The sequence below is a fragment of the Ruditapes philippinarum genome, unplaced genomic scaffold (genome assembly GCF_026571515.1).
Source record: "Ruditapes philippinarum isolate M1 unplaced genomic scaffold, ASM2657151v2 ctg3901_1_1_1_1, whole genome shotgun sequence".
NCBI lineage: Eukaryota > Metazoa > Mollusca > Bivalvia > Venerida > Veneridae > Ruditapes > Ruditapes philippinarum.
Genome location: NW_026863972.1, coordinates 1,131 through 62,106, shown reverse-complemented (window position 1 = coordinate 62,106; position 60,976 = coordinate 1,131). Strand labels below are relative to the sequence as shown.

Sequence of the window (60,976 nt, the reverse complement as noted above, 5' to 3'; positions counted from 1 at the left end):
AAATATTCACGGACAGATTCTTAATCTTTTATCGCAACATTTGAATACCTTTGTAAACCTTTAGTCTTCGTCAAAGACGACCCTTTACCGACTGCAGCCCTTGGTATTTATTTCCCTGCCAATGCCTTCCCTACAGCATTAATTTAAGAACTCTTGCCAGCACCAACTTGTCCAATCAACAACACATTTTCCACTTTTCTTTTTGTGTTATTACAAAGATTCTTTATTTCAGCAGGTAGATTCTTGTTTTCTTTGTCGACATTGATTTCCCCATCGTTGCCTGCATGTTGTCGATCCTGTACTGATATATTTTTTTAATAAAGGTAACCTTGAATAAATTACAAATGTGAGCATGTTAATGTATGCATATTGTCATAAAACAATCGTTATATGGTATTACTATTAAATTTGTCTGTAGAAGTCGACTAGAGATTGGAGTACTTTTTCCAGTAAAGCATACATTTTACTACATTCATTATTTATGTACGAGTTCAATACATGTGTTTTATGTATTATATCTTGTCATTATGAACTAATGAATGGTGTGATTCAAATGAATAAAGATAACACAAATTGTAACATATATTCATCTCCCTGTCAATAAAGCTATCTAAAGAAAATTACTAAAATTGAAGATCATGATATCAAACAATATGCACTTCTTTATAGTTTTAATGTGTCTATAACAATTAAAACAATTGTTTTAAATTCACTAAAATCTTTAGTATATTATCCCGTTACAATCTACAACAAACTCTCTATATGGAAATCATACAGACATGCAAATGTATGGAAGCTTAAATTTAAAACAGGATATTGGAATATATAATCCACTTGAGACTGTGTCTGATGTTATAAACAGAGAAATACAAACAAGTGGACAATGCATAGGATACCGTACAATATGGCGTAGGTTAATGCTGGATTACAACATATACGTCAAGAGGACGACGTCATGGAAATAATGAGAGCGCTTGATCCAGATGGTATTGAGATGCGGAAAGCTCATCGCTTCTGCCGACGCGTATACTACGCCAAAGGACTAGTTTAATATGACAAATGGACGGTTTAGACAAACTTAAACCAAAAGGATTTTGTATCCATGGTGCTGTAGAAAAGAAATATGGTTAGAGGTTTCGGACTCAAATAACGACCCACACCTTATTGCAAGATACTTTTAGTCACATTTAATGAACATTATTAAGTACCCCCAACTCAATACTATATACTTTGTGATATTGGTACGGAAAACTGCATTGCTTTACTATTGTAGCAATACTTCAGACACGATTCTACATACCCGATTGCTGGTACTCGAAGCGTTGTAGTTGGAAAAAAGCGCATTGAAAAGTGGTGGTGTACATTACGACAAATTGGAATCTATTGGTGGATTATTTTTTTCAAAGACTAACGCGATGCATGTGTATTCAATGATCTGGACCCGATACAATGTGAGAACTTGAAATTTTGGTCCATGGACCTCATACAAACCGAGTTAGACCGGATTGCACATGAAATAAGGCAACAAACCAGTTCTTCTGTTATTTGTGGTAAACCTGAACCAGGTCTGTATGAAACTCACGACTTCGGCAATGCAGTTAACTTGAGAGGCGTATATGTTTGCAAAGAACATGTATTCACGCCCAAAAAGACAATGTGAGGAATTCGTAGAATTAGCACCCCTTCTGAAGCTAGACCTACAGATGCCATGGGACGCTGATTCAGCACTACAACTGTGTACCGAGTTGAACGATTTAATTTTGAGAATAGATTTAATATAAATACGCTTTGAAACGTCTAATACTGATTTTTTCGTGTTATTGATATATACTAGGTTACTATAGGTTAAGTTTCAAAAAATGATGTTTTAAAATCATAAAGACGATAGTCTACGATTTCACTTCATTATATGGTTGTTTTAAGATATTGGTTTGTAAATATTGAGCAAATTACAATATATTTGTAAATTATCATTTAAGTTATAACCACTCTAATTTGCACTGTAAGGGATTGTAAAATTGACAACATTTTGAGTGGTATACCTAAAGGACACCTGTATGCAAAATTTAAGCAAAATTTACCGTGCGGGTTTGGAGTTGTAGGCATTATTATGAGTCAGAACATATACATTAAAAAGGCTTTTTAAAAGAAATACATGTATTGAAAGTCTAAAAAATCCGTGTCATCTCATTTAAACAAGTTGTTTAAACAAGTATTATGGTATTTAAAAGGAATATATAATATATATTTATTAACATGTCAATTGCAAACTGATAATATCGTCAGTGAACAGAACATGGTAAACATCGACAGATATATGCATGCAAGCGTCCGGCAATATACTTGTACATTCAAATATCTCTTTATCTGTATAAAGATATACTACACATCACGGTCAAGTATACTTTGTTCGTTTTTGGCCCATTCGTGTTTGACTGTTCATTCGGTTTAACCCCCGCAGACATGCATTTACACAATTTAAGCATATTTCATGTCTGAAGTACACATATTTTTAGGGTTTTTTTTATTGTTCTACCATACATTTGGCTATACAGAGAATAATAAACAATTGCAATGGATGATTTGATCAGTTAAGGTTTTGTGTTCGGCTTTTATGGCGAAAACAGATAATTTTAATTTAACATTGTTGTTTTCTTTATCGTATTGATGTTTTTAAATGAAGTGAACAAAAGAAGCAGTTTACATATTGCAAACGTCACTAACAATCTACGTAAAAAGCCCCTACAGTATTATATTGTTGATTGCTTTATTTTTCTTGTTGTTCTTTTTTTCAATATGGTATACGTGTACATTTATATTATCACACAACGACGTGACAATCCATCAACATGTCCGTACGCACTCGTGAAAAATAATTCTCTTACTTCTTTGTGTGATATAACATAGCATTTTTACAGAACAACTAAATATCCTTTATTTACATGTACGCACATTTTTGAGTAAAACGTTTATGACTATTTACGTTAATAACGCCGTTCTTGAACCTAGCAGATGACCTTGTATCGACCATTATTCCAGAACAATGTCTCGTAAAGAAGACGAATATACCGAAGCTTGACTGAGCATTCAGATTTTTTTCACCATATATCTACTGCGTTACTAATACAGCAAGGGCTTTTTTTATATATCTAAAATGTTCATGAAAATTAGAGCAACAATCTTGAGCGTGCTGCTTTGAGGACATGATGTCACAGTTAGCAGTATTTAAATGTATGTTTATATCATGTTTTAGAAATAAGATGATTTTTGAATGTATTCAGAAAGTGATATCTCATTTCTTATTTATTCCTGCAATTTTTTGAAACATAAATGTTGGTATTTCTGTGCACATTCATTACCTGGGTATTTTGACCTTATATAAGGATGGTTCAACATACTATATTCAAAAATGCACATTGATATTTTGGCATCATATAAAGACACATTGACATCAAATATTGTTAAGTTGACTACATATAAAGATGGATCCACATAATATATTAATGAGTGCACATTGTATACGGAAAGGTTGACTCAATATATTGCTAGTTGGACAAAACAACGTTCAGGTTTATAATAATAAGACAGTCAAGGCTTTCCATATTCTTGTATATGTCTATTCGTGCAACAAGTCGTTACATGTACTTAAGGGGACAGGGGGCCTAAAAGTGAAAAAAAATGTATTTCAGTGTGACCAGAATCACAATTCCAAATATTTCAAAATCTGTTTCACAGGCAGGTAACCAGTTGCACAGCATTATTCAATGATATATGACATACATTGAAGAAAATAATAGTTTGCATGCATTGCTCCTTCAAAAAATGACTGACAGCAATTTATATTTACCCCCACCCAGCCAAAAACACACCTAAAATATACCTATATGGGCAATCTTCATGAAGGTGCAGCATATTCCAGAATCCGCCCGATTCCTTGAAAAATATCAGTAACACGCAGTGCAAGCTATGGCATTTTCAGAACTGACCAATAAAGTGTCTGTCATACGTTTAGATTTTTCACAAAATTTATCTGAAATTTCTTACTTGTTTGGCGCCAACTGTCAAAGCTTGATTTTTAACTTTTTCACCTCCATTCGGAGAGTCAGAAATACATACAAAGCTACCAAAATGCTTAGTTTCGGGTAAAAACCCAAAAATACTTCTCATTTCCTACACACAAACAAGAAAGAATTACAATGACAGAGAAATATCAGAAGACATCAGTACCTTCAAAACACCATGTCTGAGTTGTTACAAAATTTGACCGGGGCCATCATTCGAATATGTCCCCTGCCCCCTTAAGATTTTTTATGTGATCCGCATCAAAGCGTTTCTTTTTAATTTCTTAAAGTATGGAGTATTTCACATTAAACGTTAACTTCGAAAAGAAAATACTGTGGTTACTTTGTATTTAATCAAAGATTTTAAAAAGATCCTATTTCAGAGGAAGTAACTAGTAGAATGATTATGCCTGTTGTATGATTTACTTAATATCAAGTGCCAGGAACCTGTGAGATGGTCATTTTTCTGTATTCCACCTTCATTTAAATACCATCAAGTATTTTCAGAGTATTTAAAGTCTTTTGGAAGGTGAATATAGCAAGAAAAACAATATTTCAGCCACATTTAATGTCCCAAAATGAATTTTACAGCAAACCAGACCCTATTTATTCTGGCATACAATTAAAGTGCAGTAAAGATACCACTGTGGTCTTATATGACATTATATACATTTGTAACAATTGAAAGTGCTCAATTATGTATTATTATGTCAATTTGCACAATATAAAACTGTTTAATCTGGATAAAAGTGCATATTCTGTGAAGTACAGTGTTTGCCAAAATTCCAAATTTTTATTACCTCCCTTGACTTGACAGTCTACTTACTCTACATAACTTGATAAATCCTACCAGTCACTTCAAATTTTGACTAACAAATGTAAAAGGAATTTTTACGGTAGACACAGCTAAGATCGGAAACAACGTCAAAAAATAATCCGGCATTTCCATATATGGGCCTGTATTTGTCACTAACATTTACGGAATTTTCTATCCGTTGGGAGAAAATTTATAGGTATAAAATAAAATTTAGAAAACGGTTTTGACACAAATATGACTTAAAAAACTCTTCATGATTTCTACTTCAAACTTGTACTTATTTACATTATCATATTAAATCTGGTCCTGAATGATAAAAATACATTGTCCTCATTTTTTGACAATTTATTATTGTGTTATTGTAACTTTGTTACAACCAAAATAAACTTGCAATTTACTACCGGAATAAACAGTATTTAAATGTTACAGAGAATTTATTTATCTATGTAGAGATAGTGTTCCATTAAATTATAAGTAAAAGGTTGAAATGAGCAAAGTAAAAATAGAATAGCAATCACTATAGAAGTAAACTGTGTGGAACCAGCCAACTCCCTTAACAGACTACCTTAATATACCGGGATACCACACTACCAAAGGTTTTAACCTCTAGACCGTGACATGTCAATATTTTTTGGAATAAATGTGTTAAAATAGATAACAACAATTTTTTTTAATTCTACAAAGGTGCTATATTTTGTTTAACAAAATTGTTGTCTTATAAGAAAACAAATGTATTAGATATGCAAAACAAACTGCATTTGAGCTTCATTATATTTAATTTAAAAAAAGAGATAAGAAATACAGAGGTAAGCATTTTTTTTTTAAAATAGCACATATGCCTCACTTAAAAGCTTACACTAAGGAGCAGCTAAAATAAACACTGCCATCAAGAAAAACTTCAAGTACTTACGTCACAGAAGACATATATACATGCAATATTTCTACAAAACAACACATTGTTGATACGTTACTGATGAAAAACTAAGAAAATCACGAGTGTTCCATCGAAGCTTTTGAAAACATAAGATAAATTAGGTAAACTAGCAACGCTAGAGTGTCTAAATTATTATTGAAGTCATGATTTTTTAAAATCATTGTCGGAGCTTATTTCTTCATTTCTAAATGTTCAAAAGAAAGAAAAAACAAACACAGTGTCTAGCCAAAGATTTCCTAGTTAACTTTAAGTTAGTGTATACATTGTATAATGTATATATTAAATAACGTCCACAAGTTGTTTTTTTTTCGAAGAATGACCGATTTTATATGTAATGGAAATCTCATAGTCTTTCGTAATGAGCATACCCCCAACCCACAGCATGTCGAAAAAGGGAATGTTTAACTTAGGAGAACGATTAAATGTTATAATCAAAAGTTTTGTTAACAACACAATGCACTCTGTCTCGCCGAGATATATCTGCCAGTAAATTCAAGTTGATGCCTTCAACAGTTTTTGAGATAATTATGAGCTTAACAAAATCTAAGTATGAAAAAAAAAACAAGAACAAACGGGACTTTCTAAAATTTATGATAGCTATGATAGCAAGAAGTACGAGTATGTTTCTTTCTGCCTCGCCAAGCTATATGAACATGCAAAGTTTGATTTCGATACCTTTCATATAAGTATTGAAATTTACAATGGGCAAATACTGAAAAGCCAAAAGACAATAACGAAGAAAACCAAATCAACAGTGTTTGGACATTTTGCATATGCTAAACTGTACTACTTTCCACTCGTTACGAACGCTGTTGTGCAATGAAACCTCTTAGACTTCTAAACTGGCTCTGAAAACGTGACTTGACAAATATGTATTGCCGATGCTCTCGCAACTGCTTTGTAGTTGAAACCATTCGACAGTCCTTTATTCCTACAGGTAGCTTTACTAGAATTTGAATTGAAACATTAAAAGTAGGAGTTATCTCAATTGAAATGAAATACATATATATACAAAATGAGCTACAAAAAAAACCCTTCATACATAACTGTGTATATATACAAATAACATGTACTTTGTACTTGGTATGTGTAAGTTATTGATGAAAAAGTGAATAAAGTTTCAATATTATATCATAACTGGTTAATGGGACCATATTTCATAAACCTTCTGTCAAAACATTTTAGCTTTAAAAATGAGTTGTAGGTCAAATTGTGAGCCACTCATACGAAACTTGGTCATGTGTTTTAAGTTTCAAAGGAATCGCTAAAATAGTTTTTGAGAAACAATTTTTCATGAAAATTCTAAACCACAAATTCAAAGTCGAAAAAGAGGCATAATTTGATAACAATGCAATTCAGAGATTTCTAACCTAGAGCGTGTTCTAAACAAGTGTGTGCAGTTTCAAAGCTGTATGATTTATTGTTTTTGAAATACCATGTTTCATGAAACTTCTTCACTACAAATTTCTTTGTCAAAGTAAGGCCTATAATTTGGTCTATATTCAATATAAGATGGACGAAGAATGAACTACGGGTAAAAACCGATTGAAACTGCAGCAAACAACAATGCGAGACTGATTTGGATTTAAAACTGGAACCCATATAAAAAATAAAGCGTTTGATTCATACGCTGTATGTCAATTTGAGATTATATATCCCTGTTCCGGAAATCAAAATGAAAAATGGATACCCAGTGCAATGCAATGCAAGCAAAGTATTTTCTTTTCTTAATCAATTAAAAAGGCTTATATAAGAATAACATTCTGTTCTTGCATATGAGCCCACATATATTGTTTTTTTTAAATAAGTCTCCAAATGAGCTTACCTCGTCTGAATCGTTGTCATATTCTGCCACATTTTCCTTGGAAATTATGAGGCAAGCATGTGGGACAATAACAAAATCCATAATTCAAAAATCAGAAGTCATAAATCAAAAGTCATAAGAAAAGAGTAAAATAAATCTATAAGTCGAAACTCAAAAGTGACACTCCAAGCAAGGCTTCCATAGACAAACGATCCGATCACAAGATATTTGGCTACTTGTTTACACATCAATTAACAATATCATCTCGGCAAACGGTTTTAAGATTAAGACGACGATGTTTCGAATATGTCGTAGTAAACAACATGATGTACGTGAATGTGCAAAGCGTCGTAAGTAATTTAACGAATATAAATTAATCATTTAGTTTATTTTTATAATGATAACTTTCTCTTTCCCCATTAAGGAATAAGCATAATAGTTTAATTATCTTGGAAAAGAATCATTTCTTCAAACCATGTGGTAAAAATTCAAATTGAAGAGAATGATAAGCAGTCTGTACAGTTGAATGTACTATGGAAATGCATGTTTGGCACTCATGATTTAAATACAAAATCAAATTCATTTTGCTATTTAGTTTCAGCTATATGTGAGTGTAAAGGATTAAAATGTGATGAGATCCATTTTGATAAAAATGTACATGTTCTCATCTTTCCTATTTTAGTGTTTTTAAATCGTCTTGAAGATGTTTTATACATGAACATACGTGTCTACATATCTTTTAATCTTAGATGTGAATAATTTAGAATTATTCATTATATGCACTGTTATTGTTATAACAGCAAATTTAGCTAATTAATTAGATATCAAATATTTACTTACATATAGGATATTTGTTTGTTTGTGTGTAATATGAAATTTTATTTCATCGAGTTAGCTTTGAAAAACAGTATTGAGTAAGAATATTGTTTTAAAAGTTCACGAGATGAAAAACAAATACATCTTACACAACAAGCAAACAAATTTTATTTTTATTGTATACTTAAAAACAAGTTAAAACGAAATTTCCTTGATATTAACTTTATATTAAAATCTGTTTTCCCCACAGGTAGCCTCTATTATGTACATAATTACTCGAATTTCTCACAAAATACAAGAAGTCTTGGGTTGGAATATAACTTCGATAATCAACGCTATATGTCGTAATATTATTCATTTTATTAAAAAAGTTTGAATGATCGCTTGTTTTTAATAATGAAAACAAACATTTCTAGTAGCAAAAAAAGTCAAATCATCAATCCATATTTCTGTTACTTCCTGTGAATTTATATTAGACATGGCTCTGTTAAATGTAAACGACCGCTATTTTTGAAAAGATGTGTATTTCACGGGAGGAAAATAATTGTGTTTAATTCAGAGGGATATCATTATGATTTGTTAGTCATGCACCTTTTTAAAAGAACGAAAACTTATTTGAGGATTGTAACAAACAATATATAAGTGTTGACAGATGTGTAAACATTCAAAAAACGGCTAGGAATTTGGAAAATTTGATTTGTTGAAAGGCTGCTTTACGAACGCTGGGTTGTTAACGTATTCTTCGGGCTGATAGCTGTCATTGCTTTTCAAGTTTTCATAAAGAATACGGCAGTTCTTGCCCGCAGGATACTTAAATATGCCCAAATGTCATCAAGAACAGTTTTGCATGTGAAAGGAATGTATTTTTTCAGACTGTAAAAATGAAACAAAACAAAATAAGACACGATATTTGGTGATTGGTAATTTGGATGAATAGAAGTAAGTTTTCTTCTTTTTATTACTTTTGACATTTAAGTTATTTATCAATTTCAGTTTTGCTTTACTCTTACAACCTGACATTGTCAAAATTGTCAGCAAAAATAAAATTGAGGTACCACATGGGGGGAATCATAAAAAGTAGTTTCGTCATTGAAAAGTGTGAAATTATATTTTGATGATTTTCACTGTGAAATTATCAAATATATATTTTCACGGATAAATCAGTAATCTACTGAAAAGCATAAAATAGAATTGATTATTATACATTTACATGTATTTGTTAAAACAAAAGTTGCACCTCTTAGAAAAAGGTGGAACCTTTTTAAAAAATATAAAATTCTTATAAGACAAACAACCTTTTCCAGACGATCATTTTTTTATAATTACGATTTTGTATTTACAGGAGTTGTTCACTTATCGCAATTGCAAAGCGCAATAAATATGTTTATAGATTTACCTATGTATTACAAAGAATAGAAGAGGAATTATTCGATCTTCAGATGAATCTCCAGCCATAAGTTAGCTATCAAATATTTTTTGTCCCTTTTTCAAGAAATATTTAGGTCCAGAACTGTATTTTGAAATAGTTTCCATGTCAATAAAATTTGTTCAGTCTCGAACACGTTTGGGTGTTCTCTCCATAGTTAAAATAGGAAACTGGTGAATGGTTAAAGCCTTTTAAAATACCTTTAAAAAAGTAAGATCGAGTATGTTAAGTTGTCTTGAAAATAAAAAAAAAATCATCTTGCATTGATTAGGTACATGAAACTTAAATTCACGCGATCTTAAAATTAAAGGAAACATAAAAACTAATGGTTGAAATTAAAAAAAAAAGAAAAATAAAACAGCCAAAAAAAAACACAACATTTATGTTCTTTTTTGTATGTGTGGATATATTCAGTCTATACGAAACAGTTACATTTAGACCCGAAAAATTTTTTATTTACGAACAAAAATTTGTTCATTTCAGATAAAGCAAAAAAAAAAGTAATACATAAATTTATAAAAGTCGTACGATTCAAATTGAAAAACAAAAATTGGTTAAACAAAAAAAAAATATATTACAAAAAATTTTTTAAAATCCCCTAATTAAAAAATATAAAATTTTCCCTTTTCTCTAAATTTAATACCCTTTTTAAAAAAAGACCCCTTTCCCATATTTTTAAAAGTAGTGAAAACAACGAACTGGTTTTAAATTGGTTTTTTAAATTAATAAGGGGAATAACGACGCATAGTTCAAAGATGATGTTTTTTAGAAGTGCCAATTAACTCGGATTTTTTTTTGACTTTAAAAGGGGCAAAATTTAACCCAAAAAGCCCTTTTTAAAAATTTTGGTTAATGAATCCCTACGTAAAGCAAAAACCAATTTCAAAAGATAAAAAATTTAAATTCATCCTAAATTTTTTTGAAGATTACATATTTTACTTTCTTTGGGAAGTGGGTGTCTATTAGGGCCATAAACCTTTTCTTTCCTACATTTTAAATTGATAAGGAAAAATAAACCCAATAAAGAGAAATTTTTTTCTGGGAGGATTTTAGAAAAAATTCAAGAGAAAAAGCGGGGTTTAAATTTGTCCAATTTAAATGTAATTTAAAATTAGGGCAAAGTGGGAAAAGGGGCGACTGAATGTCTGCTTTACTTTTGTATAAAACAATCAACTAATCTACGTTTGAATATTTCAACAAACTCTTTTGGGACTGTATTGCAATAGGTTGAGCCATACATCTGTGAATCCATATTCATTTAAAATAGAATGAACCTTAGCTCCAGGAGTTAGAACCATTTTTCATGAAGACTTATTGATGAATAAAAAGCAGACTTTAAGATATTATTATTTGAATGAAGAATATGTAACCAGAATCTTATTATTTGAGCATATCTTTGAAAATAAAGAGGATATCGACCTTACTCCGAATAAACTGCTGCAGTACATGTACTGTGTTTTACACCTAACGATGACTTGCAGAATTGCAAGTGAATCCTTTCAGCTATATCCTTAGATTTTTTGTAAAAACCCCATATTACACAAGAATAATTTAATGTTGAGGCAACAAATGCATCAAAGGGTTGGAGTGAAACAGAAGGGATCACATCATATCTGTTATTAACAAGAAGTAAACATTATGGGCTTTCATAGAGCTCTTTTCCCTATAGCATACTGATTATGAAGTTAAAAAGATCCCGTATAATTAAAGATTACACCCAAATAGTTGAAATTATCAAAAAGTCTCTAATAAAGTATTATCGTATGACATTTTTCATTTTCTCTGATGCATCCCTCTCTTCCAAAAAAAACATTGTTTTAATTTTATCTATGTTGACCTTTAGCCCCATTTATCACAATAAAGCTTTAATTATTTAGATTCGTTTGCAATTCTTCAATTGACTTTAAAAATATTACCATATCGTCGGCAAACAGTAAAATAATCATACATATATCATAAAAAGTGAAACCCTTATCGTTATTATTATCATCGTTCCTTAAGTATTGTTTTAGATCTTCCAGAAATAAAGCAAACAAAATTGGTGAATTATTTTGGCCCTGCCTTAGACCAATCGATCAATCGGAACACCTCGGGCGACTTCAAGAATTCGCCTCGGATATAATACGGGATGCGCCATATTGACGGACTATATTCAAATGGTTGATGCACGATTCCGAACCGAGACGTATTTAACGTTCTCGGCAGAAAGCATAATACTCTTTTGATGAAATTTTGACAGAGCAGTTTCCAGTCTATAAGCAGAGGATTAAATTGGTTTGCCGCAAGTATTGGCATAAGCTGGATTCTTTTCACAACTTTAAAAGGTATAATTTCTGGAGGTTATGCCCGAATGTATTGACACTTATATCTGAGGCTCGACAAGGATGGTATTAAAATTACCTAAATTGTCTACACTACAGTACCATGAGTCCTGACAGATATGTACATAACATGATTTAATTCAGATAAAACCAGGTACGTATATATACGTACCTGATAAAACTAAAAGCTTGGTGTTTTCATTTTTTATTTTTAACATGATGATGATACACAATATGTCAGCAACAAATGCTGAAGTTTGGATATTCTATTGTTTACTCTGCAAATGATTATAGCTGGTATATGAGGTCAGGCATTGCTTTATTGACCCTCAAATTTTTTTAAAATCAACATTCTGTAAATAGACATTAAATTTTTTACCATTTATGGAGGTTGAAATAAATTTTATTTTACATTATTTTAGAAGAAACATGCATTTATTGTTGATTAAAAAGTGACTGACAACCACTGAACAAAGAAAATTCTAAATTAAGCATTTTCTGGGCCGTCCGGGTTTGATGGTTGTCCGGTATTGGTGGTCCCCGACCAGTACTGGTTAAGGAGATAACCCCGACACACATAGATAAACCCGACACTTAGATAATTTAGTTGTTTTTAGTCCCCTACCGGTTTACCGGAAGGGACTTTAGGTTTACCCTCCGTCCGTCTGTCCGTCCGTCCACAAAACTGGATCCGGCGATAACGCAAAAAGTACTGAAAATATTTTAATGAAACTTGATATATGGATAGATGGCAGTATGGAGATTATGCACGTCTTTTTCTTTTCTTCCTATGTTGAAAATTCTGGTTGCTATGGCAACAAATAGACTGAAAATATGGCAAATTTTACACATAACCTGGATCCCGCGATAACGCACAAAGTACTGAAAATATTTTTATGAAATTTGATATATGGATAGATGGCAGTATGGAGGTTATGCACGTCTTTTTTTTTTCTTCCTATGTTGAAAATTCTGGTTGCTATGGCAACAAATAGACTGAAAATATGGCCAATTTTACACATAATCTGGATCCAGTGATAACACAAAAAGTACTGAAAATATGTTTATGAAACTTGACATATGGGTAGATGGCAGTATGGAAATTATGCACATCCTTTTCTTATCTTCCTGTGTTGAAAATTCTGGTTGCTATGGCAACAAATGAATGAATTTCAAGATTTCTGATTCTAGTTTTTAAGTTTTTTCACTATAAGTTCTTTATTTCTTAAGGTATTTTCTTCAAACTTTAAATATAAGTTGCTTATCATCAACCACATTATATGTGACAAGGTTTACAACTCTAGCACAAAATTTATCAGAATTACCTCCCTTGAACTTAAAAATTTTCATGAAAAAACATTGTTTTTTTTTATAATAATTTCTTTTTCTGAATGTATCTACTTCAAACTTCATATAAATGTTTCTTATTATCACTCAACATTAAATTTTGTGAGTGTTCAATACTCTAGCAAGACTATTTCCAGAATTATGCCCCTTTTGAACTTAGACTTTTTTTTGAGAAATTGGTAATTTTTACTCCAACTTCTTCAATCATGATAGGATTTTAAAAATGTTATATTTTGATAACAGGGATGTTTAAAAAATAACTTTAGAGTGTCTTTCAGTCCGTCTGTCTGTACATAAAAACTGTTTCCTATGATCACTTTTAAAGAACTTTTTCAACAAATTTACTTAAAATAGGAACCTACTTAAAATAGGAACCTAAGTGAATGGCCAATGGCCCTTCAGAATGTTGCTTGGGCTCTTACCGGTAGGGAACTTATGGATTGCTTGCAATACTATGATAATTGCTTGTTAAATTTTATTTCCCAAAATCATGCACACTGGCACCTTTTTTATCACAGACAGTGTCTGTTGATCTTATCAAATTTTATAAACTAATGATGTGGTTATAAAACACGATTAACAAGATCAACGAGGAAAGGCGGTTGATATTAGAATTTAGTTTACACATACTGCTTAAAAACTTCTTTTTACTTAACTATTTTATAGGTAGTTAGTATTATCACCTTTTTTTCACAAATTGAACAGGCCAGGGACCTAGTATAATATATCAGACGTTACAGGCTTGTTTTAGTTTATGTCAGTCAATTCTTATGTCTAATAGTTATTGCTCATATCCGATATAAAATTCGAGGTAAACATACGGCTATTATAAGTGTAACGGATGAAAAATTCCCTCAAAGAGTCGTAAATTCCTTATGAAATATCTGAAAAAGGCTCATTTGGGTATATCAAAATTTTCATTTTTAGAAAAAAATTCACAATTTGGATATCTTTTTCACAAGTTCACTGTATTCATCATGTTAGGATAATGAAAAGCAACAAAAAATGGTCATATTGACTGTTCACATAATTCTTCCCTTTTTTCTCACAGTTAAGTACTCATTTAATGATTATGAATCATCTCAATGTCAATCTGTTGATATCACATCAGAGGTTTTTTGTTTTCGTTTTATTTTCAAAACAACCTGCAGCTTTCTGAAGAGAAAAATAGATATGTTGCAAGATAAATCAGAAAAAGGGAAAATCTGAAATCAAATTCCAACAACTATGAATGGAATTTACCTACACATTTAATTGAATTTTTTATTCTTAACATAAATGGTACATAGCATAAGTTATCTGCTGTTAAGCCATTGTTCTGGTGAAGAATGTGCACAGGGCATTTCAGTTGAAAAATATCATTTTGAGGGGGAACTGTCTGTTTTTTTGGCTGTAAAATATAGGAAAATAATCACTGCACATAAGTAAGGTAGTAAACAAATACCAGCCAAAAATACTTTAATTATATCTATTTTATTATTCTAATAATTAAATTATTTTGTGTGTAAATTTGTAGAAACATTATTAGTTTTCTATAAAGATTGTGGCTGATACTATGTCTCCTATAGTTTAATTGGTAAAACACCTCTGGTTTATTGATAAATCCTGCAAAACTAAGAGGAGTTCTGAGTTCAAATCTCAGTAGGAGCAAGGATATTGGCTATAAAATCAAATCTGTTAAAGGATAAACATAGATAAATGTTAAATTTTCAGATTACCTTTAGACCAATGTTTTAATAAACATCAGAAATAATTGCTAGTAAAATTTTGCTATGTGAACTACCATATTTGGAATATTTATTGATTAATTAATTTATTTATTTTAAGAGATATATATATTGTTTTAGTACATGTTCATAGTGTTAAAGATCTTAAAAAATATATTAAGAAATGTGGAGTGAGTAATAGGGAAAATTGATGATCACAGAATTTTATTTTATATGGGGAAGTCAAGGGCCTTTGGGCTTTGGCTTGTCCATCTATAGACTCAACATTTATATTTAAAAGGAAATCAAATAAAAAACAATTAAAAATATATAAAAATGTCTATCAATGAAATTTGTAGTGTCAGTTATAATAGGGTGCCACAACATTTACTGTAACTCAATGATAATAAGCTGGGTATTCCGATAATGGAACAATTGCATCTTATTTTTATCTATTAAGACCTTTTCAACCCTTAAATAAAGAAATAATTATTTTGGAAACTCATCACTTACTGCTGTAAAAAAATGAATTTTATTTTTTGTGAAGTACATAAATTTATTAAACATTCTGAAATATTTAGATATAGATAATACTTATTATATGAAAATAGCCTGAATTAGTATTTTATACAAGTAACAAACCAGATCAGGACTTGAACCTGAGGCCTTCCTATAACCCTGTCTATACAAAGTCTAGGATGCTCTACCAGCTGAGCTATCTGGTTAACTTGTAATTGTAATTTTTATATGATATATATATTTTTTTACATGAATATATTACTTTTTCCTTTCATTTTCCTTTTCTGTACATTACAGGTTACATGTACTAACTTAAACCCATTTTTAAATTTCATATCTTAAAGTGGAACTGATAATTACTGTATACATGTAGATACTTTAGTTACAATGAAAGATTATTGAACTAAATTACACAGTTGATATTAAGCATTTTTTATAGTATCATTAAGGTGAAACAAGTTACATTATAAAATGCACCACTTAGCATGAAAGTTCCTCTCATGAAATCCTCTCAATCTTTATGAAAATTCTGTTAATTTACACTTTATAGACAATTTATGAATATACAACTTTCCTGGACCTGTACAAGTACATATTTCATATAATGATCACTTGCAAAACAATGTTGAATAAGGTAAAAAAAGGTCTGTGGTTCAGGGTCACAGGGTTTCCATGGAATCCTTAGGGTAATTTTGACCAGTATCAACAATTTTTTGCAAATTTTAAGGCCAGGTCCCAATGATTTTAACAAATTTGACCTTTCAATAAAAAAAAAATCACTTCTTTTAGAAATATGAATGGTCAATCAGACGATTTCAGGACTTTACATCTCCTGGACGTTTCGGCTCTGGACGTTTCAGCCTCAAAACCCTGGTCTTTTCGGCACCCTTTTTAAATTTGATAAATATATAAAATAAATACCATTATGAGTTATAATATCATATGTAACGTAACGCATACTTACACACAATTACATTTATGATATAAAGAAGATATTTTTTTGTCATAAAAATAGTGAATTTTCCCTTAAAAAATAATTATTAAAATAATAATTTATAAGAGTTCTGAGAAAATTATCAGCTATAAGTCTATATTTATTCATTTTTTTGTTGTCAAAAAATTAAATACCATAAAAAGACATTGATTAATTAAAATATGTTTTTATATTTATAATTAAGAACAATTAGAAGTGTGAAAGAATTTGTTAAACACTGGTTAATTAATCAGTAAATAAGCACCTTTATAAGTGTGTTACTTATACTTCACTGTTTGTGCGATCATTTTCTTATAGTTTGATGTTGTTTTTTCTTATATGGATATGGATAAATAAATTGTGCCTAGTGCCTGTGAACTAGTGATGTTGCATGTTTATATTTTTTTTCTGGTGCACAGAGGGGGCTATATCCTGGATTAGACCCCGGGCCGTATAACAATTTGGTGTATTCCTACACTTACATACGAGGTCAATCTCCGAACTTGACGGAGATTGCCGAGTTGTTACGATTGCCAATCGATATATCAAAAAGTCTGACAAAGTATTACAGTGCTTGACACAGGAAGACTCCGAAGAGTACATATCTCTAAAAATCCTGATCGATTTACCATCTAGTCCAAGATTAAAAGTTTATACCAAAGAGCATTACGATATATTGAATCGAAAGCTTTTTTATGTCTATTAAACAACAATAAAGCGTGACTTATGGGATAGTATTCGTTCCACTAAAGAGTGCAAGACAAAAATTGCATCAACGGTGCTTACACCTGAACGAAAACCGAATTGTGCGTCAGACTCTATATTGTTATTACGCCCCCAATTTTCAACCCGCTTTTTAATACCTTTGTAAATAATTTACCAAAATTGCTAATTTATGTTTTACATCTATAACTATTCGGTACCCTCTTATTTCCCGTTTTGTATAATGGTACGATATAACCATAAGACCATACTTTTGGGAAATAATCGGAATCAAAAATAGTGTTAAAACAGTCCGTGTTATGACCGATTTGTATGTCGGACGTCTCATTTAATAAATTATCGGCATGACATGGTTCCTTATTTCGCTTAAGATCTTTAATTGCCATCAGTATTTCATTAGACGTACTAGGCGTATTCAGGCATTCAAAAGATGGGTTAATTATATTAAAGTCTGTTTCAGAGATAAAATAAACTAGCAAAGTACTCACGAAATTTTTAAGGTTTTACATCGTTTAAACACTTATCAAGTTTTGACTTAAAATGATTCCAAATTGCTTTGGTTTAGATTTACGAAGTTCGAAAAATTAATGCGACTTTTTAGTCTTGACCACTTTTTTCTTGCGCATTCAAAGTTTATAAGAACATTTACGCTAAAAAGTAATTGTCTGTTATCTATTGATTTGTTTCCATTAAATGAATCAAGCGCTAAAATATACAGTTTCTTTGATTCTACACACTCGCGATCAAACCACTCTTTTTTACATGATGTAGATTGCATATTGCATCACATCCGCGAATGTTAAAATACGGTTCGGCCACTTCTTCAATCAACGAGGTAAAATTCTCAACTAAATTATCAATAGAAAGCCTCTCCGATATACTGTTACTAAGTAAAAGTGCATTAAACTCTGGAAGTTTTGAAATGATATCACGTCTAAAGTTTATCTTGTGATCATCTGACCATTTATAAAATGTATACTCCGAGGTTTTTTCATAATCATTTATATTTTGATTACTTATCAGAGAATTAATATTAATTTCAAAGAAGAGTGGTGCATGGTCACTGTATTCGTTAAACGGTAACAGATGAAATGTAATAATCTGCTTAAAATCTTTATCATTCAAAACCAAATAGTTAATTGTACTACCTGATCGTTGGTTAAAAAATGTGAACGAACTGGTATCACCAATTCTACAGTTAGCTATTCGCAATGATGTAGACTTACAAAAATCAAGCTTACGAAACCCCTGAGCATTGCATACATTATCTTCTGAGGCCCGCCCTTGAGGAATATCAGGGGTATAACAATCAAAATCTAGCTGATCATTACAAACATCAAAGGAAATTAAATCATTATGGCTACCAACTCGTGAGTTCAAATCCCCAGCAATCATAACTGTTCCTAGTGTTTCAAAATATGATACATGAATTATACCAGCAATAGGGGACTCGTCTGACCAAAGGTAAACTCCACACAAATAAATATCAGTATCAAGTGAAAAATACGAGTGATCAATTTTTAGCCAAACAATTGTGTCACGAGTATTTTTGACAACAGATATACCATTAGTGTAGTTTTCCTTTATATTATTAGTTATAAAGAACGTTAACAGGTTATATGGCCCTATATAAACGGCTATTTGTAAATATAATATATAATATTGCAAATAGCCGTTTATATACGGCCACATAACCTATCAACAATCTTTATAACGAATTCATAATACAGCAAGAATAATTTTTAAAGAAAAAGTAAGATTTCTTCATGAATCGACAACAGCCGTGTATGTAAAACTATATATACGTCACGATTATCCAATGAAAAATGACGTTACAAACGTGCAGTATTATAAAAATAACTATATCACCACTATTTCTTCTAGTTCTTTTATGCTTGAACTTTCTATAATAATCATAGCAATAGTAACCATCAATATCTAAAACAGAGTCTTTAGCAGTTCATGATTCAGAAAAAATAATTATGTCATAACTTTTGATTATTTTAACAAAATTTTGATCAGTTAATTTATCATTCAATAGCCCATTACAATTCCACACAATAATTTTCAGTTCATTCTCTGAAACACGTTATCTCTGTTGGGGCTTCCAGTCAATATATAAGGTGTCGTATGTGAGCCAAACCCGCTTACTCTCGTCACGTGCAGCTTTGGGGGTCAACTTTCACCTTTTTTTCAGCTATTTCAGGAGTGAACTGCTCTTTAATGAAAAAGTTTGTATTTTTTCAAGCAGAACCCTTGCTTTCGTACTTGTTTCATATCCTTGAAATTAGCAAATTTACAAACGATAATGCCATTACGGCGTTTGTTTGGATCCGATTCTTGATATCCGGTTCTATGAGCACGCTCAATAACTATGTTATCGACCATTTGTTGAACAATTTTCAGCTGTTCTACCATAAAGTTGCGCACTTTCGGTTCGATATCCTGCTGTCGTTCGTTAGTTGGCTCCTCAATCCCACAAAATATAAGGTTATTACGCATGCTCTGCGATTTTAAGTAGATAAGCTCGTCCTGTATGCCACTAGCTTGTCTTGTTAAATACTTAATTTCAGACCTTTTAGATAGGTCATTGAACTCAATAATATCGATTCTACTTTCACATGTATTGACACGATCTGCAAATTGCTTGCTAAAGTCATCAAGCTTACACCATAGTTTGTTAACTTCATGTTCAAAATTGTCAACCTTTTTTTCTAGTACACTCAGCGTGTCAAGTTTATTATCCATATAAGTCAACCTATCAGAGATAGAATATATGTAAAACGCTTTAATTTCAGAAGAATAGGTATATGTTAATATTTTGATAAATGAGCCGCGCTATGACAAAACCAACATAATGCGGTTGCCACCAGCATGGATCCAGACCAGCCTGCGCATCCGGGCAGTCTTATCAGGATCCATGCTGTTCACTATCAGTTTCTCTACATTTAATAGGGTTTGTAAACGAACAGCATGGATCCTGATCAGACTGCGCGGATGCGTAGGCTGGTCTGGATCCATGCTGGTCGCACACGCATAATGTTGGTTTTGTCATGGCGCGGTTCAAATAATATCTGAGCTTTACCTTTATTGCCATTTTCTTGGTTAAAATAAAAAAAAACTTATTACAAAATACAATGTGTGTTATGTTGTATTTGGCTGTTAGTGTTGAACATGAAATCATGAGTTTAGTTCAATTGAAAAAAAAATACGTTCATCAAAACTAATTAATTTGTTTAAAGAGCTTATAGTATAAACACCCATTAAACATTCTGTATAGAAGGAAGGCCTCAAGTGCTCTCCGTAAAACATATGACAATGATAGAACATATTAAAAATGTGTTATTTACTGTACACACAGGATACAATTGTTGGTGGACACATATCATCTCTCGGGAAAATGCAAAACACTGACGGATCCATTGAACGAACAGTAAACTTTGGAAACTGGATACGTGTCGACGTAGCCAAGTCGGCAGTTATTTGTATTACAGGTGGGGTAATAGACAGACACAACAAATGCAAATCTGAAATATCCAAGATATTTATTAAACAATATATAAACACAATATAAATATATTACACAAATTTGACATGTAATGGTCAGATATGAAGTGCAATGGAGCATCACAAAACATACCCGAACATAACATATCAAGTTTACGGGTGACAGGTTAGTAACAATGACAGAGAAGAATAATAGAAATATAGAGAGAGATATAACGGTATAGGATCAGGGGTCAAATAATATATAACACATTAAGATACAGTTAATATACTTTATTTGAAATGTATAACAAAACATAAGACAATGTACATTTTATATAATTTCTATCCTGCGACATACTCCTCCAGATTCGTTTAAAAGGCTCCTGACTTTTCTGTACGTCTCCCTTCAATTAAAAAAACAACGTATATACATATTATATACAACGTTATATAACACATTTGCTAAATATAAGTAATTGATAGCAAAACATAAGTTGCACACGCTGGCTGGGCTACAACTCAAAATTACTGTGTACAATACCTGAGGTAATTATATTTGAGCAAGAAATAATGAATTCAACATCAAACTCGAAGCTTGGTGATACAATGGATAATTATCCGTTAGCTCCTATAGACACGAGACGTGGAACCATAGACAGAGCTACATACAATTGTAACATGACAAGAAGGTATGCCAGGTAAGTATGTTGCATATTGAGTATATCGAGGTAAGTAAATTGAGCTAAAGATTAGCATATTATACAGGTAAGTAAATACGGTAAGTATGAGGTAATATATACAGTTTACAATATTTGTAAGACCAAATTACTGTATAACCATAAGTCTAAACAGTTCAATGACACATATCGTACTTATGTACTTTAAGCAAACATACACTTAAGTAAACAACTATCAAACACACGTTGATTATAGTTTTATTTACATGAACACAGTCAATATATAACATCACATATTCCACTCTCCTGATGTCATCCATTTTGGTTGGTGTCTCTCTCTTCGTGGTCTTGTAGGTTTTGTGGTTCTTGTTTGTTCAGGACCTCGTCTTATCGGAATAACGTATGGATCTGTGGAAGCCTCTTCTTCATGATCTGATTAAACGTCACTCTCATCACTGTTTGCTTCAAGATCTGGAGAAGGTTCGTTTGTAGCAACCACTGTTTCATCATACTTTACTTTATCCTGATTCGAGTCGTTTTCATTCAGTACATCTGTTGTTGACATAAACGGGAGAAGAAGATTCCGATGTAGAGTCCTAGACTTTTTAAACTTCGGACCTTCCCGTTTTACTTCATACAGAGGTATATCTTCAACAGGTTGTCGGATGATGATGTAAGGATGATGTTCCCATTTGTCCGCAAGCTTTTGTTTACCCCTTAAAGAAACGTTACGTACGAGGACACGGTCTCCTGGATAAAGTTGGGCACTTCGTGCCTTTTTATCATAGTGTACCTTGTTCGCCTGGGCTGTCTTAAATAAAGATGTTGTCCAATCACGGCCCTGATGACCGAGATCGTCATGTAAAGCTTCAAACAAATCAGTTCGCAAAGCTTCCGGAAGGACAAGTTGAAGATGGTAATCGCCAGATACAGATGTCTTTCTGTAAAGTACGCCCTGAAGTAGAGCCAAACGGGACCATTCACGCAGGTAAGTAGATAAATTGCGGTCAAATTGCTTAGCCGGTTTTGTACCACGATTCAAATTATCCACAACAACTGATATGATTGGATCCTTGGCTTGTGTTTTACACCAGTCTTTAGAGGATAGACTGTAAGACTGTACAATATCATCTGGTATATTACCAATGTCATCTGTGTGAATTGGGTTTGGTCGGGATCTTGTATGGTATCTACAAGTGGCTTGGAATCCACTGTTGCAGCGCGTTGGTGACTGCCTCTACAATATCACGGGGTATAATTCGACTGAGTCCATCTGCGTCAGAATGGTTAGAACCTTTCCTGTAAGTGGCAGTGTAATTAATGTTTGCAAGTGCAGCAAGCCATCTGTGGCCCGTGGCATCTAACTTTGCTGTTGTAGTTACGTACGTAAGAGGGTTAGTATCAGTCACAACCTCGAATTTTGCGCCATACAAGTAATCATGGAACTTTTCAGTGACAGCCCACTTGAGGGCGAGAAACTCGAGTTTGTGAGCTGGATAATTCCTTTCACTCTGTTTCAGGCTCCTGCTTGCGTATGCAATTACTCGGGTCTTATCTTCTTGCTTCTGATATAATACGGCTTCGAGCCCCAGTGACGAAGCGTCTACGTGAACAATAAATGGCTTGGTGTAGTTAGCATATCCGAGAACTGGTGGATTTGTTAACTGATTCTTGATGTCATCGAATGCCTTTTGTTGTGGTTCATCCCAACGAAAACCGGATCGCTTTACATTCCTTTTAACATCTCTGGACTTTTTCTTGGTCGGGTGGCCTATCAGGAGATCACTTAGAGGTCTGGCTAAAGCTGCAAATCCGCGAATGAATCGTCTGTTATAGCCAGCAAATCCAAGAAACTGGCGGACTTGTTTGACAGATTTAGGTATGGGCCAATTCTTCACGGCTTCTGTCTTTGAGGGATCTGCTTTAATACCATCTTGGGATACCACATGGCCGGGTAAGTTGTTTCTTTTTGAAAGAATTCGCATTTTGATGGCTTTATCTTGAGATTAAATTCAGCTAGTCGTTTAAATACTGATTCAAGACGATCAAGATGGGAATCGATATCGGTACTGAATATAGGTAGATAAGGCAGTCACGTAGATTGAGGTCCCCCATACAGCGTTCCATAAGACGTTGGAATGTAGCAGGAGCATTACAAAGGCCGAAGGGCATCCTGTTACATTCATAAAATTCGAGGCCATCAACTTGAAATGCTGTTTTCTCCTTATCTTCCTCTTCAAGCTCAACCTGCCAGTACCCAGATTTAAGGTCCAGTTTGGAAAAATATTTTGCTCCAGCAAGCATATGAAGTGTATCTTCTATTCGTGGTATTCCATATGCATCCTTCTTGGTTCTTGAATTCAGTGTGCGAAAATCGATGCAAAAACGTATGGTACCATCCTTTTTTCGAACAATTACGACATTAGATGACCAAGGACTTTTGGAAGGACGGATGGCTCCGATATCCAACATTTCTTTGAGATGTTGCTTAACCTCATTTAGCAGTGCTGGTGGAACTCTTCTGTACGGTTCTTTAAAAGGTTGCGAATTGGTGAGTTCTATTTTATGTTTCACGTCTGTAGTATGACCAAGATCTAACGAATCCTTTGGGAAAATCGATTGCCATTTATCAAACAAATTCAGAACTTTTCCCTTCTGGTCTTCATTTAACTCCGCTTGTTCAATATCAATACCATATTAAAGATAATGTATGTACGTATTGTTTTACTTGTAGCACAACGACGGAAACAACCCGTATAAAGTTTAATATTAGTTTCTAATTATTCAAGAAACAATTAAACTTTACCAAATATAACAAATTAATGTTTTGTAAACATTAACTTATTGTGTTCAAACGAACAAAAAATACGCGATACTTTCCGAACCTTGCAAGGATTTATATTGTCTAAGACACAACCTTACTTACAAAATTTGCAAATAAGGTATGTAAATATATAATCAGGTCGACTTTCTTTTTTTTTTCTAATTCTATTCTCTTTTCTAAAGAGAAAAAAGAATTAAAAGCGAGGGACACACAAAAAAACCAACTTAAACACAATTGCAGAAAAAAAACTGTACAAAAAAAATACGACGTCAGATGGATTCGATCTCTGTATGTTTGGGATGACAAGCAAACGCGCTAACCACTGCGCTGTCGGGGAAATGGTATGAGAAGATAGTAAATAGCAGTACAGTATATTAACACCTTTTGCAACGGGTTGAAGAAATAAGTTTTATACAATGTTATTTTTCATTCATGTATCGTAAGTTACAAAGTATTTTGTATGTATAAAAGTTTTGAAAAGTCTATTTATCAAAAATTCTTGAACAAAAATTTACTTAAGAAAAGGTCTACTCAAAAATCTATAGAAATGCTAATTACAGAAATGACTAAGTTTTCTTCAAAAATTTATATGCAAAAATAAATCAAAAGTTGTTACCTTTTATTAAAATATCCTATATAAAAATAATCCAAGTCAAGAACACAATATCACATAATTATTACATCCACTTTCACACTAACTTATATAAACAAACACTAAATAAGAAACACTTCCACTTGAAGAGAAAGTTTTAAATGTCCGTGGCACAAATCCTTTGACGATGAGAAGTTATCCTGCGTTGAGGCTAGCCTTCCCGGTACGTAATTATGGTACTCGACGTCTCGAGTTAGATTCCATGGAATAATTAAGTAAGGGCCCTATCAATAACGAAGGAGTTTGCACGCACGTGACAATGTATACAATATACACAATTATGGACAGGATATCCAAAAATCTGGTGACGTCAATAATCATATGGTTTTAAAAACCAATAGAATGACTAGAATCTCGGCGGGAAGAAGGTAACTAGGTCATATGTAAATGCCGCACGAGTAAAATCCAATCAAAATCCTTCTTTGCACAAATGAATTTATCTTACACTAGATAATCCAGTACACAAAATACTATTCACGTATGTAAGATCAAATGCATCAAATATTTGGAAAACAATAATAAATCATATGTTGGTCCAGTCTTATCAACTGATCTCTTGTAGATGTTACAGTTGAATCACGTTGGGCGCCATTGTCGACGTAGCCAAGTCGGCAGTTATTTGTATTACAGGTGGGGTAATAGACAGACACAACAAATGCAAATCTGAAATATCCAAGATATTTATTAAACAATATATAAACACAATATAAATATATAACACAAATTTAACATGTAATGGTCAGTTATGAAGTGCCATTAACAATTATAAGATAAGGTTGAATGAGTGATACAGGTATGTAATAACTACATGTACAATTTCAGGTAAGTATTGTAAATATTCCAGGTAAGTATTGTGAATAATCTCTCTGTTATCTATCAAAAACCTCTATATATTAACCAATAATGACATTCTGTAATAATCTAATAATTCAAATAATAAGTCAGAGATTATTAACCTGAAATATCCAAGATATTTATTAAACAATATATAAACACAATATAAATATATTACACAAATTTAACATGTAATGGTCAGATATGAAGTGCAATGGAGCATCACAAAACATACCCGAACATAACATATCAAGTTTACGGGTGACAGGTTAGTAACAATGACAGAGAAGAATAATAGAAATATAGAGAGAGATATAACGGTATAGGATCAGGGGTCAAATAATATATAACACATTAAGATACAGTTGATATACTTTATTTGAAATGTATAACAAAACATATGACAATGTACATTTTATATAATTTCTATCCTGCGACATACGGATATCTAGAAAAAATGAACTTCAAACAAGTATTTCAACCACCGGTATGATGAATTCATGTTTTAATCCAAAGCTGAGATAAATATATCTAAGAAATAACTTTCATGTCTCATTTAGACTTAGACAAACACAAACAATAATATGTTTTGATATTATTTAAGATGTACCATGCTCACATTTCATATCTAAAATACTGTTAATTGCTGCACAGTGACCCATAACTGTGAATTCAGCTTCCCATACATAATTTACGTATTCTTTTATTCAGTTTAGACGTATTCAGTAAGAATTCCGTTCATTTTTAAAAATGAATTTGTGAAAAAAAATATTTAACTCAAAGCTGGGCACTGTATATCTTGAAATAATTTACAGTTATTTAGCCTAGATTATACGGCTTAATCAAGTACGTAATGGTTTTGTTCTGCAGACCATTTTAGAAAGTAAGATATACCATACATGCGCATTCTGCTTAGGGCAAAGGATAAAACGAACTATATTGAACATACTTTTATTTAAGAACGTAATCTTATATTTTTGATTGTAGCAATTATCTTTTTGCCCTGACGGTTTGCGCATGCATCTTAATTCTGCATACTTACGGAGCACGTTGTAAGAAGTATATTCTATTTGATAACAAAATAATTTATTTGAGTATTTATGATGTTGAAATATCGAATTAAAACGGGTGACGCAAATCGAAAAATAAAATAAATAATGTATTTTACAAAAAATACAATTAAAAAACAATGAAAGAGATTTGTGTAAACTGTTTCTATTTTAATGAGCAAAAATATGCAAAGTGTCTGAAAATCATCACATCTTTTTCTCTTTTATATATCTCTAATGTATATACATGCACAAAATGTTCAACAATTTTAATCATACCAAAGTTTAGATTTGTATTTATTCTTTTTTAAGTTTGTTAATTAAGGTTTCATCTCCCGATGGACTGCAAATAAACTTCCCTAGACCTCCAATAATGGGGTCTAGGGTGGACTTCAATTTCGTTCGAACGCCACCTGCATCTTAGTAAGACATTTCATTGATTGCAATATAATAGTATATTAATAACGCATACGCGGTCTGCGTAGGGCAAAATGAGCATCGTCCTACATAGGAATATAGTACAAATTGGTAGACAATTCCTAGTTAGTTTATGGTAAAAGGTAGAAAAATTATATAAAATAGCTTTTAACAAAAAAAGAAAAGATGCCTTTGTAGCTTTGTGGCGAAGAATGCCAACAATGGCATGGACATTTTTTTAAAGACGATGTGAAAATATAACTATTAGCAAATTAAAAGTCAGCTTAATTGTTGTTGAAACAGTTTGTATAAAAACTAAAGAAATTTTATAACATGAAATAGAGGTTAATTATCATTCTGTAAAAAAAGGTCAGAACAGGTGATAATGCATTTTTAGTGTTCAGTTTACCTGATTTTATCCTTTAACCGATTTGAATGTGATGCAAAAAGAAAATGTTAAAGTCATAGATATATTTTGAATAAATAAGAAGCTGTTCGGAATTACATTAAGTGACATTTCACACATTTTCAATAACGATTTTAATAATTGTACGTTACTAACCTTACGAGTATACGCCGGACTGTATCTGTACTATATTGGAAGAAGAAAAAGAATCAAAAACTTTAAATAGTCATCGTTATTGCGTTTTTGCACTACGCAGGATGCGCATGCGCGAAATGCAACATTCGTTACTAAAATCGTATTGAAAATCGTATTGTGAAAAAGGTCTATGTGCTGAAGAATGTTAAAATTCCGTACTGTGTCCAAGCTGGTTACTTTTGCTCTTTCTGTTGTTCAGTAATTTGAATGTACCAATTTATCCTAATATGTTCTTTAATTGTTGTTCTAAAAGAAAATAAAATATTAAACATCCTCATTCGTTATAAATCGAAATCGAAAAAATGAAAATTAAAGACAGTGACCAATAAATTAAAAAATATCAATTTGCCTAGTTGTTGTCAAAATTTTAATTAGAGAACTGTTAAGTATGTCATTGATGTTTTATTACTCATGACTTTCATACAAACAATATCTTAAAATAGCAATTTATAATTCCTAAAATCTATTCCTGGAAACATACAAATTCTATAAATTTGACTTAATATGATAGCTACATTTGATAACATACTTACCTTGTTTGTTTTGTTTGTAAGTATATTATTTACCTTTATATAATTGTAAGAATATTTGTTTAAATTTTAAAGTCGAAGTTGTATTCTAATAGCCTACTAGAAGCAGCATTATTTCCTGTCTTTAATTCATTATGTAAATATATTTTCATAACAATACAAAAAATTGCAGTATCCATGCTGGAGTCTTATTGTTGCTCAGCATGTTCATCATAAGTGCATTGAATAAAGTTATTGATTGGATATTAAAGCAGATTTGAAATAATGATTTTTTCTTTTTCTTGTTTGCTTGAGTTCCTTGATTTTCTTTTTTTATATAGTTTTTAGATTTTGCAACTATGATGTTTTTGTTTTTTTAGCACTATGCAGTTACGTGGGAACGGTATCCATAGCTACAGGATGTTCAGTCCGAGGTATTATTTTGAATATCATTTAATTTAGGAACGCCCCGTACCAAAAGGAAAGGTTTGCCGTAAACTCGCCGCAACTTTGCCGCAAATTCGCTGCAAACCTTTTAGTTCGCCGAAACACTGTGTCAAGAGTTTGCCAGATATCGCCACTAGTGGCAACTCTGTAGCAAACATTTGGCGACTTTGCGGCAAATTCACCAGAAAATTAAGTAGTTTGCCAAAAGTTTGCCAGAAACTTTCAGTGGAAAACTAATTTGCCAGAGATTGCCAGAATCTTTCTATGAAAAAAAATATTCACTGAAAGTTCACCAGAAACTTTTCTATAAAAACAAGTTTGCCAGATAATCGCCACAAACACATCAGTTCTGAAAGTTAATCAACTTTGTTCAGTAAATAACTATTTTGCCAAGGAATTATATTATTATGCACATATAAAAAAGTCCTTCATGTACCTACCTATATATAACCTACCTACCTACCTACCTACCCAACCCTATTTTAATGGGTCGGGAAGTGGAAACAAACATATTTTTATTTTTTGCCTAAGAGTTATCAAATTGAAACATCATATGTATCATGGAGGGTATTGTAGTTCACAATAACAGTTAAAAAATTATACGGTAGAAGACCCATAATGAAATCGGCAATCTTCGACAATTACCGCCATATCTCGCGATTTATCGTAACGAACTTCGTTTGTTTACGTATAAAGTCGGAATTCTAATAATAGCGGATATCCCCGGTCACGTGGTAGTATTCCCCAAGAAAATGACGTTATTTCCGTAGATATCTAACATGGCGTCTTACAGGCGTGATACGCTCGGTCGATTCAAGTTTGTTTCAAAAAGTGAAAAAAAAAAGTGTAAAAAGATGCAGAAAACCCAAGTATTGCGACTTAATTATAGAACAATAACTATAGTGCAGGTAACCAGTATTACGGGTCAACCAAACCAGCTCTACAAAACATCAACTCTTCCTAAATCGGTTGATAATGAGGGTTTGGAAAAAGGGAAGAAGAATCGTTGAGACTTGAGTTTTGGCGTGTTACGGTCAACCCTAAGATTTTGTAAAAAATGTAGACTTGGACCAGTAGGCTACCATTAACTTTTGACAACATGTTAGGTGAATTTAAACAGGGTGTGTCTGGATATTTGTATGTGAAATGTCGAAACACAGAAATTATGCGGTCATGTGAATTGTGTTCCCTATGGAAAAACACAGACTCTAGTAGTAGTAGATTGAAGACCTGGGAAAGTTGGAATGCCATGTTTCGTTGTCAACACAAAATTAGGACCAGGTAAGCGATTAATGTATTGCATCATACTTTAGATTAACAACAGATTATCAACATATTATATATAGTTTTATCAAGGTATGCTTCACTTTACTTCATGGCATGTTCGATGAATAAATACGAGAGTGTCAGATTCCTGGCACGATTATTGGTGGACTTTCCCTACGGTGTTATCTTCAGCGTTCATGTCATGTCATAGTATATAAACGGGTACGCTGAAGACCTTAAGCTAACAGAATACATGTATCTTGTTTGTGTTGAGCTGTAAAACACTACTCCTTATTGTGAAGGAAGTGGCTAACCATACGGGCCCGTACGGCTAGCCAAAAGTTCTAGCCGTACGTGACTCACGTACTCCATTTAATTTTGAAAAGTGCCGTACGGCTAGCCAATACAGTGTGTCCTGGCTAGTCGTACATGACTCACGTACGGCTAGAACTTTTGGCTAGCCGTACGGGCCTGTACAGCTAGCCACTTCCTATTGTGAAATTTTTTATAAACTTCCCTCTGAACTGTTTTAATTTCCCCAAAGTCACTGAGAAATTTGAAAAACAAATGATAAAACGTTGCTAAATTAAATCTTGCAACAATGCAATTTTTATTAAGACATTACAGAATCCTACATGTACATTATATAAAAGACACAGTTTACACTAGGCTGCCAATACCCACAGTCACAGTAATATTCAACATACAATGTACATGAGGCAGCTAAAAATAGCTCTATATAAATTTATGCAATGTGTTATTATCACGGTTATGTAAATTACAATCCATGTGAAGTTTTTTTTGACAAAATATTTGTATACTTAAATGAAATAATTTGTTTCTTTTCATTTTCTTACAGCAATGATTGATAGTGTAGGTGGGCCGGTGAGGGGAGGGTCAACAATTTGTTGTCAACACTCAATATACCAACAATTGGAAATAAAAACATGAAAAGAAATGGAGAGACTTGTTGGAAATATCATTGAGACAGTGGCTTCTATCTGTCTATGTCGACAGAATCTGCTGCGAAAGATCAAGGAAATGGAGTAAGACACATTTACAATGATATTTTCGAAATAACATGTAATTGAATTGGAAGAATTTGAAAAATTATTTTGTAATTATTATGTCTATGCAGCTTATCATGGTATAATCCTATATTGCTGGTATACTCGTGGTTTAGGGAACCAAAGAATCTTATACAATCCATATATATATGAGAAAAGAATTTTTAAACAAATTGCTTTGTTGTTTTTGCATGTTACTCTATATTCATGTACATATTTCTTTTTTCAAAATAACATGAATGTGTAATTGTTTTTTTTAAAAAGTATTTATTTCTACATGACAAACTGGGTCTGCCTGGGCTCCTTGCCATTGGTACTTGTTGCTGGGTCATATGGGGGTTGCGTTCATTGAACGTCGCCTTTCCTTGTTGATCTTGTTTATCATATTTTACCTTCATTGGTTTAAGACTAAAATTCTTATTAAATACATGCATTCTTTTTAAGGGATGTGCATCATGAAGAATCAATGGTATCAGAACACAACATCATGGAAGATCTTATTGACAAGATCTTGGAGGATGTCCTTTGCCAGATGCCTCGCCAGCACTAAAGTGAGTACTGGTAGTTTGTTTTCTGTATTTTGTTTATTTACGAAAGTAAAGGACTATGCAAAACTGACTGGTGTTGTTGAACTGTTTGTGTTATGTCAGTTGCTTCAATATATGAATATCTCTCCATATACTGTTTGTACATATGTATTTTTTTTATTCAAGGTCTATTCTTCAGTCAGATGCTACAGTTACAAATGACAGTGAATGGTCAGATTTATACAATTGTGATGAACAATCCTCAACAATACATCAAACAAAAATTGCTATTAAACTGTAAGTTGAAATCTATGAGGTTTTTTTATATATATTTATAATCATGGTGTAGCAATTAAATGATAATACTGTGATAATTTTGTAATGCTATTTGGGGTCGTCTTCAATAGAAACAATTTGATGTGTCTTCATGTGATGAATAATCGATATGCAGTCCGAATTATTTCATAAAAGTGATTGCTAAAATTGGTCAGGAAAAAGTTGTGCAATCAGCATTAATAACAGTGTTTCTGCCAGCTCTGATTTTCTGAGGGTCTTTTATGACCCCCTGTATGATATTTTAGGGGTCATTTCAAATTCATATGGGTCATGCCAATAAATTTAACAAAAATGTAAAAAAAAACAACAGGTAACACTTTATAAGTTTTATTTACAATATTTTGTATATTTTTCGTGAAGAAATTGGTCAATCTCTGCTATTTTGGATTATTTGTCATCCAATAATAACGCTGTATTTCTTAAAAATTATGTGTGTTAATTTTCATAGAAGAAAGAAAGTCGATACTATATTGAAATTCGTTCATAGTCGCCTTCTATTTTTCATAGTGCTTCATAGTACCGCCTAGTGACGTAATCAAGGGCCAAATAAAGCTTGACACTAAATATGTTAGTGTTCATCCTTAGCTGTTTTACAGAAATTAGAAACATTCTCCTGTCGCTATCGCTCCCTTCGAAGTTTCTAATTTCTGTAGAACAGCACAGATGAACACTAACATATACGCAGACTGCATTTTCCAGCAGACAGTTATTCGTTCGCAGAATATGACGACAACAAAATAAATAATTTTGTCTGGGCGCTTTCAATATATGCAGTAACGTATAAATGCAAGCGTTTATTAACTAGTTGAAATTGTCTAAATGCCGGACCACGGACCCGGTAAATTTTATTTCTCATTAAAATTATAGTGGAGCCCACGGTAAACATTCCGTACATTTTTATACTGAATTGACGGTTTATAGTCTGCATATCTGACTTGTGTTGAAATCAGCGACGGTGAAATTCTTGCGTCACAAAATACGCACTAACTAAATTTCATTGCATCATGGCTGAAAATAGTGCGCCAAAAACGAGCTCTGGCAGAAACACTGTTAATAATTAACAAAACTAATTCTAGTATGAACATTGTGTTACATTAATTATAAATAAGTTATTGTCAATTCATTGGTGTAGTTTCTCAATATTTGTCAATATTACGTTTAAAGATGAATTTTAAATTACAGAAAATATTTTTGAAATATTTTTACAATAACAGTTCTCACAGACAGTCAAAGGTTGAAAACAAATCAGAAGTGGTCCACATCTTGAAAAACCTCACAGCAGATTAAGACTTTCCCCGAAATTTCCCTGTAAAACCAGCAGTGGTATGTCCAATTCAGTAGATACTGCCTGGCACAAAAGAGGATTTGACAGTTTAACATGTAAGTAAAATAAGATTATTTTTATGCCCCCACAATGTGGGAGCATATAACGTTGCACTTGTCAGTTCGTCCCAAAATCTTGTGAACGCAACTCCTCTTAAACCGGATGGCAGACTTTGCTTAAACTTACAGGGATGAACAACCTTAATGTGTAGATGGTAGTTAAGGAAGGAATTTTCGCTGCGACCAAATTTAACAGAATTATGGCCCTTTGTTGATTTTTTCACTATATACTATGTAGAAATTTTGTGAAAGCAACTCCTCTTAAACCGGATGGCAGATTTTGCTTAAACTTTCAGAGATGAACAACCTTAATGTGCAGATGGTAGTAAAGGAAGGAATATTTGCTGCAACCAAATTTAACAGAATTATGGCCCTTTGTTGATTTTTTCACTATATACTATGTAGAAATTTTGTGAACGCAACTCCTCTTTAACCGGATGGCAGATTTTGCTTAAACTTCCAGGGATTAACAAACTTAATGTGTAGATGTTAATAAAGGAATTTTTGCTGCAACCAAATTTAACAGAATTATGGCCCTTTGTTGATTTTTAGTTTTCAACTTGTGGCACATGTAGTACAAAAACTATTTGACCTAGAGTCATAAGATTGACAGAACAGTGGCGTGTGGGGGCATCCGTGTCCTATTGACACATTTCTAGTTTTTCTCAGTTATCATGTCAGTAATGATTTAGAATTTGTCAGAAAAGTATCTGTGTATATTTTAACCACTGTTATTGATGTATAATTGAAAAAGTGAGTTTTGCATACAAGTAAGACTGGTAAGTCAGCATTGTTCTTTCAAACAGTGGCATTTAGAAGAAGAATCCTAATGGTTATTTGAATGACCCTGGTTTTAACTTTGAGCTCTGACCTGGCTGTCATGTTCACAGCATGCATCATTTTTGTGTCGCCTCTACGGAGTAGTGGCCACATATAGGGATCATTTCTCCGTCGTCTGTCTGTCTGTCCGTCCGTCACAAAACTTGTCCGGACTACTCCTCAAAAACTACTGGTGCAATTTCATCCAAACTTTAAAGGAATGATCAGTACCAAGTCTAGTTGTGCACTGTCTGTCTGTCTGTCCTACTGTCACAAAACTTGTCCCAACATGAAATTGGCCATCATGAGGCGACACATGTGATCACTGATCGCTCTTGTTTGTTATTTTGGTGTGTTTTTAACATAATACCTTGATTTCTTAACTAAGTTAGATAAACTTATAATATATGAGCCACTTGTCATTTGTAAATAAATCTAGGTTTTGCAATGCAAATACATGTTCATCCCAACAGATCAAAATTAAGCCAGCACCAGTGTATTGACCAATAAATAATAAATGCCTTTGGTGTTTATTTTCTTCATTTGTAGGTGGGCTTTACTAATAGATTACTGCCACTTTATTTCAAGGTGGGGTTTTGGGGTATCATTCACCTTCAGTGATAGTTCTAGTTTTATTCAGTATAAACATGGTAAAATCAGGCTGTCAACCAATTCCTATATTCCTATAAAACTCCTATACTTTGGGTCGGAATCCTATATTTTAAAAAACCTCCTATTTTTCCTATATTCTCCTATATTTTTAAATATTTTTCCTATATTTTTTTGAAAAAATATTGTCGAGGAATTCAAAGAGATTTAAATTTGTACTGCTTTTGGCCTTTTGTATTTTACAGGTAAGAGGTAGTGTATGCCTGCATCACATTACTATGCTCAAGGCTGCTGTGCTCCACATAGCAATCTGCATGGTCACCAAATGAAAAGCAGTGCATCAGTATGTCAACTTTATTTCAAGGTGACCATTCAGATGATGGTCATGCCATTGCTGTAACTTTCTGCCGGGATGCTGATTGCTGTGGTTCAAAAGCTATTGCAGGCTGTCCAGGGTCCCTGAAATTCCTAAAAAATCCTATTTTTTTCAGTTTGGCTAACATTCCTACAAAAGTGAAAAATTCAAAGGGAATTCCTAAAAATGCCCTATTTTTTTCACTGAAATTCCTAATTTTTTATCTTTTGTTATAAACATACTTATAACTTGTAACCCTGTCAAAATAATCACGGACATAACTAAGTCGACCATGTTTTGAACATGTTTTTGGGCATGATTTGCCAACTTAAAATTGATGACATTGAAATGGTTTCGTTTTAATTAAGTCACTTTGACTATGTCAGTAACATTGCTATTTCATAATCAAAGCAGTTGTTGATAATCATGTTGACAGTTAACAGCAAAAATACTACCATATCATGGTCCTGAAACTCAGATCATAACCATAAGAGTCCACTTATTCTGGAATATTTTGACACTGTTTTGCCAACTCCAGATATCTTGAATTTTATGTTTGTTCATTTTATCCAAATTTCTGAGGTGGTCCATTTATATCATATCATAATTGAAAATGATCATTATGAAGCTGTTGTAACACAATCTTAATTAAAAACATGTATAAATAGTTGTCAAAAATTAATGTACAATTTGTTTACTCACAACTCTTTTATTTGAATCTGCAAAATATCAAAACAACATTGTAAAGTACATATGGTGCAATTTAGGAAAAGGCAGACTCATATAGTTAATCACACTCAATAATAATTTGGCAGTAATATAAGGCTCATTTCCAATTACAATGTACACACATTTTGCAATTATGCGATCTAGATAAACTGCAATTGAATGGTCTGTGTGATGAACTTTTTAGCTCACCTGTCACAAAGTGACAGGGTGAGCTTTTGTGATCGCTTTTCGTCCGGCGTCCGTCCGTCCGGCGTCCGTCGTCCGTCCGTCGTCCGTCCGTCGTCCGTCCGTAAACTTTTGCTTTAAATGACATCTCCTCATAAACCACTGAGCCAATTTCATCCAAACTTCACAGGAATGTTCCATTGGTGGTCACCTTTGAAAATTGTTCAAAGAATTTAATTCCATGCAGAACTCTGGTTGCCATGGCAACCGAAAGAAAAATCTTTAAATATCTTCTTTTAAACAACCATAAGAGCTAGAGCTTAGATATTTGGCATGAAACATCTTCTAGTGAGTGTCTACCAAGTTTGTTCAGATAAAAGCCCTGGGGTCAAAATTGGCCCCGCCCCAGGGGGTCATTGATTTTCCCTATATGCATATAGTAAAAACTTAAAAAATCTTCTTTTAAAGAACCCAAAGAGTTAGAGCTAAGATATTTGGCATGAAACATCTTCTAGTGAGTGTCTACCAAGTTTGTTCAAATAAAAGCCCTGGGGTCAAAATTGGCCCCGCCCCGGGGGTATTTGATTTTCCCTATATGCATATAGTAAAAACTTAAAAAATCTTCTTTTAAAGAACCGTAAGAGCTAGAGCTTAGATATTTGGCATGAAACATCTTCTAGTGAATGTCTACCAAGTTTGTTCAAATAAAAGCCCTGGGGTCAAAATTGGCTCCGCCCCAGGGGGTCATTAATTTTCCCTATATGCATATGAGTAAAAACTTAAAAAATCTTCTTTTAAAGAACCCAAAGAGCTAGAGCTAAGAAATTAAGCATGAAACATCTTCTAGTGAGTGTCTACCAAGTTTGTTCCAATTAAAGCCCTGGGGTCAAAATTGGCCCCGCCCCGGGGGTCATTGATTTTCCCTATATGCATATAGTAAAAACTTAAAAAATCTTCTTTTAAAGAACCATAAGAGCTAGAGCTTAGATATTTGGCATGAAATGTCTTGTAGTGAATGTCTACCAAGTTTGTTCAAATAAAAGCTCTGGGGTCAAAATTGACCCCGCCCCAGGGGGTCATAGATTTTTCCTATATGCATATAGTAAAAACTTAAAAAATCTTCTTTTAAAGAACCCAAAGAGCTAGAGCTAAGATATTTAGCATGGAACATCTTCTAATGAGTGTCTACCAAGTTTGTTCAAATAAAAGCCCTGGGGTCAAAATTGGCCCCGCCCCGGGGGTCATTGATTTTTGCCTTTATGCATATAGTAAAAACTTTAAAAATTTTCTTTTAAAGAACTCAAAGAGCTAGAGCTAAGATATTTAGCATGAAACATGTTCTAATGGGTGTCTACTAAGTATGTTCAAATAAAAGCCCTGGGGTCAAAACTGGCCCCGCCCGGGGGGGGGGGGTCATTGATTTTCCTTATATGTGTATAGCAAAAACTTAAAAATCTTTTTTGAAAAAACCCAAATAGCTAGAGTTTAGATATTAAGCATGAAACATCTTTAAGTAAATATCTACAAAGTTTGTTCAAATAAAAGCCCGGGGGTCAAAACTGGCCCTGCCCCAGGGGTGTCATTGTTTTTAACTATATGTGTATAGTAAAAACTTTAAAAAATCTTCTTTTAAAAACCCAATGAGCTAGAACTTAGATGTTTAGCATGAAACATCTTCTTATGGGTGTCTACCAAGCCTGTTCAAATAAACAAATAAAAGCCCTTGGGTAAAAATTGGCCCGGGGGGGGGGGGGGGGGCCTATATACAGGTGAGCGACCTCAGGGCCATCATGGCCCTCTTGTTTGATATGCAATTCTTTGTGTTGATTATAGATGCTTCCCATTTATTCAAATGACTGTACTAAGGCAAATGCCTTTTTACTTCCTACTTGTACAAAAAATTTCATTTGTCCATATTCAAAAGCTGCATTGTGCAAGAATTTCACTGTATAAGAATTCCTTTCAGACACTTGTGGTTATAACATTCCCAAAAGATAGGTAGAACATGTTCTTTTTTACATGTTCAGCCATTTAAAATAATATGGTTTGAACATGATTTGACTATGACCATTTCCGCAGGGGAGGCAGTTGACCTGAGTGAGTCCACACTGTTAGCAATTTGCTCTAACTAATTTAGAGCATTATTTGTGAGTTACTTTTGTGTCAAATTTGCAAAGGTTAGCCCACATCATGGTCCTTTGGGACCTTAGTTTATTTAGTTATAAAATTGCAAATTTTAGCTCTTAAATTTCTATTATGTACCCTAAAATTCCTAATTTTAGCCTTAAACTTTCTGAAATATTACCCTAAAATTCGCCCTAATTTTATGTCGAAAGGTGCTGGACAGTCTGCTAATGGTGTCCATCACTTATACGAGTTATTGTAGAAACAGCATGTGTAAAAGTAAGAATACTATACAATTATATAAGCATTGGTAAGTTAAACAATTTAAGTTGAAAACTCCTATTTTTTGCCTCAAAATGGTCCAAAAACTCCTATATTTCCTGCTTAAATATTCCTTTATTCCTCCTTTATTTTGGATAAGACCTGGCTGACAGCCTGTAACATGTAAATGAAAAATAAACCTTCTTTTTTTCAGTGTACTGCATCAATAAACTAAATATGGAGAGTAGCTTAGTCACCAAAGCAGTCAACACCAAAATACACACAATGGCCAGGGCACTGAAACTTGGAAGAGTGAAAGAGTAAAGTTGTGCGTTTTTAGCTTACAAAGTGACATTGCGAGCTTTTGTCTATCATTCCTCCGTAAACTTGATCTTTAAACAACATCTCATAAATTGCCAAGCCAATTTCATGCAAACTTACAATATTGTCTAGTCAGTTTTTGTTTTGCTTGCAATTGTTATATGACATGACTAAAGACATTTAGTTTTATTCTTCAGTTATTATGTTTATGTTTGTATAAGACCCAAATATATTGTTAAGATTCATTTTTACACATTTGAAAGCCATTATTGTTCTAGTCAGTTTTTGTTTTGCTTGCAATCGTTATATGACATGACTAAAGACATTTAGTTTTAATCTTTAATAATTATGTCTATATTTGTATAAGACCCAAAAATATTGTTAAGATTCATTTTTACAATTTTGAAAGCCATTATTGCTCTAGTCTGTTTTTGTTTTGCTTGCAATCGTTATATGACATGACTAAAAACATTTAGTTTAAATCTTTAGTTATTATGTCTATGAGGGGCGTCCGTGGCCGAGTGATTAAGGTCATTGACTTCAAACCACTTGCCCCTCACCACTGTGGGTTGGAATCCCGACAGGGACTTTGGATTTTTTCATGTGAGGAAGCTATCCAGCTAGCTTAACTGAACGTCGGTAGTTCTACTCAGATACCCGTTCGTGCCTGAAATAATGCAAGGAAGGGCACCTGAACGTCACGATATGACCTATACTGTGTCGATGTGACGTAAAAACCCAAAACAAACAAACAAAAAAAAAATATGTCTATGAAATTAGTTGTTTGTATAAGACCCAAATATATTGTTGTGATTAATTTTAACAATTTTGAAAGCCATAATTGTTCGTGTCAGATATTGTTTTGCTCACAATCATAATGTTATATGGCATGAGTTTAAATCTGAAGGTATTATGTCCATGAAATATGTTGTTTGTATAAGACCAAAATATATTTTTGAGATTCATTTTTACAATTTTGAAAGCCATTATTGGTCTAGTTTGTTTTTGCATAACACATAACGCTATTGTTAGTATTTATTGTTATAAATAGTGATTTGTCTAAGTGGATGTCGAAGTATGTATGTTATTCCATGCCAGTTCATGTTTGAATGAAACTTTTTGTCCAGATAGAAGATTTCAAACTGTAACTTTTCTGATTTTTAGCTTTTACAACAATATTATATTTCCCATTTTTGGTGCTAAGAAATACTGCAACATGTGCTGAATAATAGCTATTGTCAAACATTGTTTTTATGCTCCCCGATAAATTTCGGGGGAGCATATAGTCATCGGGTTGTCTGTCCGTCTGTCTGTACGTACATACGAACCCGAATTCGTGTCCAGCCCATAACTTTGTTATTTCAAGTTGGATTTTAAAACTATTTCACAGAAATGATCACCATATTGAGACGACGTGTCGCCCGCAACATTTAGGTCGCTACCTTGAAGTTCAAGGTCACACCGTGACCTTGAACAAAAATTGTGTCCGGCCAATATCTTGGTTATTTGATGTCGGATTTTACAACTATTTCACAGAAATGATCACCATATTGAGACGATGTGTTGCACACACCATTTTGGTCAATACCTTGAAGGTCAAGGTCGCAACATGACATTGAAGCAAAATCGTGTCCGGCCCATAAATTCGTTATTTGAAGTCGGATTTTACAACTATTTCACCGAAATGATCACCATATTGAGATGATATGTCACACACAACATTTGGGTCATTACCTTGAAGGTCAAGGTCACAGCATGATCTTGAAACAAAAATGTGTCTGGCCCATAGCGTCGTTATTTGAAGTGTGATTTTACAACTATTTTGGAATTATCAGACTTTGAACTTTGTCTGGGACATAACCCTGAAACTTCAAAAGATATACTTTTCTGTGTCCAAATCCTAGTCGGGGGAGGATCACCCTGGTTCAATAGGCTCTTGTTTTAATTGATTATTAAGTAATATGAACAATTCATGATAGCATCATAACTAAAGAGTGGAAATTTATGAAAGTCAAATATGTATAGAATCAGTTGCTAATAAAATGTGTGTAAAATTTATCTCTTTTTTTAACTGGGGAATTAATTTCTTTATTTTACAAATTTATCAAATTTCATTTTATTCTACTGATATGTTTGTAATATTTCTTTTATTTTCTATTGAAAAAATGTGTTAAACCAATATGTATTTGTTTTCTTATAATTCAGCTAGTTTTAATTATTCCAATGTTTGAAAAAAATTGTTCGCCAGAACTTTACCAAAATGTTCGCCAAAATATCGCCAGAACATATTTGCTGAAACTTGCAAATATGCAAATGAAGTTTGCCGCAGTGTTACCAAAAGCTTCTGGCGAACCTCCGCAAACTTACTATGCAAATGAAGTTTGCTGCAAATTTGCCGCAAACTTTTGGCGAACATCTGCAAACTTTTACCATGCAAATGAGGTTTGCAGGAAATTTGCCGCAAACAGAAGCTACCGCCCCCTATAACTTGCGGCAAATTTGCCGCTAACCTCATTAGTTGCGGCAAATTTGCCGCAAACCTCATTTGCATGGTAAATAATTGCTGAAAGCAGTTTACCGCAAACTCACCGCAATGTTTGCGGCAAACTTGCCGCAATGTTCACCAGAGAGCCTTTTTTTTTGGTAAGGGGCATGTTATATTCTTGAGTGTTTCTGTAAAATGAAATCTTGATCTCCAATAACCCTATACCGCATTTTGTGAAAAATGGCTATTTTCATTGAAAAGCCTGCTGTAACAAATTCAAATTGCTATGAAACTATCAATAAATGATTCAATACTGATCAAACTAAGCAGAAATGTTGATTTGACCATAGCCTTTGTAATGGCATGCTCATAATACATTGGCAACTAGGGGACATCTCAAAATTGCAATAGAATGGTATTTTGCGTTGATTTTTTCCATCAAAACCGATTGAAAAAGCTGCAACTTCTCAATGGATTGTGAGTCACAATTCTTTTAAACGTTTGTTTCATATAACCTTAAGATCGACCTGAGGCCATTTCTAGCCTCTTACAAGTCCAATGTTTTCTTTGCGACGAGGGGGTTACAAAATCCACATTCTGGTACCCCCTCATGTACATTTTTAATAGGGGCTGCCACGAAAAAGTCATCAATTCTTCAACAACACTTCTGAAACGAAAATAAGTGCGTGGGGTCTATATAAGACATTTGTTCACTATTTCAGACCTCAATGATGTGTGTGTGTGTGGGGGGGGGGTTCAATTCTTTAAAAATGTCAATAATATTCTTAATCATGTTTAAATAATGTATAAATAGCATGATAGATGTTTTACAACTGACAAAAGTAGCATTGCACATGCATGTATACATCATAAATTTAGCAATTTGTAAACAAAGTACATGAAGTGTTTTGACCTCCATAAAAATGCCAAATCATTATTATAATTGTACCAGTTGACACAAAGATCTAAATAAAGAAAGCTCATGTATAACTGCATAAACGAATATGTTTTTTGGAAACTATAACACAGATACTATAAATTTTAGGAAAAAATATTTACAATTTAGCATCATTTGAGTCGCGTCACGACAACACCAACATAGTGGGTTTGCGACCAGCATGGATCCAGACCAGCCTGCGCCTCCGCGCAGTCTGATCATGCTCCATGTTGTTCGCCTACCAACTCTATTACAAGTAGAGAAACTGGAAGCGAACAGCATGGATCCTGATCAGACTGCTCGGATGCAAACGCATTATTTTGGTTTTGTCACGACGCAGCTCATTTCTTATTTGATTCTTCGGGGTTGATGAAAACGTGCCGTCTTTCAATTTAAGAGCTTCTAGTTTGACTGCTGGACAACACGATATAAATAAGCAATTTCCTTTTGAGTGGCAAACCTTGTGTCCATTGGATGAATGCCGAATTTCATTCATTGTCCAAGACAAACAGATACAGGTAAACTAGCGCAAAGACAATGCTCGTCTTAGGCCCGATAAATATTTAATATATTATACCATTATGAAAAATCGATCGGTCTTGCAGTCGAAGTATTGAGACTACTCGTAAACTGTACAATAATTAAGCATTTTTTGGTTAGTTTTTTTTTTATCTTATACCAACTCAATAGACGTCATATGGAAACTTTCTAACTAAACTAGTGGAGGAAAACCTAAGGTGCCCCTCCTTGCATTATTTCAGGCACAAGCGGGCAATTGAGTAGAACAACCGACGTTTCGTACACTAGCTATATAGCTTCCTCACATGAAAGAATCAAAAGTTCTTGGAGGAATTCGAACAAAGGATGAGCGCCAAAAGGCTTGAGTTTATAATTAAATAAAAAATCCCAAAGTTGTGTTAACATGTTTTCTGTTAACAATATAATACATGTGTTAGTTCGGAAAAAAGAAATTATACTATTCTATAACTGTATGCTCCAGGTGTAGGCTGCAATAAATGTGCTCTGTGAACTTTTAATTATTTCAACAAGAAATACTAAATGATTCCCCTATATTTGTAATGTGTGTTTATATATGTGTAATGATTGAATATATATACTTTTTGTAAGGAATAAATTTGCAGTTTTTGTGAAAATTTGGAATTTATGACCATAACTGTTATTTCAATTGAAATTTCAGATATGTGTATCATGCCTAAGGCGGATAAAGCTGATCAGTGTTTACCAGGGATTATCCAATATAATAGATGTAGCCTACATAATATAAGGCAATTATCACCAGTCAAATTTGATCCTTGTGTACTAGAAACATTAAAACTTCTAGACATACTAAAGCAATAAAGGGGTACTAGAGGGGGTCGTGTCATTGAAAAAATAAATATGGGACACAAATGATTGAGTTCACCTTCATAACATTAGAATTTTACCTCAGAATGTATTAACAAGAATAAAAAATTTTGAACATAGACTAAATCCCAATATAAACAGTGTTAATCTTGACAATTTGAGAAAGATCACATTTGAACCACTGTTTGTAAAGGGCAAACTAAGATTAAAATATGCTGTTACAATTCAAGATCAGTGAAAAATAAGTGTTTGGCCTTTTCTAAATACATCATATCCAATGATTTTGACATCATCGCTGTGACAGAAATGTGGCTCCTGGTGACACAGCGTGTATTGCCGAATTAGTACCTAGTGGATACAAAATTGCCCATGTTCCTCGCCAAGGTCGTGGTGGTGGAGTAGCGGTTATTTACATGGCACCCCAAAAACTATCTATGCTTGCATCCAGTCGCAATACTAATATTACCTCGTTTGAATATATAGACTGCAATATCACTGTAAAAAACTTTTCTCTACGATTAGCTGTGTTTAATAGGCCGCCCTCAAACAAATAGAATATCTTTAAGACTAGTACATTTCTTGATGATAAAAGGCCGACATTTCTTGCAATATTTACAACTGCTGAGAACAATATTATTGTGGTGGGCCATGTTAATTTTCACCTGGACAATCTTTCATACCCTAACACTGCAAAATTCAAAAGTGTCTTGGAAGCGTGTGGCATGCGACAACACGTCACTAACCCAACTCATGTAGCAGGCCACATACTAGATGTGCTCATTGCCAGAGAAACAGATTCAACAGTATCAAATGTAGAAATGTCTGATTCTGGACTCCCAGTCAATAATGGGAACACGTCTCGTGATCACTTCGCTGTTGTATTTAATGCTAGTATGTCAAAACCACCACCAGTACGAAAAACTGTGACTTTTAAAGTCGAAGTTGTATTCTAATAGCCTACTAGAAGCAGCATTATTTCCTGTCTTTAATTCATTATGTAAATATATTTTCATAACAATACAAAAAATTGCAGTATCCATGCTGGAGTCTTATTGTTGCTCAGCATAAATATTGTTCATCATAAGTGCATTGAATAAAGTTATTGATTGGATATTAAATCAGATTTTAAATAATGATTTTTTCTTTTTCTTGTTTGCTTGGGTTCCTTGATTTTCTTTTTTATATAGTTTTTAGATTTTGCAACTATGATGTTTTTGTTTTTTTAGCACTATGCAGTTACGTGGGAACGGTATCCATAGCTACAGGATGTTCAGTCCTAGGTATTATTTTGAATATCATTTAATTTAGGAACGCATGTTATATTCTTGAGTGTTTCTGTAAAATGAAATCTTGATCTCCAATAACCCTATACCGCATTTTTTGAAAAGCATTGAAAAGCTGCAACTTCTCAATGGATTGTGAGTCACAATTCTTTTAAACGTTTGTTTCACATTACCTTAAGATCGACCTGAGGCCATTTCTAGCCTCTCACAAGTCCAATGTTTTCTTTGCGACGAGGGGGTTACCACATCCACATTCTGGTACCCCGTCATGTACATTTTTAATAGGGGCTGCCACAAAAAAGTCATCAATTCTTCAACAACACTTCTGAAACGAAAATAAGTGCGTGGGGTCTATATAAGACATTTGTTCACTATTTCAGACCTCAATGATGTGTGTGTGTGTGTGGGGGGGGGGGTTCAATTCTTTAAAAATGTCAATAATATTCTTAATAATGTTTAAATAATGTATAAATAGCATGATAGATGTTTTACAACTGACAAAAGTAGCATTGCACATGCATGTATACATCATAAATTTAGCAATTTGTAAACAAAGTACATGAAGTGTTTTGACCTCCATAAAAATGCCAAATCATTATTATAATTGTACCAGTTGACACAAAGATCTAAATAAAGAAAGCTCATGTATAACTGCATAAACGAATATGTTTTTTGGAAACTGTAACACAGATACTATAAATTAAAAAAAATTTAGGAAAAAATATTTACAATTTAGCATCATTTGAGTCGCGTCACGACAACACCAACATAGTGGGTTTGCGACCAGCATGGATCCAGACCAGCCTGCGCCTCCGCGCAGTCTGATCATGCTCCATGTTGTTCGCTTACCAACTCTATTACAAGTAGAGAAACTTGTAGCGAACAGCATGGATCCTGATCAGACTGCGCGGATGCGCAGTCTGGTCTGGATCCATGCTGGTCGCAAACGCATTATTTTGGTTTTGTCACGACGCAGCTCATTTCTTATTTGATTCTTCGGGGTTGATGAAAACGTGCCGTCTTTCAATTTAAGAGCTTCTAGTTTGACTGCTGGACAACACGATATAAATAAGCAATTTCCTTTTGAGTGGCAAACCTTGTGTCCATTGGATGAATGCCGAATTTCATTCATTGTCCAAGACAAACAGATACAGGTAAACTAGCGCAAAGACAATGCTCGTCTTAGGCCCGATAAATATTTAATATATTATACCATTATGAAAAATCGATCGGTCTTGCAGTCGAAGTATTGAGACTACTCGTAAACTGTACAATAATTAAGCATTTTTTGGTTAGTTTTTTTTTTATCTTATACCAACTCAATAGACGTCATATGGAAACTTTCTAACTAAACTAGTGGAGGAAAACCTAAGGTGCCCCTCCTTGCATTATTTCAGGCACAAGCGGGCAATTGAGTAGAACAACCGACGTTTCGTACACTAGCTATATAGCTTCCTCACATGAAAGAATCAAAAGTTCTTGGAGGAATTCGAACAAAGGATGAGCGCCAAAAGGCTTGAGTTTATAATTAAATAAAAAATCCCAAAGTTGTGTTAACATGTTTTCTGTTAACAATATAATACATGTGTTAGTTCGGAAAAAAGAAATTATACTATTCTATAACTGTATGCTCCAGGTGTAGGTTGCAATAAATGTGCTCTGTGAACTTTTAATTATTTCAACAAGAAATACTAAATGATTCCCCTATATTTGTAATGTGTGTTTATATATGTGTAATGATTGAATATATATACTTTTTGTAAGGAATAAATTTGCAGTTTTTGTGAAAATTTGGAATTTATGACCATAACTGTTATTTCAATTGAAATTTCAGATATGTGTATCATGCCTAAGGCGGATAAAGCTGATCAGTGTTTACCAGGGATTATCCAATATAATAGATGTAGCCTACATAATATAAGGCAATTATCACCAGTCAAATTTGATCCTTGTGTACTAGAAACATTAAAACTTCTAGACATACTAAAGCAATAAAGGGGTACTAGAGGGGGTCGTGTCATTGAAAAAATAAATATGGGACACAAATGATTGAGTTCACCTTCATAACATTAGAATTTTACCTCAGAATGTATTAACAAGAATAAAAAATTTTGAACATAGACTAAATCCCAATATAAACAGTGTTAATCTTGACAATTTGAGAAAGATCACATTTGAACCACTGTTTGTAAAGGGCAAACTAAGATTAAAATATGCTGTTACAATTCAAGATCAGTGAAAAATAAGTGTTTGGCCTTTTCTAAATACATCATATCCAATGATTTTGACATCATCGCTGTGACAGAAATGTGGCTCCTGGTGACACAGCGTGTATTGCCGAATTAGTACCTAGTGGATACAAAATTGCCCATGTTCCTCGCCAAGGTCGTGGTGGTGGAGTAGCGGTTATTTACATGGCACCCCAAAAACTATCTATGCTTGCATCCAGTCGCAATACTAATATTACCTCGTTTGAATATATAGACTGCAATATCACTGTAAAAAACTTTTCTCTACGATTAGCTGTGTTTTAATAGGCCGCCCTCAAACAAATAGAATATCTTTAAGACTAGTACATTTCTTGATGATAAAAGGCCGACATTTCTTGCAATATTTACAACTGCTGAGAACAATATTATTGTGGTGGGCCATGTTAATTTTCACCTGGACAATCTTTCATACCCTAACACTGCAAAATTCAAAAGTGTCTTGGAAGCGTGTGGCATGCGACAACACGTCACTAACCCAACTCATGTAGCAGGCCACATACTAGATGTGCTCATTGCCAGAGAAACAGATTCAACAGTATCAAATGTAGAAATGTCTGATTCTGGACTCCCAGTCAATAATGGGAACACGTCTCGTGATCACTTCGCTGTTGTATTTAATGCTAGTATGTCAAAACCACCACCAGTACTAAAAACTGTGACTTACAGAAAATTAAAATCAAAAGATATTAATGAGTTTAAAACAGATATTTTGACATCAGATATTTTAAATAGTGTAGTGCCTACAACAATGGCCTTTCTCTCCTCCTTGACAAACACGCACCCTTTAAGTCCAAGAGCATTGTACTAAGACCAATGAAGCTATGGTATTCCCAAGAACTTCATGATGATTAACATTTAAGACGTCAATTAGAGTGTAAGTGGCGCTTGACTGGATTGAAAATTGATCACTTAATTTGTTGAAACCGATGCGCTGTTACGAATAAGCTTCTAAATAGGTGCATAGTCAAATACTACACTGAGAAAGTAGAGTCATTGGTCGTGATATGAAAAACCTTGTCAAAATGACCCGGCATTTGATGGATGAAAACACAGATGTTGTGCTGCCATCTGGTAAACCTGCAAACGTTCTAGCACAAGACTTTAGTGACTTCTTTGTGGATAAGGTTTAAGGCATACGTAATCGTATAGCCAGGACCAAATCTAACCAACAAGCAGACAATGTTATCCCTACAGCGCCTTTCAATGGAGAGCAATTTTCAAACTTTTTAGTAGTCACTGATATTGAAATTTCTAAAATTATTCACAATTCTACAAACAAATCCTGTGAATTTGACCCCCATTCCAACATGGCTGATGAAAGATTGTTTAACCCATTACTTCATAAGCATTTCGGGAAAAATGGCTATTTTCATTAAAAAGTCTCCCATTACGAGTTCAAATTGTTATAAAACTACAAAAACTGCTTCAATACTAATCAAACTTGGCACAAGTGTTAACTGGACCATTGTCTTTGCAACATGATCAGGCTTAAATTTCCTGTTACCATGGCAAAGATGGACATCTCAAAATTGCCAAAAATCACTATTTTGCGTTGATTTTTTCCATCAAAATTGATTTCAAAGTGCTGCAACTTCTCAATGGATTGAGATAGAGTCAACTGCTTTTCAGTGTTGGTTGCACGTTACCTTATGATCGATCTTGGGTCATTTTTAGCCTCTCACAAGTCCAAAAACTTCTTGGCGATGGAGGGGGACATGGCATTTAAACCAAAGGAAGCCATTTAACGCAATGAGACCATGCGACGGATTGAAGCATGCCTGAATGACATAATGACATCATACTATGGATGAATAATGATTTTCTGAAACTGAATGCGGAGAAAACAGAGGTGATTTTCTTTGTATCAAACGAAGTGATTTTGAAGATCTTACTGTACGAGTCGGTGATTCTGTAAAAAAAACATTTAGAAACCTTGGTGCCGTACTGGACTCTCATTTAGACATGGAACAACATGTGAACTCAGTTTCTCGTTCATGCTTCTGGAAAATACGACAAATATGTCAATTTCGGAAATACTTGAATGTTGATTCAACCAGAACCTTGATAAACTCGTTAGTGACATCAAAATTAGATTACTGTAAGTCGTTGCTATACGGATCTCCAAAGTACGTTCTCAACAAGCTCCAAAATGTTCAAAATACGGCTGCTCGTGTTATTACCAGGACACCGCGAAACTGCCATATAACCCCAGTTTTATAGGAACTACATTGACTTCTTGTGCACATCAGAGTCGAATATAAAACTCCTTACATATGTGTTTAAGGCGCTTCATGGACAGGCACCTACGTACATACGAAATATTCTAGACATTTATATCCTTTCCAGACAACTTAGGTCCCAGAATGATTGCTTAGCATTTGTTGTACCGCGTAGTAGGACTGTGAGTTATGGTGATCGTGGTTTTATGACGGCAGACCCTAAACTCTGGAATGCCCTACTCAAAACACTTTTAAGCTGTGAAATTTTAAAAGTGTTTAAGAGAGCACTCAAAACTCACTTATTAAAGAGGTTTTATTTAAACTGATTATTTTTTAGGTTCGCTTTTTATTTTTAACAATTCTTAAGTCTTACCTGTATTTTATTATTTGTGTGAATCTTTTTAATTTTTAAACTACATTTGATTTAAATTTGTGACTTGAGCAATATTGATGTTTTAATTTTTTTAATGTATCATTTATTTGGTTATATTGTTACAGTACTTTTGAACGAGTCAATGTGCATGAAAAAGTGCTAAAGAAGGTTGGCATATAATAATTATAATAGTGTGTTTACAATATAATAAAAGTAAGTACTTGTGTTTTGGTTAAAACGCCGGTTTGAAACATTGTCAGGAAAAACTAATTAAATCAGAATCAAAGACGAAAATTGAATGTTAAAATTAACTTTTTCGTCAAAAGCAATATACAAGTGTAATGTACCTTTGTTATCAATATGACATCAAGTGAATCATCAAAGAATGCGCTTAAGGCTGTTAAAGTCTATTCAAGATTTTAAGTGACGCTTTAAGGTAAATATATTCAATTAGCGCCATTAAAATATTTAGTTCCAATAATAAAAAAAATGCATTTTATTTTTTAGGAAAAGCCACCGTCACGATTAACAGATGATGTCTACATACTGTTGACGATACAAACTTTAATTTATCAATTTCAAATGGACTTTATTGCTTGTATTTTCATCTTCAAAGATCCATATACTGTAGTAATATCTAATTGCTTATCTATAGATATCATCGCACTTTGGTCTTTAAAGTGCATTTGTATGACAAAAAATATAGTTATAAAACAGAAGAAGAAAAATGCTAGATAACGCCCAAAACGACTAAAATGAAACTGTTACAGAACAGAACAGAACTTTTATTTCTTTGATTTATACATAGTACATCATCATACACATCATATAATTTCAGAGTAATAAATACATTTCAGTGCGAGCAATCAATGCAATAATATAAAAGACAAAAATCATGCTAATATTCAAACATAATTAAGCCTCAGTTAAACGAGGATGAACATATCAACAAATATTTTTCTTACAGGCTCGGTTTGAGTTAGTCGATCTGTCCATATACGGTATGCAAGCTACCGTCCTAGCCCAACGTTAAACCGGCGTCTTCTGAATTTAGATATTAAGAAAATGGCGAGATTTTGAATTAAGAAATATCTGCAGATGTGTTTTCATGGCGGTTATCATGGAATTTCAAAGTATTAAAATGTATTTAGCTTCTATAAGAACTGTTAAGATCATATTTTCTTAAGTAATCTAATTTGTTTATGTAATTCTTTTGTAAAAGTAAAACTAAACAGTCAGCCATGACTGTGTTCAATTTTATTATTTGAGCCGCGGCACGACAAAACCAACACTATGCGTTTGCGACCAGCATGGATCCAAACCAGCATGCGCATCCGCGCAGTCTGATCAGGATCCATGCTGTTCGCTTACAAACCATATACCAAGTAGAGAAACTGATAGCGAGCAGCATGGATGCTGATCAGACTGCGCGGATGCGCGGGCTGGTCTGGATCCATGATGGGCGCAAACATATAATTTTGGTTTTGTCGTGACGCGGCTCATTTAATATGAACAACTTATCAATAAGTTCAAAATAAAATCGTTCAGAATATATCGGTATTATTCATTTCTTAACAGAGCGGGGTAATTATTTTCTAATTTATGTACATATGTAGTTTTGTAGTTTTATATTTTCATTATCAATTATTTGTTTATCGCTATTATAAAAGCCAATCTATGAATATATTACTAATACAAGACAACTTTACAGTGAAAAATGAAGCATAAGATCACTTTAAGAAATAACACTTTAAGTAATAACAAAAAATTACAGTAACATTGAAAATTTAAAACATGTTTTTTTTATAAAAATTCGTCATATAACAAGCAAGGAAAAATAATTTGATCTGAGAAATACGTGTGGTTTAATGTCCGGGTTTAGAATGCAAATAACTTATGGCTGCTAGTATGTTTTATTTAGAAGAGTAATTAGATGTGTGTGATATATTTAGCTCCGATTGTTGAAAAAAGGAAGTACGTCATGGCTTTCTTGTAGACGACTCTTACTTTTACCATCAGCTTGATAAGAACTAAGGCATGGTTTATGTTTATTGGTTAGATTATTGTTCATTGCTAGCAGATGAAACTTTTGATTTAGAGGTAATAAGGTCAAAAGCCATAATGTCAGTGACATGTTGTGTAATGTTTGTTTGTTTCGTTTAACCCTTTTTCCCAAGTTGTGTAAAAAATGTATGGTTAATATCTTGACAAGGATAAAGATAAATTTGTGCAACTTGGTAAAGACACAACCTTTGCCAGTTCATGATGCACATTAATTCTCTGCTCAAGGTCACAGTGGCAATTTATGTAAATTCCTTGTCCAAACAATCAATTACTTGAGAAGGAAAAAGTCTAACTTTGTTTTAATTTGAATAGACAGTCCAGACCTAAAATGATACTGCAAACAATTAATTGCAGAAATTAAAATTAAAACAAAGTTGTGCACATAGCTTGAAGGAGTTTCGATGTTTAATACTGACACAATTATTCAGGGGTGCGTTTAATATAGAAACTTTGTACTTATTCGTATTGGATTTTGTTCGAAACATAACTTCATTATCATTTAAAATTTTAATAAATGACCCGCATTATTGAAAAAGGCAGTACATTTTGAAGTAAGTGCTAGTACTTTTTTCAAACGTATTTCTTATTTAAAGCATAACTCAAAAGCTATGAGACATATCAACATTGGAGTTCCTGATTGGATAAATCTTTATAAGGAAAAGTGAAGAAACTTGACTCTTTTTTTCACAACTTTGGGTTATTTGGTTTTCTGTATTACTCATACTTATTATCCTAAGCATAAGGAAAAACTACAGGAGGTGTCAGATTAATCACCATTGACGAAGAGACAAAAAATATCTGCATATGTCCAGATCAATTAAATTAACATGATGAACCAGGACAATGACAGGGTCGTCACATGCCTCATTATTTTTATACTTTTTTTACACTTTATAAGTAAATTAATGTTCTGATTGACTTGCTTTCTCTTTTTCGTAGAAGGTGTTCCTCATGCTCAACGTGAGCTGGTCCATTTATACAATGTACCCAGTAGCATGATGTTGTTTATATGTATATGTATGTCTCCTGTTTATAATTCTGTGACAATATTGTATTTTTATCGAACCATTTCAACTGAGGCAACTTTCAGTTAATCATACAGAATCTTAATGAACGCCGAAAACAACAGAATTATTAAAATGTTGTAGGCACTGATTGATTGATATGTGGAAAAAAGATCAATAAGAAAGGGCGTCATTCCTGTTTGTATAGTGGTATATAGGGGTAGTGGTATATCTAAGATACATGCCCCATAGTACATGCTTCAGCAGTATTTAAATATTCAATAAGCTGAATGGAATTGATGGGAATCTTTATGTTACATTAATTGCAAAAGTGGTATCGTAGATTACAATATTTAAGTATAAACACTTTATAAAGATAATTGATAATTGTAACACATCGTTTATACGATTTTTATACTCACGGGGGGGGAATCACGTGACTTTGTGTAGTAATACCCACGAGAAAATGGCGACTGCTGAGACCCGGTAAGTACCTTATTATGTTAAATTAAGGTGACAAACGTTTCTTAAGTCAAAACAAAACCTAGCATTTCATATGCGCGCTAATTTTCTTCAAATAATAATACAAAGTGCATTATCCTACGTTTTGTGGTTTTTGAGAACATTGATTGAATTGTGTGAAAATTGCACATTCAGCGATAGTAATTCGCACGAAGCGATATAACTTGGTACCAAAATAAAGGAAAATAAACCTTCTTTTTGCACTTAAGACACCAAATCAATCATTTTATTGACATCTGTTATCGTAGAATTTCATATAAAATTTTGTTCGAAGGTCTGCAGCCTACAAATGTTCTTTGCAAGTGTTTAGTAAGTAAAACGAACAATTTCTTGATAGTAAGTTACACGAAAACAAAATAGTAAGTCACACGCACAGTTTCCAATAGCTTACTTAAATGTGACGAAACTATTTTATAATTATTTGGTTTCAAATTTGCAAGTGTGTTCCGTCTACGGTGACAGAGAAACAAATATCGAGAGAGTATTTTAATAATAATTCATATTATTTCATAATACATGTATTCATATTCATATAATTTCATTAAAGATTACTTAACTTAAAAAAAAACTAAATGAGACATTGACATTGATACTCAACAATGTACGTTACACTTGGCCCCTTTTCACGTTAGACTGGACCCACATCCGTTATCCTTAGAACTAGCTATATAAAGAAATAACTGTACAGAAGGAAATATTACAACACCATCATTTACTTTTCAGTATCTGCAATTTGGACCAAAAACGCAAAGGAGAAGACATTCGCCATTTCACATTGATATTTAATGCCATCATAGAACTGGTATACCAAGTTTTTATTAAATTTATTCTTTTATACAATGGCAGATTTTATAAATAAACCCAAGAAGTTTTGTTAAAACGTTATGTTTTACTATACGCTTACTTTCTTACCATGTGCAAATGTGTTGCGTCGTAAACTCTTACTTTTTGTTCGTGATAGAGTAAGTAAATAAGATATTCAGGGCGTCCATGGCCGAGAGTTTAATGTCCCTGAATTTTATACACATACTTCTCACCGCTATGGATTCTAGTCCGACCAGAGTCCTTGAATTCTTTCATCAAATTAGCTAACAAAACGTCGATGCTTTAACTCAGGTGTCCCGACATTGACGGTGTGATTTGAAACCCAGCATCTAAGATTGTTTTATGTAAATATTTTTTACTCCACTTGCCTATAAGTCACTTTAAAAAGTGTAAATATCTTTGACTGTTTGATTTCAAATACAGTAAACTCCGCTTATAACGAACTCATCGGGACATTCAAAATATGTTCCTTATATCCGGAGTTCCTTGTAAGCATATAGCGAATTAGTTCCTTTTATCAGGAGTTTTTATAGCGAACAGATTTACATATAACGAACTGATTGTTTACTATCTTCCGTCATTTTGAAGAGCATTTGATTAAGAAAAATTAGTCATTTATTTCTATTTATGACACAATACCCGAGATTGAACTTTTTTTGAATTTGAAAATCCTTTGCTATTTCAGTTTTAGTTTTACTCCCTTTCTCAATTTCTCATAAAATATCATATTTTCTTTCTAAACTCAGTGCTTTTTGTTTTCTTTCCATGATGAAGAATAAACAAGTTCTTCGATTGTCCTTTCCTTTTATATTGAAGATCTTATATTATATTTTAATGAAAATATAGATTTATTTTCAATTCAATCAAGCAAACTTTGTACTTTTCAATGGATTATGCCTACAAGCATGCGTGATTCTGTATGAAACCGATTATAAATGATCATAATTTATTTACTCGAGCAAAATTATGAAAGAAAAAAAATATTACAATAAAAGGAATAACTGTTTTATCTTGGTGACAAGAACTCATGCTAAAAGTATCCCAAATAGAAAACTATTACGTACTGATGCGGAATCTATTTACGGACAGCCGGTATTTTAGTGTTCGTTATAAAAGTGTAATTTTCTGTTCTTTTAACTAAATTGGTACTTACAAATGAGTTCCTTATAAGCGATAATTCGTTATAACCGTGTTCGCTGTAACCGTATATTTTTGTATTAAATAAAGAAGGGCAAAATTCGGGCCAAAATAAATTGTTCCTTATAACCGGAAGTTCGCTATAACCGTGTTCGCTATAAGTGAAGTTTACTGTATTCGTTTTTCTTTAAAGGTCAATTATGCCTCTAAAATGCTATTATTTTTATTTAAAAAAAAGATCTGTTTATTTTTGGTATCTTGTTACAGTTTCCGAAAACGTACTCATTTGCTAGATACTCAAACTACCTTTTGCATCTTTGGTTCTGTTGGAAAATGGTATACCTTTAGTGAATAAGTATTTCGTATGGAAGTCAAAATACTACTTTGTTTACATTTTGCTACCTTAACGACACATCACTTAATGTTCAGCGCTACCTTTTTCAGTTGTAATAAAATTCTATCATGCGTTTGATGCATTATTTAAACATTATGAAACACATGTTTGACATTTCTAAAGAATTAAAACAATATGGATTTCTGAGGCACAGTGTGCCTTAATCATATCTTGTATCACTGTATTATTGTTGTTTTTTGTGTGTTTTTTTTTTGTTGTTGTTGTTGTTTTTTGTAAGAAGTTTTTTTGTTCTTGCGATTTCCTCTATATATTTTCATAAATTAAGTAGCACAGTGACTAAATGTAACAAATACCGCCATATAAAAACATCAGCATTCAGTAAATAAACATCACCATACCAATTAACAAACAATTATATTTGTTCATCTTCTTTCTAATTACAGTAAAATGAGGGCCAAGACACACCTGAAACTGCAGAGGTCAAAGAACTACTATCGCAACAGAATAGGAATGAGCCATGTAATATCAAATCCCATCAAAAGTTCATTTGATATATTATGATTACAACCAATTAAGCATTCGTTCTATAGACAAAAAGTGAAATATTTGATCTTGAATAATTGAAATAAGTATTTTCTATCTCTTTACATATGAACTTTAACTTTCTTTTTATGTATATGTATGCCAATGGAAACTTACTGTGAAACTTACTATTTTGTTTTCGTGCGACTTACTATCCAGAAATTGTTCGTTTTACTTACTATACACTTGCAAAGAACATTTGTGACCCATTCTCATATAGAATTGCCAATATGTGTCGCCAGCCTTTAAAGGTCCATAACACACGTTGAAATAAGTTTGTCTGTAAAAAACATTTCCTTTCCGATAGAAAGGTCAATTTCAGATAAGAAAAATCATTTTTTATAGTGACTATGAAGACTTTCACGAAAAATGCGACTTTTGGAATGGCCCTAGGATCCGCATTTTCTTATGTCGCCAAACATTTCTTTTATACTTTTAGGTTGTTTAAATATAGATTGACGAGTATTTAAATCAAAAAAATGTATTAATTTACAATATTCAATTACCTTATTTAACTACAGTAATAGAAATATTTGTTTTTTTATAGATTTGTGTTTTTCATCTTCACATTATTTCTGTCGCTAAATTGGATATAATTTACGAGTCCAAACTCAAAAACCATATCAGACTTGGGAAATATATTTGTATTTACTACAATGAACAATTTTTAAATGTCTTATATGTCATCCAAAATAAATAAAGTAAGTTTAATTCAATGTCTCTTTTTGTAAATATATGAAGAGGGTTGCTTTTGAGTTGATCAAAACGGAAAATAAGCTTTATAATCTACGGGACATTTGAGTTCAAGCTGTTTGTCTGTTCATTTAATATGACAGAACAGATATTGTCTTCACAAGTTGTAACTGCAATGCTGCATAAGCCTCAGAAGGTAAGTTTATTATATTCATTTTAAAAATATAGATATGTTGGTGATTTAATAAGCACTTATTCGTAGAATTTGTAATTTACGAGTCCTAATTTACGGGACAAAACCCGCCATAAACCCGTTTTTAATTGTGTATATTATACACGTTTCGCTATTTTAACCCCTATTCGTCCTTTAATAGACAATCGGAAGTAAACGTCACATGTTCGCCGCCATATTTTTGAAAAGAAGTTGACTTGCGGAAAAACTTAAACTAGGTAGATATTTGAAACATATGTTCATTTTCATTTAGCGATTGTGTTATTATATATAAGTACAAAATCATTAGCTAAATCATTATTGATAAATATATGTCAAAATTAAGTGTCGGTAATAAACACCGGCATTTATTCTGCGTAAAAACATTTCGTCCCGTATATTAGAAAAAAAAGTCCCGTAAATTAGAAATAATGAGTCCCCGGCCTGACGGGGTAATTATTAAAAAAGTACAAAAATAGCAAGTGCAAGACTTATACAAAAATAATGTTGTATGTATCTACGTGATTAAGTAAAACAATATCAATTTTGAATGTTGTCCTTTTTGGAATAAGTGCGTTTAAAAGGAAACGGATTTTTACATCTTTACATTTTCATTGTATATGTACATTTCACACGTAACTTTTAAGCTAACTGTTTGTTAGATGTGTTTAGATTCGATTTATGCACAATGTAATATCTACCAACTTTGATTAATTTCTAGTATAATTACACAAAAGAATGAATATGTTCTGATATATCATTTTATGTTTCTGTCCCGTAAATTAAATTTTTTTGTCCCGTAAATTAGAAATATGTTTCTTCAGCTCCTATAAGTATTTTGAAGAAACAGTGTAAAATTAATTGTAAAGATCACAATAAAAATTTAATCCAAAGGGAATTTGTATTATTTCCATTAAAAATAAAATAGAAATATCAAGTTTAAACTCAGTTTAAAGTACCCTGATAGATATAATTATCTTTCTATTCCAGGATGGCTAAATCAAAATCAGAACGCATGAAAGAGTACCGTGCCAGAAAAAAAGAGCAACTAGGTGAAAAGTGGTTAAAAAAAGAGCGGGAAAGGGTCAAAGGCTATTATAAACCAACAGAGCTACTTACTGATGAAGAAAAAGAGTACAGGCGGGCAAATAATAGAAAGAATGGGAAAAAGTTTTATAACATTCACAAAAAACATAATGACGATCAACATAATGAGACAACAGCTTCTGAAAGTAATTTTGAAGGTGAAAAAATAAAAGCCACGTGCAATGAAGATGCTAATGGAGTAAGTAGTACTGTAAACGAAGATATACTAACAGTGAAAATGCCATTTCACACACGAGAGTCTGGACCAAATGGTAAGAAAGCTCCGAAGAAGAGACAGTCACGCGCATTGAAAAGATCATATCAGCGCATTGAAACTTTAGAAGACCAAAATGAAACGCTAAGAAGAAAACTTAAAACTGCACAGAAACGAATTGAGCGTTTTGAATCTGCTCAAAAGAAGCAACCTACAACCCCTAGAAGCAAAACAGATTCTTTATTGAAGAAGGCTGGACTCCAACCGCGAGAGGTTCCAGAAGTTAGAAAACAACTGATTTATGCAGAGTGTATGACTCAAGAAATTAAAACAACTATGGCTGAAAACCCTAGGGACATTGACCACTTGCAAACAATTATTAGCGGAAAGGTGATAAAGAAATATAGATTGAGAAAGTATTTACAGGAAATGACTGATTTAGGTAGGCGTAAGATATTGAGAAATAAAAGAGAGAGTAGAAAGAGCATGAGGTCAAAAGCAGAGAAAATAAAAGGCGATGTTCGTGATTTTCTTATCAGAGATGATAATTCACGTGTAATGCCTGGCAAAGGTGACAGCGTTAAGGTTGGCGGTGAGAAGAAACAAAAGAGAATTCTCAATGATTACATGCATAACCTCCATCTAAAATTCATTTCAGAAACAGACTACAAGATTTCAAAGGCATCGTTCTATAGACTTAGACCTAAGGAGCTGACTTTAGTTAATTTTGCCTCCAGAAGTGTTTGCTTATGTGCTAGACATCAGAATATGAGTTTTAAGCTAAGGTCATTAAAGAACATGAACATATGCTCGTGCACTAGTCCAGATGCCTTTGTAGATATATACCGAGATGAACCTCAACAACTTGATAATATTCTGGCTAAGATTACACAATGCAAGGTGAAGTTTCAACAATGGAAGAGAGTTAAACTGTCATGTGGTAAAGAAAGAATGCGAATTGTAGATGTGGAAATGACAAGTGCAGAATTTGTAAATTTAATGAAGAAAGAGTTTACAGAATTTGTGTCACACGTAGATAGGGTAAAGAAACAGTACAAGTCAGTTAAGTTAATGAAAGAAAACTTACCAAATAATCATGTATTGATTCAGATGGACTTTAGCGAAAATTACACTTGTCAAACAGTTGAAGAGATACAGTCTGCATATTGGAATTCTTCTATGGTAACCCTACATCCTACAATTATATATTTCAATGGCGGTGATGGCACCCTTTGTCACAAAAGCATGGTATTTGTATCGGAAGTGCTCAGCCACAACGCCTCAATGGTATCTGCCATCATAACAAAAACCATACAAACTGTCAAAGAACTTGTACCTGAACTAAAGTATGCTCATTTTTGGACAGATTCACCGTCTTCACAGTATAGGAATCGGTCAATTTTTGATTTGGTGTGTAATTTCGAACGTATACATGGCTGTAAGGCAAGCTGGCACTATTTCGAGAGTGGACATGGAAAAAGCGCGTGTGACGGTGTTGGGGGCACCGCAAAACGAAATGCTGATATGGCTGTTAAACAGTCCAAAGCTGTAATACAAGATGCCCACGATTTTTATGCATGGGCGAAAGCTAACCAGAGCGAGATAAGTTATCAGCTTATTACACAAGAAGAATATAATGACAAAAGTAAAGAAACCGAGAAAAGAAAGAATGAGATAAAACCTATCAAAGGTACAATGTCAGTGCATGCAATTACATCAGAAGGTAGACCTAACCTATTGTTGATGAGAAACACAACCTGTGCATGTCAAAAATGCTTCAGTGAACAAGGATTTAATTCAGAGTCCAGTTGTAAATGGGACATCGTAACATTAAGAGAAGTAAAACAAAGGAATGATACGAGTAATGTATCTGATACTTCCAAACAAGCCTCAGTTGAAGATAAGGCAAAAGGAAGTAATGGTGACGGCGAATCTAATGCTATAGATAGTGATGGTGAAGGTAAAAATAATGTTGAAGTGTCTGACTTTGTTGTTGCAGAATATGATGGTAACTGTTATATTGGCCAAGTTCTAGAAGTTGATAAAAATGATGATTCAATGTACATAAATTTCATGACAAAGAGTGGTAAAGCTATACAACGGTTTAAGTGGCCTACAAAGATGGATCGAATTTGGGTTGAAAATAATAATGTTCTGCGTAAGATAAATGCTCCAAAGGCTACTGGAAAAGGTGGAAGAATCTTTGTTGTGCCTGATGATATTCTACAGTTCATGGAGGAAAAAAACGAATTGATGAAATTTGCTCATGCGTAATTTTCTAATTTACGAGACACAGCAATTAACAGCTTTTTACTTAAAATTTTGAATAGAGAGATTTAAAAATGTAACAGGTTGATGATTTCATATATTGCCAAATTCAATCGGTCATGTGTTATTCAAAATAGCTATTTATATGGCTGAAATTTTATTGGTGTTTAAGCTA

General features: G+C 33.1%; 2 long non-coding RNA genes across 2 annotated transcripts; both read left to right on the top strand.

Moving 5' to 3' along the window:
- Positions 1-29,971: 29,971 nt before the first annotated feature.
- On the top strand, positions 29,972-41,087 carry LOC132723976 (uncharacterized). Its single transcript, XR_009624826.1, has 6 exons — positions 29,972-30,227; positions 31,072-31,258; positions 31,724-31,830; positions 31,993-32,103; positions 33,357-33,522; positions 38,802-41,087. It is a non-coding gene; the product is annotated as an uncharacterized LOC132723976 (long non-coding RNA).
- Positions 41,088-53,330: 12,243 nt separating this feature from the next.
- Positions 53,331-56,459, top strand: LOC132723975 (uncharacterized). The gene is made up of 3 exons (XR_009624825.1): positions 53,331-53,394; positions 54,154-54,232; positions 56,191-56,459. It is a non-coding gene; the product is annotated as an uncharacterized LOC132723975 (long non-coding RNA).
- The last annotated feature ends 4,517 nt before the right edge of the window (positions 56,460-60,976 follow it).